General features: G+C 34.2%; 2 protein-coding genes across 2 annotated transcripts; both read right to left on the reverse strand.

Moving 5' to 3' along the window:
- Nucleotides 1-19,314: 19,314 nt before the first annotated feature.
- Nucleotides 19,315-36,223, reverse strand: LOC110737438 (phenylalanine--tRNA ligase alpha subunit, cytoplasmic-like). Its single transcript, XM_021917800.1, has 19 exons — nt 36,064-36,223; nt 33,818-33,979; nt 33,030-33,152; nt 32,852-32,944; nt 30,395-30,451; nt 29,708-29,763; nt 29,451-29,543; nt 28,556-28,646; nt 27,089-27,126; nt 26,917-26,955; nt 24,647-24,723; nt 24,003-24,087; nt 23,523-23,619; nt 21,859-21,955; nt 21,463-21,534; nt 21,048-21,114; nt 20,629-20,754; nt 19,712-19,766; nt 19,315-19,593 (listed from the first exon to the last, which is right to left on the reverse strand). The coding sequence occupies exons 2-19, from the start codon at nt 33,962-33,964 to the stop codon at nt 19,540-19,542; spliced, it is 1,467 nt and encodes a 488-aa protein (XP_021773492.1). The 5' UTR covers nt 33,965-33,979; nt 36,064-36,223; the 3' UTR covers nt 19,315-19,539.
- Nucleotides 36,224-43,380: 7,157 nt separating this feature from the next.
- On the reverse strand, nt 43,381-43,929 carry LOC110737330. Its single transcript, XM_021917690.1, has one exon. The coding sequence runs from the start codon at nt 43,927-43,929 to the stop codon at nt 43,381-43,383; it is 549 nt and encodes a 182-aa protein (XP_021773382.1).
- Between the last annotated feature and the right edge of the window lie 28,160 nt (nt 43,930-72,089).

Consider the following 72,089-nt stretch of genomic DNA (forward strand, 5'->3'; position numbering starts at 1 on the left):
CCTTTTTAGGGTTTTTATCATTTTAGGGTTCCGTGTGCTCCCTCAGCACATTTTCCCTATAAATACCCCCTCATTTCTGATGTATGGGACAACCAGAATTTTATTATTCTTATTTTCTCTCTTCTATGCTATTAACCTAAACACTAGCCTATCCTTTTTTACTTCAAAATTGCTTCTTCAAGCACTCAAAGGAGTCCATATTTTACTCGAGGTTCTGTCCTGACCTGAGCAATGTTCATTGTTTCGCATAATGTGCTAAGAAACATTTATATATCAATGATTTTTAATCATAAAAAGCATATCGTGCTTAGCTCCTTGACCTAAGCAACGCAATAATCACTATATGTGCTTAGCTTCTAGACCTAAGTGACGTTCAAAATCGCTTCTTTACACCATATATGATGCTTAGCTCCATGACTTAAGTTCAATCATCTATCATGTCACATGATGTAATTGTCCTTAGCCTCCTGGCCTAAGAACATGCATCATGCATACATTAATTTCAGGACAAGCAATTCAATCCATACGATTCATTTCGTCTTGCTCAAGGAGGAGGTTCAAAACTTCTTTCCTTATTTTATTTTGGGGAAGTTCAAAAACTTTTTCCAAGTTTTCATCGAAGGAAGTTCGAAAATAAAAGTTCAGTTTTCACATCTTTCTTTTTCGGGAGAAAGTCGGTACCCTCCACTCATGACAAAAAATGACGGAAAATTTTTGCTTTTGCATCTTCGTTTGCTTGAGCCTGCACACACACATAGACACACACACACACACACACTCACAAGTCATACACATGTCATGTCACATCAAGTCAAACTTGGTCAAGTTAGTGGTCAAGTCAATCACAGTATATACGAGTCCATTGGCAAATTTATTTTTGCAGGTCTTATCTACAGCCCACGTCCGGGGACAAGCGGACCATCATCATTTCATGACGCAAGGTTCTCGATACACAGAGACTTGCAATCTCATCATCTTTCGACTTTCCTCAAGCATGGAAAGTATTATCCGGTGGATTTTTCTTCAAGTATAGAAAACCGCCAAATCGGCTTTCCTCAAGCATGGAAGGCATTATCGGTGGAATTCTTCAAGCATAGAATGACACCATATTCATCAGTCGGATTTCCTCAGGCTTGGAAAGCGTTATCGGTGGATTTTTCTTTAAGTATAGAAAACCGCCAAGTCGGCTTTCCTCAGGCTTGGAAAGCGTTATTGGTGGATTTTTCTTCAAGTATAGAAAACCGCCAAGTCGGCTTTCCTCAGGCTTGGAAAGCGTTATCGGTGGATTTTTCATCAAGTATAGAAAACCACCAAATTCCTTTGTCGGCTTTCCTCAAGCATGGAAGGCATTATCGGTGGATTTCTTCAAGCATAGAATGACACCAAATTCGTTCGTCGACTTTCCTCAGGCATGGAAAGTATTATCCGGTAGCTTTCTTCAGTCTTAGAAAGGTACCAAACTCTTCAGTCGGCTTTCCTCAAGCATGAAAAGCGTTTCAACAAATGTCACCCGGTGGATTCCTTCAAGCTTAGGAAGCTGCCAAATTCGTTTGTCACCAATACACTGGTGCCAGATACGTATTCTATCCCTTTACTCTTTTATCTGTGAAATTAACATTTTTCTGCAGGTATCGGCGTATACAGAGTGATTTAGGATCGCAGAACGTCATAAATCATTCTCCGTCCCTATCGACTACTTTGACTATCGTTTTCGAAACTGACGTTTCTACAAACTCAGTCAAAGTGGGGGCTTATGTAGACACCTGAAAATGTCTCCCCAAAACCAAACCCGATGATAAATAACCTTTCACCGCCTCTATTGGTCGGGTTTAGTATTTAATCCCGAGAGTGCTTAAAAAATCGTATTCATACCTTTGAAAGGCCCATGGATTAGTCTTGATGTTTGGTAAAAGCACAGTTTTAATTTTAGCCCAAGCTTATTAATTAATTTTAAGCCCAAACCTTTTTATTTTATTATTTTATTATTTATTTTTGGCCCAAACATTTTATTTATTTTTATTTTATTATTTTCTTATTTTAGCCCGAATAATAAAAGTCAGAAAAAACCCCAAAATTATCAATCGGCACTTAAAAAGCCAAAAGAAATTAGGGTTAAAAATGAATTTAGACGGAAAAATGGACTGGAAGTGACCGTGTCACGATACAGTCTGACCGTGTCACGGGAACCCTTCCCGTCTGACGGTGGGATTTCCCGTGACACGGGAGGTCTGCCGTGACACGGGACGTTCCGTGTCCTTTCCGCGTAAACCCTTAACGCGTTTTTCATTCCTTTTTCTGAAAATTTTCCGCGTCACTCCAAAACTGTACCGTGTCACGGGAAAGTGTACCGTCTGACGGTACAGTTTGACCGTGTCACGGGATACTTTTTTAGGGTTTTTATCATTTTAGGGTTCCGTGTGCTCCCTCAGCACATTTTCCCTATAAATACCCCCTCATTTCTGATGTACGGGACAACCAGAATTTTATTATTCTTACTTTCTCTCTTCTATGCTATTAACCTAAACACTAGCCTACCCTTTTTTACTTCAAAATTCCTTCTTCAAGCACTCAAAGGTGTCCATATTTTACTCGAGGTTCTGTCCTTAAGCCAAGGCGTGAAAGGTAGAATCGTTTGAGGGTTTGGCCCCAAAATCAACCTTATTTTATTTAATTTAATTTAGTTATTGTTTTATTATTCCCTTGAAGTTACTAACTCGTTTATTATTTTGTAGTTGCAAACAAACAGAATCAAAGTAAGGATCATGCTCCTTTTATTTTTATTATTTTTCTAACGATTTTATGTTGTTGGAATTGTGATTAAATTGGTTTTAATATTAATGTTATTCTATTATTTATTGATCACCATATTGCATGTTTAAAGGGAATATGTAATTGAAAATCACGCCTAATAAGATAATTTGGACAACCGGTTTAGGATCCTTTTAATATTATTTTTAATTGAAGTGATCACCAATTTTTTAGAATTATGTGTGCATTAATATTAAACCAATTTAGTTAAATAATAGTTTGGAGCGAATTGAATTATTGTTTGTATGCCTTTGAGATCACAGGAATGCTTTTCAATATAAGAATCGAGTAGAGGCCAATACGGGCGAATGTGACTCCATGACTCACTTCGTACCATCATCCCCGATCCTCCTTTCGTGGTTCCGAACCATATGGAGTTAGTATCTCATGGATTATGAATGGGGTGTAACCTTCACGGGTCAATCGTTGTTGCCTTTCGTGGTTGCCTTTTATGATCCGTGAACGGTTTACTAGTTCCTTAAAAACTTGTTGGCGGCTCCCTACTTTATTTGTCCTTAATTGTAATGACAATTCCCACTTCCTATGAGTGCCAAGCATATTCACAACATGCTTTTAACGTAGGCGCACTTCAAACGACGCCTACAGGCCTCTACTCGATTCTTATTTTAAAAAGTGATTCCTGCGATTTCATAGGCATGCTAACAAAGATTCAATTTGCTCCGAACTATTATTAGGCTAAATTAGTTGGATATCAATGCAACACATAATTCTAAAATATTGAGATCACTTGATTAAACAATAAGATTAAAACGGAACCTACTTCGGTTGCCCAAATTATCTTATTAGACGTGATTTTCAATTATATATTTCCCTTTAAACATGCAATATGGTGATCAATAAAGTAGTAAAATCAAAATTGACATTGGAAGCAATTTAACCATAATAATGTTAGTTAAATCAAATCATAATAATAAATATAATCATGATACTAGCAACAAGAATAAAAATAAGAGTAATTAAGTGATTAGTTACTCACTTTCCGCATTCCTTTGAATTGCTACATCATGAATAAACTGTTAGTAACTGCAATAAAAATATAAATCAAATTGAAACAATTGAATTATATAAAAAGTAAAGTTGATATGGTCAAAACCCTCATTTAATTCTATCTTTCACGCCTTGGTTTAATTATAGAATTTCGGGTTAAGTATGGACTCATTGGAGTGCTTAGGGGAATTATCATGAGAGAGTAGGGAGGCTAGTGTTTAAGATAAAGAGGTAGAAGTGAATGATTTTTGATGTAGGGAGAAAGAGAATGATTTTTGGTGCCTCGAAACTAAAGAAATCAGGTTCGTATTTATAGAGAAAAAAAGTAGGGTGAAGCATGAAACCCTAGAATTGAATCGCCATGAAAATAAAACCCTAGAAAAATGTCGTGTCATGGTGAAAAATACCATGACATGGTACAATGTGTCGTGACACGTCACAATATGCCGCGGCGCGGCATTTATGCCGTCACGCGGCAAATTTCAGGTTTTTATGCGTTTTTAAAATTATGATAATTTATAATTTGTAACTTAGAATAAGGCATATAATATATAGTTGCAAAGCTTATAAAGTCTAATTTCAAACTCAATTAGAATCAGGTCAAAATATTTTGTATATTTTAAGATAAGGTCGTTTTAGTGAAAGGGTGTCAGTTTTAGGACGAGTTTAGTGTTTTGCTCATATCTTCTTCGTTTTAAATCGATATTGGGATTATGATGTATCGTTGGAAACCTTCAAGTCCTATCCAACCAAGTAATATTTGGATCAAATATTTTGGGCCACAAAATCAGTTTAGCTCGGTTTTGTGATGTGGACATGAAAAGAGGAAAATAAGTTATGGTTTAGGAAAATGGGCTAAGAATTGGGTTGTTTTATGAGATGTACTGGGATTGAATATGGATCTAAGCACTTTAAAGATTAAAATACTCAACCCGACCAATAACGACGGTGAAAGGTCTTTCATCATCGAGTTTGGTTTTGGGGAGACATTTTTAGGTGTCTACATTAACGTTAATGGGAAAAACTCATTTAGAAAGACATGGTTGTTCTCTAACAAATACACGATCTTTGACTAAGCAAGTATGGTCAAGTTATGCCTAATTGCCTAAATCTATCGCAGATTCAAAAGGATCATGTATAGCAATTGAATGTTTATTTTGTGCCTTCGCAGTCGTATAGATGACAGTGAAGATCTTATGCCCTTGTTCTTTAAACAAATACAAGTATAGTTTATTGACCTTCTAAGAACTTGTACTTAAAAATCATACATTGAATTTGCTAAAGATTACTTATTCTGTTCTTTTTTACTTGATTTACTTTTGTTTTTACGCTATTCATCACCCTTTCTTTAACTATACTCCCTCCATTTTTTTTAAATGCAATACTTCTTTTGTTTTTACACTATTCATCACCCTTTCTTTAACTATACTCCCTCCATTTTTTTAAATGCATTACTTGGTGATGCGCAAAGTTTTAGGAGAGTGATATAATATTGTGAGTGGTGAATAATTTACAATAACAGAAAAATGATAAAACATAGTATAAAGTTACCAAATGTAGAACTGATGCATTAAAAAAAAAAAAAACCACCACCCACACAAGAAAAGTGATGCATTTAAAAAAAACGGAGGGAGTATTTTAGCAATTTCATGCAAGAAAAAAAATATATTCAAGATCTTATTCGAATTGCCTAGAAGAAAGAGGAATTTCACAAACTTTTAAATAATACGGATGTTCAGTAAATTACTGAACATACGTTATAAAGTGACAATAAAATGTGCAAAAGTTACACTAAAACACACAAAAGTTACAGTGACATATATGAGTTATTTATGCTTTATTGATAAATTTGACAAAAGTGACACTAAATCTGACAAAAGTGTACCCGATGTACAGTAAATTACTGAAAACCGGGTGTATACAAAAGTTTTCCGAGGAATTTTAGGACACACAACTTGAATTTTAGTGGCTTTTTTTTTTGAGGGAATTTTAATGGCTTATTAGACTCATAATCTTTTATTGAAGAATGCATTACAACAAATGCTACTCTAGAATCTAATTTATGGAGCAATCCATCACATAAAATATAGCCCAAATTTTCACTAGCCTCAAATTATACGATTAAATAAAAAATTTACTTGTTTAAATTCATTTATTTAGATCAAGTTCTGAGATTAACTCCCCACAAAGGTAAAGTTTCGGAAAAATACATATTAATGGAAAAAAAAAAGGCAAATTCTCTTTGGTACTCACGTGTTTTTTAATTTTCTCTTTTGTCTATAGTAATCAAGAACTATTAGTATACATTAACAACTAGTTTGGTGCCCGAGCAGATTGTTGATAAAATCTAGGATAAATTTTTTTGATTGAATGTTAAATACAGTCGTATGATACCTTCTGATAATTAAGAATATTTAATTTAGACATACGATATTATATCATTTATTTATATAATAGTGTACTTTTGTAGTTTTGTTATTAAACAAATATTACTAGCTTGAAATTTTTTTATTTAACTTAAATTACTTTTACGGTTACTGATTAAAACTTATTTCTATTATTTTTTTAATATTTTAAATATATAAACTGATTTTCTATTATTATTCTTTTAAATATTTTAAAATTAGTATGTCAAGTGTCAATGTTTCGTAGCCTGACTGGGAGACCGACTTTATTTATTAGTAATATTATATGATAGCATTAATATATTATTTTGGTTAAAATCTTTAACTAGAGTTAGGTTTTTATTATTTTATTAATAATTTCAAATCTATACTATCTATATATTATACTAAAAGACAAGCGCCTCAATGTGAGACTGACAAATGTCTCTTTATGATTCGTTATCTTTTTTAATTTTTTATTATACATTTATGTTTCCATATAAAAAAATATTCTAAATATTTTATTCTAAATAACTACATAAATTATCTATCTATATATTATACTAAAAGACAAGCGCCTCAATGTGAGACTGACAAATGTCTCTTTATGATTCGTTATCTTTTTAAAATTTTTAAATTTTTTATTATACATTTATGTTTCCATATAAAAAAATATTCTAAATATTTTATTCTAAATAACTACATAAACTATCATAGTAAAGTCTAGCAATATTATTTCTAAAATAGTGTTAGGACTGTTTTTGGGAATTGCCTTTATTAATAGCATACTAGCATAGAGTGATGTTTCTTTGCTCATAAATCATAATGTAATTAGTTACTATAATAGATGGTCGTGAAAATGGTCAGAACATCTATTATAGTAAAGTCTAGCAATATTATTGCGACATTATGAACAAAGGAAAGAATTATACAAGTATTTCATATTACATAATACGAGCATAATGGTTAGAACATCTATTATAGTAAAGTCTAGAAATATTATTTCTCAAATTAAAAAAAAAAGTCTACAAATATAATGGTAACATGATACGGTAAAAATAAAATATTCAAAAAATACATTAATAATAAAATATTCTAAAAAATTTCAATTCAAATCATAGTATTCAAATAATAAAATAATTTATGATACAATTTTTTTTTTTGTATTATCATCTATATAAATAATAGCCATAGTCATAACATATATGTCTTTATATTTTTCATTTCAAGGCCATATTATATATCTATATTATGTAAAGATTAATATATTGTTTTTCAATATGACATTCACTATGATATTTGACCATACCCCTCTTAAAGAATCATGGTGAATAAATTAAATTAACTTTGATTTAAAAAATATATATCTAATAATTTAATTTTAGATTAATGTAGAGTCTATGAATTGTTAATATACAATTTATTGAAAATTTTTTTGAGGGGAATACAATTTATTGAAAATTAAATCAACTTAAATTAAAAATATATATCTAATGTAACTTTTTCTTAAAAAAGAGTTAAAAAATATTTTCCAAACAATAATTATGCCAAAAATTTACGCATATATAATAATTAAAGATTTCGTACACTTTTAAAACATTATTTTTCTATAACCATTAATTTTTCATATTTCCTTACTAATTTCATGCTAATATTCAAATTTTAAATGATTACAGTATAAGAATACATATCCATAAAAAAAATATTTACATACATAATTGGGTATTTGATGAAATTTGTCTTTTATTCTTAAAAATCTTAATAAATATCTTTCATTCGTATAAAAATTCACCAAATCCATATTTATATATTTGTGTTGTATATTCTATCAGTTGTTGATTGGTTGTATGGATATTATGTACTCCGTAATTGTTTTTGACACAAAGATTTGCTTAGGAAAAATGTATATAGTGGTGGGTCAAATATAAGGTAAGTTATTATTGTGTCTAAAATTTGGTGAATACAACGAGTAAAATAAATATTCGATTGTATAGCTGCTTATGGTAAGAAGATTTTAGTTTATATCTATGGGAGGTAGGAAAAATTTAGTTTATATCTCTAATAATTATGTAATTATTATTCATTTATTTTTCAAATAAACAAATAACATTATGTATATAAAAAAAAGAAAATAAAATAAATCCAAATGACAAAATTAATTTGTTAGTAAAAATGAACCCTTTTATTACTAATTGAATTGTGTTAGTTTTTTTTTCCCTATTGGATTAATAATATCTTATTCAAAAAATTAATAAGTTGATTTATAAATTGTGCATCGCACGGGCACTTGCTAGTTATTTTAATACATGAAGTTTGAAGGATACGTGTCCTTTTCCTATTTTTTCTAATAAAAAAAATCTCATGCCTTTACAAATACTTTATCTTTCTAAACTTTATACAAGAAAATTGATCAAGCCTTTAGAGCAGGGTCGTAGCTAGGGCGGGGACAATTGCCTAGGGCCCATAGTTAGAAAGCCCAAATTTAGCAATCTTCTATATGTTTTAGGGGCCTATAAAAAAAAGGTCTGTAGATTTACAAACTTTTACCTACACTCTACCGCAGGGAACACTGCCTGCACCCCCCCTCCGCGTGTGCCCCGCCCCCGCCCCTTTTCATTTATGAATTTTCTATAAATTTTTTGTAATATGTTAATTTCTGTATTGGTAAATGTTCATTTATAAATCATTAAATGTTCATTTTTATATAAGAGTTTTTTGTTAAAATTAATATATTTTATGAATTGAATTTTAAGAATATTTTATCAATAAAAATGAGAGCAAATTTATTTATATGGATTGTTGCGTTTAAAACGTTTTTATTATTAGAACTATTGCATCATCCAATGTACATTTTTGTTTATTCATGTTTCAACATATGTTCATTTTTGTATCATGAAATTTTCATTTCAATAGCCATGTGTAAGTTTTATAGTAAGATGTATGCAAATACATACATCTTAGAATTTTATTTATATAAATAAAGAGTTGTTAAAAAAAATTCCAATATAAAATAAATTCAATTTAATTGCAATAATAATGCATTTTCATACAGCTATACTATTATATGTAATTGTTTCATAAACACGAAAGTGAACATTATTGTTTGGGTAGTCGAAAGACTATCACGAAGTCGGTTTGAACATTTAGGTTTTTTGTTTATGAACATTTTGCTTTTCTAATATGAGCATTGAATTTTGTATCATTGATCATTAACGACTTGTTTACTTTTCATAAGGAAGAGCAATCAATATTAGAAATATAACTTACATACTAGATGTTTTAAATCATCTAGCTACCAATATTAAAATGAAATTCATAAAATAGAAATAAGCATTTATATAGCTTCCAAAATGTCAAAATTTGTCTATTAAAATGAACATTGTCTCTTATATTTAATGTGTGGTATTAATATTCAAAGAACATTTTACAACATAAAAAATGAACAATTATTAAACTTGAATGAATATCTTTTAATGTGCAATTGAACATTTAATAAAATTTAAATAAACATCTATTAAAATAATTATCTGCATATATATGTGAATGAACATTTACCCATATGTAAATGGACATATATTATTGTAAATATAAACACAATATCAATATAAAAATGAACTTCAATTACCATTCAATACATTGTCATTTAATATATTTCGTATAAATAAAAGGTATATAAAATCATCTTTATTGTGTATTGTTTTTAATACATATCCTTTCTCAATATATACATCGATGTCTTCAATTTTCTTATACAATTATCCTGTGTAATAAGAGATCTAATTTTTAAACCATTAATAAACATTTACACATACAAATATAAACCCATTATTAGAAAATGATCATATATAGTGCAATATAAAAATGAACAATTATTAAAATATACATGAGCATTTTTCAATATGAACATGAACAAGTGTTAAAAGTCAAACGAGCATTAAAAATAGTTTTCATTATGAACTAAATTAACTATACCTATAGAAAATATGTGAAGAAATCGGCCAAAAATAGACATCATTAAGAGATTATTAGAATTCATTATGTAGATCGTTTATTAATATGTGAATGACCGCTTACTAATATATAAATGAACATTTATGTAAATGAAACTGAACATTCATAAAAAAAAAAATTCACTATGAACTAAATTTACATTTATATAATTTTACGAAATAGATCATATTATCCATAAAATAAGGACAATTAAACTCTGTTTTCAATTTTTATGTTCAACAATGTTGTAATCAAACAACACACCATAAATTAATTCAACACAGAAGAGTGTATATATATTAAATCACTTTTATGATAAAAAAAGTATAAGAATTCAAGAGCTACTATCAAAATTTTAATATGTTTACTGAAAATAATTGAATAATATGGCAAAAACTTAGGGTTTGCACTTTTTTTCTTCCAAAAATAACTTACAATTTGATTTTATATCCTTGCAATTGTGTGACTTCATCTCTTATATCAAAGACCGCACTTGATTTTTATAAAGAATTTCGAGTTTTTAAGTAAATATTTTTGCAAATTTTGATAAGAGAGAATGGAGAGTGAAGATTAAAGTGTATACTAATTTTAGGAGAGAGAGAAAACAATGTTTTTATCTTTTATTTTTTTTGGGGTGTAAAAAGTAAACTATAGCAGTGTGTTGGGGAAAGTGGATAGTGGGGGTGTAGGTAATGTTACCTACACTAGAGTGTAGGAATATATAATTACTGTAGATTCGAACCATTTTCTTCCAGTCTTCATTTTTTTCTTCCCTAAATATTTGCAATAAATACAGTAGTAGATGTATTCCTATTCCTAAATTTTAATTAAGTTTCCAATGGAAACATAAACTAATTTAGGCCAAATAAAAACAACTCCTTCATATCAATCACACTTTACGCTATTTTCGTCCTCATCAAAGTTTAGTTACCCATTCTAAATTTAATGAATTGAAGATGAAATATTTTCACTCCGTTATTGAATCCAAAGAGTATAAGGTTTTTGTTTATTCTTCATTTTCTTTGTCTTACGGAGTAAAATTTAGGAAATTTTGACTTTTACCACAAAAAAAAATCAAAAAAATATTTTTTTACCACCAAAACTTCTAAAACTTTTATTTTACCACCAAAAAAAATACTAAAAATTATTTTTTACCACCTAACGTCAAGAAAACCGTTAAATCTAACGGTTTTTTAAAAAATTTCTTCGAATTTTGTGCGCAAAACATGCTCTTCATAGGTTTAGGGGGCATATTGGCCCTACGAGTCCAATTTCAGGTCAAAATTGAAAAAATGATCGAAAATGCCTCGTTTTGCGTATTCACGTAAATCGAGGTATTTTTAAACACGCAAAACGAGGAATTTTCGATCATTTTTTGTCAATTCTAACTTCAAATTGGACCTACAAGGCCAAAATGCCCTCCAAAACCTTTATAGAGCATGTGCTTGACAAGAAATTCGAAGAATTTTATAAATTCTGTTAGGTTTTTACGACATGTGGTAAAAAAATAATTTTTAATTTTTTATTTGGTGGTAAAATAAAAGTTTTAGAAGTTTTGGTGGTAAAAAACATTTTTTTTATTTTTTTTGTTGGTAAAAGTCAAATTTTCCTAAATTTTATTACAGTAATTGAATTTTTGTTTTTTTTTTTAAATTTGTAATTGGATACTCTATTTACATTGTTTAGAGTGTTGAATTACAATTTTGATGAATTAATTAAGATTAGACTAACAAAGTTGTAAAATGACTTAAGAACATACACTTTTTATAGAATTAATAAAAAGTATGAAGCTAGGAGAACATAAATTTTATTTTATTATTATTACTAGGTTAAAACCCGTGCGATGCACGGTTTATATAAAGCCTATTTTTAATTTGCACACTTTAAAAATAAATCGCTATTATACATGAATATAAATAAGAATTACATATATTTTGTAATTTTAAATTTTTTTATTTTAATCAAAATTATTATATAGTATCTGTTCAACTTTGTGTAATTTGTAGTTCAATGTAAGAGGTCATTTATTAGTGTGCTAATAAAAATTGTTTCAATTTCCAACGATAAATTGATAGGTTTTAATTGTAAGGGTAGAAGCTTCCAATATTGAAATTTCAAAAATGTTAAATATGATATCTTTACAAAAAAAAAAAAAAAAAAAAAAAAAATGGCATCATCATTTCATTTAGGCGGGAAAATTTTTATTAAAAAAGCGACACGTGGACAATGGTACGACGATGATGTTAGCAACTTCTGTTTTAGTAATAGTTAATAGTTAATAGAATTTTTGTTTATTTTTAAGATGGATTAGTAATGGGATAATGTTTAATTGTTTACCTTGTGATTTGTTTTTTTTTTTTCATTATTATTCGGGACTTATACGAAGTCTCTTCATGTGTAATTGATATTTTTTTTATAATGGTTTGTTTGCATACCCTTAAAAATCAAATTTTTTTTTTTAAAAAAAAGAAATTACAAGTTGATTAGAGCACCAAAATGTAGGTTTTCCCTAGGCCACTAAAATCTCAGAAACGGGCCTGCTTTAGAACATCTCTAATGGTGTTTTTAAAGGACCTACTTGCATACATTTAAAATAATAAAAGTATTGCTTAACCATTGGAGCACTATTGAAATACCTGCTTGAGCAATACTATTGAGTTAAGCTACACCGCTTGGAAATTTTAAGCATTTAAGCATTTATGAATTAATTTAAATAACTATTGTTTATCTTTTTCTAAATAAATAAATTTTAAAATATTATTTTTATCACTATCAAATGATATATAGGTAGGTGATGTTGACTAATCTTAATCCTAGCATATAGCTAAGAAGACTATTTTTTTTTTTAAACAAAATGACTATAGTTTACAAGATTATAGATTGTACACGTTCACTCTTATGGTATGTTTAACTTTTCATCGCTTTTTTTTTTTTTTTTACAATTAACATTATTTTTACGATTTCAACTTCTTTTTATTTGTGTAATATGTACGTAGTATAAATAATCTAAGCAAAATTCAATAAATTGAGAAATTAATAAAGAGTGGAAACCCCATTTCTGGTCTGTTTGGCCAAACTTGTGGAAAACAATTTATGTTTCCTAAAAGTAGTTTTCCAGAAACTGTTCCTAGAGAAACAATTGCTAGAAACATATTTGTTTGGCGACAAAATTTTAGAAGTGCTTTTGAGAAATAGAAACAATGTTAATATTGTTTGGCCCATTGAAAAGTGGCATAGTACAACCATGCTTATTTAATAAAATAATATTACTGTGTATTTGATATAAGAAGATTAATTTGTACGAAGTATTTGATAAAAAGAAGATTAATGTTTATTGATAATTAAAGATTAATTTTATTTGATAAATGAAATTGAAGTGAGTTCATGCTATTTAATTTTTTTTACTGATATAAAACCTATTATCTTTCTCACATATCTCTACCTTTCCCCTGCTAGTGCTATTGCTTCAAAACCACCACGGCACCACAACTTGCTATTCTTAATATGTCGCTTGCTAGACCCATAAAACCCCATCCTAAATATCATCGGATACATCAATCCGGCCTCTCATCCGCTCCTCTACAAGTCCACCAATTTCGCCACCACAATCTCCACCAGGTCGGTGACAATAAAGCTTCGGGGTTTTAATTGCAAATACAAAGCATGTTTTTGATGGAGTTGTGGTCAAATTTACAAAGATATAGATAGAGGAGAGAGAGAGGATAAAGGGCTTGATTTGATTTTATGAGAAAATATATGGTCATTTTAAATTTTTTAAGGGTATGTTGGTCCACATAAATTTTCATTTAATGGAATGAAACTCCTCCCCGAGAAACTGAACCAAGAAACTACAAATTGTAGCTTCTACTTCTACAACATATTATATTCCATAGTGGGCTTCTCGAGAAGCTGAATTTACTTTTGTAAATCGTACTGTTTGGCCTAGTTTCTCCTTTTGCTACCTAGAAGCACTTTGAGAAACCCGGCCAAACAGGCACTTTATATAATATGTATAAAATGTACGGAGCAGGAGAAAAAGGTAATGTATATAAGAAAATGAAATAGTTCGACCTTCCTTTTGCATAATTAGTCAATTTAAATATAAAATCTATTAGTAAGATGTATAATTAATTTACCATTTTCAAATTTTTATGTATGTTTAAAATAAAATAATGATGTCATTATTAGTTTTGGCGGGAATTTTTTATAAGAGGTTGACATGTAGAAAGTAATGAAATCAACGGTAATTACTTTAGTTATATTTATAGATGCATCTATAAATAAGTTTATAAATTATAAGAATACAATCAGTATATTGGAACAATTTCCATAGAAATTGTTTAAACCAAAATTAATTCCTTCAATGCATTATTTTAAAAACTTATTCTCTGCTTAGTGTCCACATAGGATCGGTATTAGCTTAGTGTTTTTTTTCTTTTTTTTTTTGTAGTGTATTAATCAACGTAATTTGTTGGTAGTCAGTTATTTTTGAAGAACCAATATAGTTATTGGCGGATCTTTCTGCAAGGTTTTTTTGAAGATGGAGTTTTCTGGGTCCGATTGCAAATTAGTTCTTGAGGTTGAATGCACAGATATTCCCCTAAAATTAAAACATGAAGTAAAATAGATAATACATGGGAATTCATAATTGTATGAAATTACCCGGTGAGATTATATCAAAACAAAACTACCCACAATTCATAATTTTATGAAATTACCCAAAAAAAAGTGAGATTATAATAAATTGCCCTGAATTTATAATTGTATGAAATTAACCCAGAAAATCAAAACAAAATTATTAGAAACTGGTGTCTTAGAAAGAGAAAGAAAGAGAGAAAAAAAAAGGAGGTAAATGAAAGAGAAAGAAGAGAGAGAAGATCTAAAAAAAAAAAAAAAAAAAAAGGAAGTGAGGAAGTAGCTAAACGGAAGGCGCCCATTTGTTAACTCTGTTGAGAACCGAGGAGAGAGAAAATGGGAGGAAAGGGAAAAGTCGGAAAACGTGGTAAGACTGGTAACCAGTAAAGTGATAAAGGTGGTTTTATAAATTTATTTATTTTTTAAATTTTTTTTTTAAAAAAAACAAAGCTAATACATGATCCTAAGTGGACACTATCTAGGGAATAAGTTTTTAAAATGATGCAAAGTAGGAATTAATTTTGATTTAAACAATTTGTTGGGAAATCGTTCCAGTATATTGTTTCATAAAAACATAATCTTAAAATACTTTCATATTTACAATTAGTTTTATTTAATGTATTGTTAAATGCTGATTACAAAATATGCAAATAAATTTAGGGAGAAATTAAAGGTTATCAATACTATTGACGAAGATGTTTAATACTTCGTATAAGCTCAAATAATCAAATCGCAAGCATGTCATCTCATAGTATGAATACAATACAACTTATATGAAATTATATTATTGGTGTAAATTTTAATATTGATAGTGGGCACAACTTATGAAATTATATTGTTGAATTTTTTTTGGTAAAAGTAAGTAAATTAGCAATGAAATTTTCAGCCCATATAACGTATTAAATAAAATATTACATGCAAGCTACAAAATTTTATAGTCAACCATTGGAGTACTTTGTAGCTTGAAATATTGATGTGGCAAATCAAGTTACAACTTTTTGTAGCTTACCATTGGAGTACTTTGTAGCTCAAAAAAATTGTAGCTTTAAAAGTTGGCATGGCAAAGCAAGCTACAATCCTTTGTAGCTTACCATTGGAGATGTTGCTACGAAAAAAAAAACACAAAAAAAAAACAAAAAAAAATAATAATGAACAAGCACAAGCTTATCAAACATACATACATACATACATACATACATACATACATACATACATACATACATACATACATACATACATACATACATACATATATATATATATATATATATATATATATATATTATGTGAGAACACTTTTTATGTTATAAATTTTTACTTATATGTTAATAAATTTTAAATCTGATGTTCTAAACTTTTTCCCAAATGTTCTAAATTAGTACTCATATATTCTAAACAATAATTTAGTTAAGTTATATGTTATTAATTTCGAATGACTTATTCCGAAATTTTAACTTATACGTTCTTAATTTTAAAACGTGCGTATATATGTTCTAAATTCGAAAGCATATGTTCCAATTTTTACTCACATGTTCTATATTTTTACTTATATTTTCAATATTTTTACTCCCATTTTCTATATTTTATACCAAGTGTTCTAAATTTTTTATTCAAGTGTTCTAAATTTTAAATCAGATGTTTTAAATATCAATCATATGTTCTAAATTTCATAAAGCAAATTTTTAAAATTTTTACTCACATGTTCTAATTCTTGAATCAGATGTTCTAAATTACTGCTCACACACATGTTCAAAATTATTAGACATATGTTCTAAATTATTAGTCATATGTTCTAAATTTAAAATTGAGTCGCATGTTCTAAATTTTTACTCGTATGTTCTAAATTTTTACTCACGTGTTCTAAATTATAGATCAGTTCTCATATAAGTATGAATTCTCACCATATGAATCTATTCTCACTGGATCCCTCCCCTATATATAGATTCTCGTGAGAAATTTTCTTATGTGAGAATTTCCTTATGCGAGAACACTCTTTATGTTCTAAATTTTAAATCTCATGCTCTAAACTTTTCCTTAGGTGTTGTAAATTAAATCAAATGTTCTAATTTAGTAATCACATGTTCTAAACCATAAATTAGTTAAGTTTGATGTCATAAATTTTAAATAACTTGTTCCAAAATTTTAACTTGTATGTTCTAAATTTTTAAACGTGTGTTTTAAGATTTTTAATTATATGTTCCAAATTTTAAAGCATATGTTCTATTTTTTACTCGTATGTTCTAAACCCTTTACTCACACTATCTATATTCTATATCAGTTTGTTTTAAATTTTTATTCATATGTTCATAATCTTAAATCATATGTCTAAATTTTACTCATATATTTAAAATTTCATAAAGCAAATTTTATAAATTTTTAATATAATTTTTTAATCACTTGTTCTAATTCTTAAATCAGATGTTATAAACATATTATTCACATAAATGTTCTAAATTATTATTCATATGTTCAAAATTTTAATTTGAGTCACATGTTCTAAATTTTAACTCGCATGTTCTAAATTTTTACTCACATGTTCTAAATTTTAAATTAGTTCTCATGTAAATATAAATTCTCACATATAGACCTATTCTCTCCGGATCCCTCCCCTATATATATATATATATATATATATATATATATATATATATATGTATATATATATACCTTCATCATATGAAATTTCTCCTTTGTTTCACAGCAAAAACCAAATACTTTAATTTTTTTTTAGAAAAAAAACAACCCTAATTTTTTCGAACTAATTGTAAATTTAAGTATAACCGTTATTTTTAAAAAATGTATGAAAAAAGTTTTCACAATATAACATGCGTTAATTTTTTTAATTTTGATAGACTTTTACTATGTTTTACTTTTAAAGTACTCGTTTTAGTTGTTTTTTTCAAATACGGAGCACTTATTTAATACTATGATTAAAATATTTTCTACGGAGTACAATTCTTATATGAAATTGAAATACTAAGCATAATAGGAATACAAAAATGATTATTGTAACACACTAAACAGGCGTGAGGCGTGCACACGAGTTCATCACTAGTTACTTTTAAAAGCTTTTAAATAAAAAAATTCACCACTCCCCACCCCCACCAGCCTACCACCCCTTCTCTTCCGACGACGGCATTGATGCCACCCACAACCCCCCATTGCCTATCTTACCTCCTTCTCTCTCTTCTTCTTTCTCACTTGCACCTTTGTTATTGATTAGGTATCTCGTGGAATTATTAAAAAAACCTAGAAAAATTCAACTTTAATTCTCTCTATTACTTGCAAGTTGCAAAATCATCAAATTTCATCAGTTAGATTGCAAAATCATCAAAATCTGAAAAACCTTGAAAAATTCCTCTAATTTCCTTATTCTATCTTACCCTGTATAGCTTGTTTTACGGGGTTTTCGTGAGGGATGAAGGGTATTGGGGAAGGGGGATTTATGGTTTGAGGGGGACGTGACTGGGATAGTCGCTAGCCTTGAAAGGCGGTCTAGACGCGGCTAGAGAACAGGGGAGATTAGGTTCTCAGAACTACGGCATGGTAGCGGAAGAGTCGGTGCTGATTTTTTTAAATAAAAAAAAATTTAAAATTATTGAAAAAAAAAACTAATAATAAAAATAAATAAAAAAAAAACCTAGCCCTAGTTATAGATTTTAACCAAAATATATCCTTAATGGTATTGTTAATACATACTTTTTTTTCCATAAAAAAATGGTATTGTTAATACATACTTATACCAAAGTTCATTGAAAATTTTGTTGTTACCGAAGAGAATTAAAAATCACGTGGGTACCAAAGAGAAATTTAAAAAACACGAGTGCCAAATAGAAAATTAAAAAACACGTGAGTACCAAAGAGAATATTCCAACAAAAAAAAGGAAAATTTGACTTTTACTACCAAAACAAATCAAAAAATAGTTTTTTACCACCAAAACTTCTAAAACTTTTATTTTACCACTAAATAAAAAATTAAAATTGCATTTTACCATCTGTTGTCAAAAACATAACGAAAATTTTTAAATTCTTCGATTTTCGTACCACACGTGGTCTTTAGGGGTTTTGGGGGGCATTTTGGCCCCAAGGATCCCATTTGAGGTCAAAATTGACAAAAAAAGGTTGAAAATGTCTTGTTTTGCGTGTTTAACAATACCTCAATTTGCGTGAAATTCGTAAAACAAGGCATTTTCGATCATATTTTGTCAATTTTAACCTCAAATTGGGTTTATAGGACCAAAGTACCCCTCTAATTTTATGAAAACTATGTTTTGCACACGAAATTCGAAGAAATTTTTTTAAATCCATTAGATTTAACAAAATCTTGACGTTTTTTTTTTTAGGGAAATAACAAAATCTCGACGTTTGGTGATAAAAAACAATTTTTAGATTTTTTTTTGTGGTAAAAAAACAAATTTTTTTTTTAATTTTTTTTTTTTTGTAAATGTCAATTTTCCCAAAATAAAAAAATAACTGAGCTTGACAGTTATACAAGTTTTGAATGGGAGACATTGGAGTAGTTACAACGACAAATTGTTAGGAATCAACAATAACGGAAAAAATACACGATTAAGAAAATGTCCCAAAAAGAACAGAATTAATTTATAAAATTGGTATGGAACTGATATCACAAAATATAATTTAGCTTTGCTAGAAGTTAAGCTAAAAATAAAAATCAAATGAAATATTTGCATTTAGCTTTCGAAATTGAAAGCTATTCAAGCCCAATTCTGCAAATGGGATTCTTCTTCATCAATCCCAGATCAACCTAATAACCAAGAAACGTAAAGTATTATAACAAAATACAAATAATGAATTCTAATATAATATAAAACAGAAAAAAAAAAAAAATATATATATATATATATATATATATATATTCATACCTTGTGCCCGAATAGATCTCGTATATTATCAATTCCATATAATATCATCGTAGGCCTGCAAAGGGAAAAAGGAAAAAAAAAAAAAATGAAGCTACATAACTAAATAGTTTCTTTTTTCACAGTGCTCGCATATAATGTCAAATTTAATTACATACATTTCAAGATAGGACATGATCTCATTTCTACGCTTCCAAAAAAGCCATTAATTGTCAAGGATTATTCAAAAGCCATGACAAGTTTTTCATCTTATATCAATCCGCTCCACACCCCCCCCCTCCCTCTTTCTCCTTTTCTTTTCTGTTGGTTCTTGTCATCTCTTTGCTACTTCCTCTGTCCCCTTTTGATAGTCTTTTATGGGCAAATTTTAGTCCCAAAATATTCACCATATTTGTTTTTTCCAACAACCATTAATATTAATTTTTTACCAAAATTCCCTCCAATTTGCAATACTTGTGCAACTTTAAATTTCCCATGTAAATTTTGTTTTCCCGTGTACTTTTATTACTTTCTCTCTCTACTTTTTTGCATGCCTAATGTCAACTTACTTTTTCAATGTACTTTAACTATTCTTATTTGTGTTTATTAATTCCCGTGAAAAATGCCCATAAGGGACTATCAAAAGGGGACGGAGGGAGTATAATATAAGGAAATCAATACTATATATTCTTATAAGAAATCATAGTTTTTCTATTAGCTTAAGTTGCCACAATAAGGAAATCAATACTATATATTCTTATAAGAATACATAGTTTTTCTATCATCTAAAGTTGCCACGATATAAGGAAATCAATACTATATATTCTTATAAAATAGAAAACATAGGTCAGTTTGCTTGAAACTACACTTACAAAACTGCAGCTCGTATATCTTAAGTGCAGTATTCAGTATTAGAGAAATGAAACCATACTTAAGCTCACCTCTCAAGGGATAACCCCCATGCAACTACACGGACATCATCTGGAAGCCCCATAGGAAGCAACATCTCGGGTCTGAACATACCCGAATTTCCTATCTCCACCCACTTTCCAAAGCCTTCATGATAACTGGCAAATCAAAGATTAAAGGTTACAATGCAAGTGACAATTTGGCAAATTTGCAAACAAATAAAACAGGTCCCAACAGGACAAGTTTGGTTCAGTTTTCAGTCCAAACAGGATCATGCTTACCCACAAATATGATTATCGACACAGCAGTACACTGCTCTAAAATAATACATATACTTGTGCAAAAGAACCCATGATTTATTTTTTTATTTTTATTTTTTTGAAAAAAGATAATTTCTTTAAATCACAATGACAGGAATTGTACACTAATGTTCTTAAAAAATCTTTCTTACCTGAATATTTCCATACTAGGTTCAGTGTAAGGGTTGTATGCAGGCTTGAAACGAAGTTTCATCATCCCTGCAGAAATCATGACACACTTCTTTACATCACCAGGGGAGTCATCCAAGTTGAAATCAAAGTACTGCTTTAAAGCTATATTCCAGATTCAGAGATCTGATAGTAGTCTTAAGAAAAAGTTAAAAGGATGTATATGCTTTGTAGCATCCTGCCAAAGCTTAATTTCGGTTTTCTAGTCATCAAAAGAGTTTTAAGAAAAATGCTGAGTAGCATCAAGAAATAAGTTGGATTTATATTCTCACTTTAGGAATATTCAGATTCTCTCAGGCAAATAGACCATAGAATAACTTGTAACATGACATTAACAAGAGCTAGACAATAACTTGAATAAACAAAGATAAATCTTACCTAGACGTGAAAAAAAGTCATGCAGTACGCCAATAAGATCCCCTACGGTGAGACCACGATCACATATAAGGCCTGAAACGAGAATACATAATTAGGCGAGTAACAAACAACAAATTCTCATTATTTTATCAGAGAAAATTTGATCTGCTGCTAATGCAAAGGTACCTATTCAAAACCACACACTTGAGAGCAATAAATGTTAGCACAGATGTAACCCAAGTTTAATTATTTTATTTATTTTAAAACAATTCACCATGCAATAAGAAATTGGCCCTGTTGACCTTAAAGGATACACTGTCATGAGAATTAAAATTTGCAACCAACCTTTGCCAAGCTCGTACCCAAATTAGAAATAGGACTATTGCCCATCCAAGAAATAATAAAAATAGTTCACACCTTCTATCTGATGGAATTCTGCCAAGTGCGTCCTGTCAACAGCTTCATTTCTGAACACACGGTCTATTGAAAAGTATTTTTGAGGAGCAAATGGTTTCTACAAACATAAGAAAAGACATGATCAGAAAAAAGATACATCAATCTAATTGAACACTATAATTTGGCAAAGTCATTAAGCATAAAGATACAGATCATATAAAAGGATAAAGGAGTATTAAAGCAAAAGACCTCTCCATATCCAATGTAGAACATAATATGGTTTCATGTCTTCACCACTTACTAAACATTTTTGCCAAGCATTTGTAATGTGTTACAAATTCCAATTAATTTATTAAATTTTTATTTAATAAAGGGTTATTTGTGGACCTCCATGTTGTTAGCTTGAATCTTGAGTTGTATATTGTTAAAATTGTTGATCTGATTGACTGATTTGCATCATTAGCCATACGATAGGTGTGTCTTTGGCTCCTTGGCTTTTCTTGCCAATTTGCCATGTTATCTAGTTTAGAATTCTAAATGAATTAGGGTTTCTTAGGTTGGTTCGTAGTGTATATAAACAAGTATCCATTTATTGATTTTCTTTTTGGTCTACTCAAATCCATACTAATGATAAGAGGACCAAAAGGGTCTATTAAGGACTAGGGTTGATTTATTATATGTTACACGAACATGTAAACATCTATCCATTTAACTATCCATAAATACACACATGAAAACAAAAAGGCATGGTATTCACATCTCTTCTGAAGTAATGTATACTGCCCCCATAAACAACTATTCGGCTGATTATCCATGAATACGCATGAAAACAATTATATAAAAAAAAAAAAAGAAAAAAAACCTTGTTTGGATAGTGGGTGGGAAATTGGGAATATATAGGGAATAAATAACAATTTTACAAAAATACCCTTTACTAAGATTATTATTTCATTCTTTTCATTAATGGCAAAAATGTCATTTTCCCCCTATTCCCATTCCCATCCATTTATTACCTACCCTCCCTAGGTAATAAAATGGTGGGAATTCACCCATAAATAATCCCATTCCCAAACCCCTTTTTATTCCCATTCCCACTAAACAAACAAGACTTATTTTTTCAATTGGGATTAAAATTCCCAATCCCACCCTCAATTCCCACTTGCCAAACACCCCCTTGAAGTAAATGTTATACTGCCTCAATTAGCCATCCAGCTGGTAGGCCACATTTGATTAAAAGGGTCAAGACTCCACAAGAGCTAAACTAGAATCACATAACAGGTCTAATCCATGTCTTTTTAGATGATTAATAATGAGAGTTTAAAGTGCAACTTACTAAATCTAGATTTTTTGTTAGTAAAAGGAAGTATAATTTACAAGCAAAGGGAATACTTACATACAAGTTAGACTTTACAAAATGGAATGACTTTAAAAAAAATAAACAAAAAATAAATAAAAAAAAAGTTTATATTTCTTTTGTGCATATGTAAATAACCACTATTCAGCACCCAAACATCAAATATGAAGACATTCAATTCGGAATAGAAAGATAACAATTAAGGCAATGGCAAAATGACGTCAATTATTCTATACAAAGTATGACAGCTCAATAGAGACAGAGAGGGCCCTTAGAGGTTCAACTACCACAAATTACTTACAGCAATTAAATCATTACAGTCATAAAATACCTGTGCAAGTTTATATAGCATTCTTGAAGAAACAGCAGTTGTATGTGTTCGCAAAAGATTTTTGTTCGCCTCCTCTCTTTTCCAGTAATATCCATACCTAAATTAAACATAATTCAGAATAATCAAGGGACAATTTTAGAACAAAATATTAAACAGTACTTACAGTTTCTAGGTAACTTAGGGACATGTAACTATTTTAAGTGGCTAACTCCATGTTTCATATTTACATACTTAGAAAAACGGAAAAATTGACTAAACAGCACCCCGGGAGTGACACTACCTTAGTTTTATTTTAGCAGACATTTTTTAGGCATGTTTGCCAATGAACACTTTTAAATACAAATATCTTTAATTATCATTGAGCAAAAGTTAAGTAAATTTGATATTTGGAAACATGTTAGCTAAAAAGAAACTGAGGAAGTAAAATGTTAGTAGATAGAAGAATGAGATTGAATAATATAAAGGAAGAAGAATGTATACCCTCTGGAACCATAACCACCCGATTCGTGAACACACTTTACCCTCTCAACATAATCTTCAGGCAGCCATTGTGTAGTGGACGGTTCTGCAGAGTAGCAATTACATATTCAATAAGCACGAAAACCAATGTTGCAAATTAGGTTGGCACAATCTCGTAAAAGTAAGCATCATAGCTAGGTCAGCGTAGAAAAACTATAAACCCTAGATTGTCCAAGGACATTTAAAAAAATGAAGATCTTTAAGATTATCCATTCTCTTAAAGCAAAAAAACAATTGTGGTATAAAATAAATATATCAGGACATCAGTATAAATCAAGAAACCATCCACAATCTCTAAAATGAGCATCATGTAATTAACATCAGACAACAACACAATTAAAGTGGTTTTATAATAATACAGCAATAGCAACAATAACAATCATTCCCAACAAAACAACAAATCAGGGCTAGGACAGGTATAATGTACTCAGCTTTCCAGGAAGTTTTCGAAAAATCCCAAAAAATTATATGGTAATATTACAGAGAAATTGCAGATAAAGTGAAGGTTTACCTATGGTTGGAGAATAAATTTCATAAAAATTGATACAAAAGATGGAACAATAGATGTCTAAAAGATGCAATAAACATGATAAATTAAAACAAACCTTTCAGAAAAAAAGTGTCATGTGAATCACGAGCTGGGTGTTGTTGTGGCTGGAACAATGCATCAAAATTCCAAAAGCTATAAGAAAAACATTATATTCATCAAACATAAATAAATAAAAAAATCCAAGCAAAACATCAAGATGCAAATTCCCAAGTCCAACTAAAAATATCCCTGTATTGGGTAGTGCAAATATGTTGTCTGCTATACATTAGAATGATTTTTTTTTTTCAGCTCACATAAAAAGTAAGTCATGAACCTTGAGACATTGTTATGTGACATTGACACATTGTTATGAAAAATTAAAAAAAATTTATCATGCAACTTGGAATCTACCCACATAACAGCCTCAATCACAAAATCCTGCACCACATAATGGCTAATGCTTAGCTGTTGAGTGGTAGTAAACAATTAGTTTTAAAGATTGCCAAATTAAATGGGTGAACAGACTGCTTTAAATAAAATAAAATAAAAAACAACAGGGCTGTGAACACCCCCCCCCCCCCCCCAAACAGCACATCTACATGACCTTTTAGATACCAAGCATTCATCCTTAACAAGAATTAGCCGAATTACACATAAAGAAATCATACCACACTAGCATATTTCATAAACTTTACATTATGGAGAAATTTATTAGATTGTTCAATTTCATATACATAAGAGCCTTTAGACGCCAAGTGTTAATCTTACTGACGAATATTGTGAAAAGTTCTTTGGACAAGGGTACGGGGACAAGGAAAAAATCTAAATTAAAAAAAAAAAAAAAAAAAAAAAAAAAAACCAAAGAAAATTTAAAATCAAATGCAGTTTTTATGTGACCGAAGCATTTCCATACAATTGAAGGGAAAATTCTGCCATAAAACCAGTGTTGCTCTACGGTACAAAATGTTGGGCTTCTAAGAAGGAGCACATTAAAAAGATGCAGGTTACGGAAATGCGCATGTAAAGGTGGATGTGCGGGAACACCCTAAGACATAAAACTAAAAATGAGGTTATTCGCAAGAAAGTAGGTGTGGTAGGCATTGCAGACAAACTAAGGGAAAATCGTATGTGTTGGTTTGGGAATGTAAGACGGAGACCCAAGGATGCACCAGTACGAGAGAGGAAGAGTGGGACCGTGGAGGGGTTAAACGATGGAGAGGGAGACCGGAAATGACTTGGTTGGAAGGAGTTAGGAAGGATATAAAATATATGAATTTGCATGAGGATGGCATTGGACTGTAAGGATGGAGGAGGAAGATTTTTGTCAATGACTACACGGAATAATCACTTTTGATTCATGTACAAGACTCCACTTAGGGGATTAAGGCTTTGATTGATCGATTGCAGTCATTATTTTCCAAAGGATCGAAAGAGTAAAGTGCTGAGTCCATGTAAGATGTAACATAGCCTCTAAACCCCATGTCGAATTCCAGTAAAGAGAATGGACTTCTAATTATAGAAACCATGGCCTTAAACATGAACATTTCAAGAACGCAAACTAATTAGAATGGATTTCAATCATTTCATACTTCTAACAACCACATAAATCAAGTAAACATCCATCATTATGTCCCAAGTCTCCCAGCAATCAACCAGAAGAAAAAAAAAAAAAAGAATACAGCTAATAATGTAAAAACTCCTTTAACTGCAGCAAAGGGAATCCCTCCAATAATTATCCTTCTCCAAGTATTTTACTAACAAGACCGAGTGCAAATAGTGAAATAGGACATGTTCCAACAAATTAGTCCCCAATTAAATAAAAATACGTTCATTGCCAGACAATAAGTTCACTGCTATTGTTTATTCAGTAGATAGAAAAACCAACAGGCTGCTTCCTTATTAAAAACATCACTTAACATGTGTAGTCGGGAAAAAGAATAAAAGAAAGCCACAAAAACAGTTAATTAACAGCAAGTCACCATTTGTGATCATTGGAAGTAAATATTGTGCATAGAGTACTACTCTTTTAACTTAGCCTCTTGAGTGCATAAAAATTCTGTAACTTGTAGCTTTCTGAGCGACAGGACACAGAAAGGTCATATGACACAAAACTTGCATTTAATATTAAAATAAATGGAATAAGACAACAGGTATGGCAGAATTTAAGGCTTTCTTTGAATTCAGCAAATAATAAATTTTTACTTGTTACACATAGCACAAAATAGTACGTATTTGCATGACAATATTAAAATTATAAAATACAAATAGGCTAATAGCATAGATCAGGAAGTTAAAGTATTAAACTAGTAGACAATAGACAAGTCTTACATGAAAGAACAAACGTACCTGCTTTCGACATAATTGTTTGTTGGCATTTCCTCAAAGCTGCGCCCAGACCAAGACAAATTTGTAAAGCCAATAAAATATCAATAGTGATCAGAGAAAATTCTTTCATAAAAATAAATACGTGAACAAGGAAATAGAACGAAATAAAATAGAGAGACGAATGGAATCATACCCCATCTGAAGAAATATTTCTTTCAATTGCTTCCGAACCTGAAACATTGAATGATGTTAGACATAACAAAAAATGAAAATACCATTTGACAGATCAGGATGATGAGGAAAATAATAGAAATTAACAAAAGAAATCTGACAGGCAAGAGTTAAGATTTGAGCAAAGTACAAAATAAATAAATAAATTGAGCAAAAACTAAGAATAAAAAAAGTTCCTTGTAAAATCTTACGGACTTAGCGAGTAAGCATTTTCCTTCACCTAATAAAAGCGCATCTGCTACATTGAATTCCCTGCATTAATCCTATCTTCTAACATCTCTTGTTAAATTACTATCATATTGTTCAATTGGCAAAATATACCTCATTTTTTAAAAGTACTCAAGAACTCAACACTTCACACTTTTGCGCTTGCCAATGTAAAACCATAACCATTAATATTTGTAATGTATATTTGTAAAATAAAATAAAAAAATAAAAAGATATTCCGAGAATAAAAATTGAGACCCAGTTAAACAAAAAAAAAGGCAGAAAGAACATATAGGTGTTTGAAAAAAACACACAAGTGTTGAACAAATAACATGTTTGTGTTTGACAAATAACATGCATTACCAAAGAACATAAAGACATTACAAAAAGAACGTGATAAAAACTTTATCAAAATTTCATGGAAATTTATACATCAACGGAAATTTTTTTTACCAAACATATCATTTTCATAAAAATAGTTTTCTCTCTGTCCAAAAATTCAAATTTCCACAATAATTTTCAACTAAAATTATTTTCAACTAAAAATAATTCAAGATTTCATTTTCAAATTAAATTTCAAATTTTAAAATTCAAAATAACATATGTTAAAAGAACACAAGTTATAATGTAAAGAACATATAGTTCATACCAAAAGAACACACCGATCAAACTCAAAGAATGTACGATAATAAACATAATTTAAAATATGATGTATGATAATATAATAAAAAAAAAAACATATGTAGAATTTGTGGGTCACTCATTACCTCAAAAGAACATACGAGCCTAATTCAAATAACATACTTTGTATTATTGAAGCCCAAAAAACATGTTTAATCAACATATGTTAAACACAAGTATAAAAGAACACATTATCAAAAATATATGGGTAGGTTCTTTGTCAAACATAAGTATGTTCTTTGTCAAATACAATATCTTCTTTTTCAAATACATGTATGTTCTTTCCGCCTTTTTTTTCTGTTTAACCGGGTGCACCATGACCCGGGTGTACAATCCTATTTTCAGATTTCTGAAAGTTCTAACCACACAATCAGCAACTATTTATAACAATAGTACAATAACATGCAGTTATGCAATTCAAAATTTCAAATTAGTCAAAAAGTTGCATTAAACTAAATAACAAATTGCTGCAACCAAATGGAAATGCTTAAAAACTAACCCTGGAAAAGAGAATTTAAGCAAATAGAACCAGCACCCTAACCTTGAGTAAGGGATGTAAATGACCACCTTCAGGTGGAAGACCTTTAGCATTAAAGTTGTATTCTTTGAGTTCCAAATCCTTCCAGGCACCACTTGAGATATCATGCCAACATTAGGAAAGTCAAACAGCAGGAAAAAAAATTCTTAAACCAAGCTCCCACCACAATGTCAACAAGTCACACAAAGTTTGCTCATAGCAACACAAGTACAGATTACACTCATTACAGAGCACCAAGGCACAAAAGGCTAATTGGTAAGTATGCCAAAGTTGGAGAGAGGGTATGCGACAATGAAAACTGTGGAAAAGGATCACATGACACAACTTCACAAATGGAACAAGGCCTGAAGGCCAACAGATTTTCAAACCAATTCATCACTGAAGCTTAAAGATTACCACTTTGAACACCATCAATTTATCAGAGCAATACAAGGCTTATGCAATAAATGCCAACATGTGTGCGTGTGTATTTATATATTGCAAGTCGGGCTAAGTAAGCTAACAATATCCATTATAATCAATTTCTACCTAAGTATTTAACCTTACCTTGTTCACTTAAAGGTCAAGCAAGCTGTAGAAATTTATTTCCCCATTACATGGTCTCAAAAAATAAAAATGATTGCAAGCTATTGCTGTCCTTGAATAGTTAAATGGCTTCAGAATATGTCCACTGATCACTCTCTTAATGGGGAATACTCAATTAGTACAAGAGGAAGAAATTAGGTTTTGTGCTTAGATATCTAATTTCACAAAATAATTTATGTTCTCTTCTTCTTAGTTGACACATTTTTAGACCAGGAAAAGCACAGCACCAGGAAAAGAACATCCGTAGCAGCTAACTGAATAGTGCACTTAAGCTAAAAAAACCCTTTCCCAATCATATGCATCAGTGAAATACCTTTGCAAATGCTCTCGAGTCAGATCAGTTGCTGCTTTTTTCCTTTTTGGGGCATAATTTGGACCCTTTCGAATCGAATATCCCTTCCATGTCCTAGCAAATACAAACGATGAGTTAGCAGTGTAACAGCTGGCAATGTGCATGCAGGAGACATAAGCATAAGAACAGTACATGATAAGAAACTAGCATAGAGTCATTATCCAACATGTCAGCTGAAAACAGATAAAGTATAATAAGAGAGCATGAGATATCCTTACTGCAAGTTTATCAGTTTTCTCCGTTTGAGAGCATCAATATCATCTTGCTTAACCACCTGCAGACAAGAAATTCGCCAATTAAAGCTAAACAAAGAGACTATAGAAAAATTTCCTTAATATAAGGCAGACAAATTATCAAAGGAAAACACAAACAAGTAGCAAATTAAGAAGCATACCTACAAATTTAAAACTGTTTAATTTTAAATAACTACAGTTTTCATCGCAATAACCTATTATGAAACACCAAGAAGTCTGGAACTCTGGATGGATCAATAATATGAATTCTAACCCCCAACCAGCCAAACCTTGTAAAGAGGTTACTACCAAAAGTCCCGCAAAGAAATTGTTTATCAAAAACAGAACAGCATAACCAGTAGAGCACTTTCTGCCCCGGCCAAACAATATATAAAGGCAGAACCAAAGGATCCACTCTTTTTTATAGAATCATAGGGAACTTGTCCAGATTCGAAGTAACTATTTAGTTAAGTTTGAATTCATGGAAGCAACCCACTACAGCAAAATTACAATACTCACATACTCTAACAACAAACAGATCAGAGAACATCGTTAACTGTTCAGATAAATACATTGGAAAATGCTACTAGTTCCTAAGCCTGAGGAGTGGGACCTCATCACATAAATATTGTCCGCATTTAAAATACCAAATGAGTAAAGACACCGTCTCACCTTCTCAGCTTGTATATGTGTAAGCAAGTCCTTGATCTTATCGTCAACATGTTGAACCTGCAACAGAAAACTAAATTATTATTCATAAAATCAAGCTGCATAAACACAAATATATACATATATAGATAAGCTTACATTTGAACTTCACTTTTACCAAAACAATCATCACCTCTATGTACAATGTATTTGATAGAAAGGACAAACATTATAACCCTAAAACCCTTTTCTTATACAATTTGACCCCAATTAATGAGCATCAAGCACCAAACAAGGCTTGGCTCACTTGATAACGTTCTTACCTTAGGGGTTCGAATTTTGCAAATGAGGGGTGGGGAAATGGGGATCCCCTTACCTGTCCCCTACTCACAAATACTAGCCAAAAAAACTATGAAGATTGAGGTATGGTCAGGTTTCACCTCCACACCTTTTTAAAATTTTAAAAAGTGAATTCTAAGGCACTGTGCTGAGTCATGTCTTTCAAATATAGAGACCAAAATTTTGCTACGACTGATATACAGTTTCCAAGCCCTTAGTACACCTTGTGTGGTCAGTCTTAGTCGATTTCAATTCACATCATAGCAGATTGCAAATCAAAGCTCAAAGTATGAAGGAATTGAAAGACGTAATGTATGCAAATACAAGCCCGAAACACACAAATGTATATTTTTATTGGTTTTCTGACAACAATTACGAGGTGTTTGGTACACTCAACTAAGGTATAAGGTATGGATATGAAGTTGCTAAAAGCCTAAAACTCATACATAGTGTTTGTTTAGGAAGATTTCATTTTCTAAACCTATACCTCAAGCTCACAAGGTATTGGGTTAAAAAACCTAAGGTGGGAGACGGGTATGTCCGTATGTATCATACCAAACCCATATTCCTGAACAAAACCCTACACTTGGAATAAAGAATCAAGTTTAAAATCCATGATTTAAAACTCATACCGATTTGTGAATCAATCACCCCTTTCATATGTTTCAAGAGCCTAAGATAACTCGATCTTGCCCATTTTAAATAATTTAATCGAGACTTCTCAGTAAATGTAACTGATGATAGTAACGGGTGAGAATAATTTAACGGCTTCATATCGACGTTCATGTTGGTAATGTTATTATTTCGAAACTTAGATATAATTGTTATTATTAAAATAAAAAATAATAATAGAATAATAAAAAATAAAAATAAAATAAAAAGCAACTGTTTTTTTTGAAGAAAAAAGCAACTGTTTAAAATGTAATAAAAAGAAGGAAAATTTGTAAATAATAATCCCAACTTTGCTCCATTTTCTTTTAATAATCCTAACTTTGGATTATTATGAAATAATCCCAACTTTGGGGGCTATTTACTTTCTTCAATCCCTTTGACCGGTTACCTGTTAACAAGGTTATTTTCTTTTTTTTTTTTTCATAAATGCCACGTGTTGAGTTCTAATTAGCCAAAAGAATTAAAAAAAAAAAATTTAAATCAAAATGTTTCAAAAAAATAAATAAATAAAAAATAAATTAATTAAATTAAATCAAAAAACCCAGCTCCAACCCCAACCCCTTCCCTGACCACCCAGCCCCACCGCCCACCGTTGAACTCAACCCAGCCACCACAATCCACCCTTACCCACCGGAAAATCCACCCGCCTGCCAACTACACCCTCCTTTTGTCCCATCATCGCCACTTCCCCTCCTTCCCCTTGAACCACAGCCCCCATTCTCGTAAACCCCCTTCTCTCTCCTCGAAAAAACCACGGAAATCCTCCCTAGTTGCTCCAAAAGCCCACGAAACCCCTCCCACCACCCTCGAATCACCTGGGGCAAGTGATTCGAGGATGGTGGGAGGGGTTTCGTGGGCTTTTGGAGCGGCGGGGGAGGATTTCCATGGTTTTTTCGAGGAGAGAGGGTTTACGGGAATGGGGGTTGCGCGGCTGGAGGGTTAGGGTAGGTTCGCCGGTGCGGTCAGGTGGTTTTTCCGGTGGGGTAAGGGGGATTGAGGCGGTTGGGGTATGGGATTCCAGTGAGCAGTGGGCGGTGGTGGAGGGGTTGGATGGTGGCTTCATTTTTTTAAAAAAGTTTTTTTTTTTCTTTTTTTTTTAATTTTTTTTTTATTTTGGACCAATCACAATGTGACACGTGTCACGTAACTTGTGATAGCAGGTCATTGACTTTTGTTGACCGGTTTGGGATTGAAGAAACAAAACACCCCCCAAAGTTGGGATTATTTTAGAATAATCCAAAGTTAGGATTATTAAAACAAAACGGAGCAAAGTTGGGATTATTATTTCTAAATTTTCCTAAAAAGAAAACAGAAAAGTTGAAAGAATAAGAAACAAACAAAATATTGAAAACAAGAAAAACAATAGAGTTCGAATTTTCAGAAGTACCACACAAGTATAGACAAAATGTAGCATAGTTTAGAAAGTAATAAATAAAAATCTTTCCAATAATGGAACTTCAAGAAATTTACCTTTCTGGATACCAATTGCTTTCCTCTCTCCACCCACTTATTCTTCATAGCCTGAGAAAATCCAATCTTAAAAACAGAAGGATCCACCTTTTTCTGCATCCAACATGAAAACTCACATCAAGATCCTTCACTTTATCAAAAAGAACAATCAAATATACAGCAAGCAAAAACTGCCAACCTGAAGTTCATCAGGCGAAATACCCTCGGGTGGTATAGCTGAGAAAACTTGCATTTCAGGAGAGCCTGCAGCAGCATAAAGTTTTCCTTCTTCAGTGAGAACCCAGTTTTCCTTCTTAATATCCTATAATGGCAAACACACATATTCACTATAATAAATGCAATAAAAGCATAAATCCAACAAAAAAAAAAAGGCCTAATATCCTGTAATTTCAAAAAAACATATTAGCGATGAATACTCCAATTTAATTCAAGATATACCTTTCCCAAAGCCTAAATCAATAGGCAAAGGCGCAAACAATTTTAACATTTACATTCCATCAAGTTAAACAAACTGAACTAAATTCACAAATAGGCACTCAAGTTACACCCTCCATTTGCATTATTAATAAATAAAATGGCTACCACAAAGGAAAATAGTAGTTGCTAAACCTCACTGTCAATAATTTCCCATCCAACCAAAATACATATTAACACCAGTTTCTTTTATTAATTTGTGAAATTTGGAAATTAAAAAACCATAACACATTCTTCACCTCTAATTAAGCAAAAAGATCTGTGCATACTACGCAGATTTAGACCTTCTGAGATAGCATTCCCTTTTTATTTTCTAAACCACCAAGAAAAAAGAGGACTTTGATAAAACAAATTCAAGTACAACCAAATCAAAATAAACTGCATAATTCAGCTTCAAGAAAATAGACAAATCCCCAATATGTAATTTACTAAGCAATCACTCAGTTCCAGAGTTGAAAGAAAGCAATAAAACATGAAAGAGAGAAGAAATACCTGAGCAAGAACAAGCCCATAGCCATTAAGGCTCTTGGTAACATTGATCACTTCATCATGATCAATCCCAAATTCACTGGCAAATTTTCCAGAATCTGAAATTTCTTCGGTCTTTTCCAAATAGAGCAAAATAGCGTCTTCCGCCATCTTTCGCTAATAATCCTACAATAGTTGATTTGTATTATTCGTCGATAAACATAGGTGGGTATGCAAGAGAGAACTATTTGGCATTTGATGAGTATTAACAAAAATAAAAAGAGTAAAAATAATACTCCCTCCGTCCCATAATATAGTTCCAGCTTTCCTATTTTGGATAACCAAAATGTTGTTCCTATTTCTATTTTTGGATAGTATGTAAAGACAATTATACCTTCACTTTTTAAAGTTTATTCATTGTACTTCCTAATTCACCCTTGAATTTTGCACATGTCTTGTACTTTTTTCCACTCTCTCTCTAAACTTTTGTCTATTATTGTACTTTATGTACTTTATCCGCTTTTCACTCCCGTTTCTTAAATACCGTGAAAAAACACAAACAAGAACTATATATTATGGGACAGAACGAGTAAATAATGAAGCACTTATACAATACGCGCTTCTCCAACAACAATAAAGGGTCCCATATCACCTCTTACTAATTTTTATACCAAATGTGTCATTTGGGTGCTAACTTTTATACCAATGTGTCATTTGGGTGTAGAGCTGTCAAAAACCGACCGAACTGGTAAATCCGAACCGTTTTGAATCGTTTCGAAAAGGAATCGAACCGCTAAGAACCTGTTATTTTAAAACTGTAAACCAACCCGACCCGATTTTTTAAAACCTGAAACTGAACCGATCCAAATGTTTAAGAACTGTACCCGTTATCAAACCGAACTGATACAACCCGAAATCGAGAAGAACCCCAACAAATTACTTCCGAACCCGATAGTAACCCGGCCCATTGTAAACCGAAACCGTTTGAACCCGACGAAAATCGAACCGTTTAAAACCCTGTAATAAGTTATGACCGAATCGTTTATAACCCGTAATAAGTTATGACCGAACCGTTTACAATCCGTAATCGTTCATAATCGAACCGTTTATAATCCGTAAGTCCGTAACCCGTTATGACTGTAGTTTTTTTTTCCTTTTTTTTTTGGGTATATTTTATCAATAATAAAACAAAAGGGTTTAAATTGAATTACGAAGGATTTATATTGAAAAGGTTTGGAATTCTGATGTCATTGAAACTCTTATGCTAAAATATTATCGTCCTCTAACGAATAATGGCTTATGGAACACTATATTGTATTGAAAAAAAATTAAAAATCTAAATCAAATGCTAACTCTAGATTTGTTATTATTATTTGATCCTGAAAATCATTATACAAAAGAGGGACATAAAGCTAAATAACTAATTAATACTCATTATGATCTACTGGAATAACTAATTAAAGAATATTAAGGATATACTAGAAGATATACGCTAACGAAACCCATTTAAAACTAGTAAAACCAGTTGTCAAACAAACTGAGTTCAACTCGAACCAATTATGACCCGAATCGATTACAATCCGACCTGATTAGAACTCGATATGTGTTGACCCAAAACCCGCTTTAAACCGACAAACCCCATTTATAAACCGACCGAATTTAACCCGAACCGATTATGAACCGAACCAATTATAACCTAGAATCCGACCCAAAAAACTGTAATAAAAATAAACCAAACCAAACCGACCCGAATTTATTTAAAACTAACCCGATAAAAGTTCCAACCAGTTTGAGCCCACCCATTACAAACCGAAACCGATAAACTGAACCCAAAACTGAACCGCAAACCTGATTGACACCCTATTTGGGTGCTAACTTTTATACCAATGTGTCACAATTTTTATAATTGGCTTGATAATCATTAGGGGTGCTTGGCTCAAGCAGGCCCATCCCTGAGGCAGGGAAAGAGATCTAATTTCATATTCAATTATCTCGAAAAATAAATAATTTTAGGGATAATTGATTCATATAAGGCTTATAATTTTCTTTTCTTTTGGTTATGATGTTTCATAATCTAAGAATTTTAACCAATAGTTCAGATTTTCAAACCCTAAACTTAAAGCACTGATAATTAAATTAAATCACTGATAATTAAATAAGAACTGATAATATAAACCCTAACTTTAAAGCACTGATTATCAAATAAGCACTGATAATATAAACCCTAGATTGCGAAATTGATATGACGATATTAAAAACAAACAACTTACCTCAGAAGCTGCTTCAATGGAGGATACAAGAATTAGACTCAACGGAGAACGTGAACTGCGCTTCAATGGAGAACGTTGAGTGCGCGCTTCAATAAAACAACTGAGAGAGGTAGGATTGGAGGCCTTCGAGGCTTCGAGCCTTGTTCAAAACCATGACCCGCCACAATTATAAATGGGTTAGATCCGTAAAATAGATAAATGAGGCAGGTCCTTATATGATCGTCCAATTACAAGGCAGGGCGGGTCTATATATGATCGTTCAATTACCGGGTAGGGCGGTCTTTATAACAGTTTGAAAATTTTGGAAATTGCAACCATTTAAAATTACTATTTTGGGTCGTTCAAACGAAAAAGTTACTAGTTTGGGAATTGTAGTCATTTACAAAAAATTTCAGATTGCAGCCCAAAAATTCTTATAAATTGTAAATTGCAGTCCGATTCAACTTTTTCATCGATTTACGTGTCGAAAAATATTCGATTAAGGTTTGAGGGGCCATTTTATTCCTTGAGATTCCAAATTGAGCTCGAAATTAGGAAAATAAAATTTTAACGCAAGTGCCACGTTTTTTCAGCAAATATTAGTTGCCCACAAATCGATATATTTTTGTCACGCAATACGAGGCAGTTATGTTATTTTTTTCTAATTTCGAACTCAATTCAGACCCTAAATGCCTGTAATTTGCAATATACAAAATTTGAATGGTTGCAATTAGCAAATTTTCCAAAGAGTTTTAAGCAAACATGTTCTTAAAAATAGGAAAAATTAGAAAAAAATAATCCCAACTTTCATCAATTTTGGTACAATTATCCTTACTTTGGATTATTCTGAAAAAATTCGAATTTGGGAGGTCTTCTTTTTCTTCAATCCCAAATATCGGTTACCGGTTGAATGGGTTTTTTTTTTTTAAAAAAAAAAGTGACACGAGTCACAAATTAATTGGCTAAAAATATTTTTTAAAAAATAAAATTAAAAAAATTAAAAAAAAAACAAAAAAAATAATTCGAAAATCGCTGGAAGTCATCCTCATTTGTTGCGATAATATTCCAAAGAAAATTACTGAAAACCAACGCTTGTCGATCCTTTAAAGTTCGCTTGAACTTTGCTTTTGCTATGCCAGTATGTCGGCACTTTTGCTGCTTGTGAACCATTATGTCGGTGCTTCTACTATTTATGAACCATTATGTCGGTGCCTTTGTTGTTTATGAACCATTATGTCGGTGCCTTTGAAAAAAGAGTCAATGTCTAGGCGCTTTAGCTAAGTGAGACGATCGTTTATCAGGTCGATCACTTAATGTGATTGTAATCGAGTCGATTACTAAATCATGTCAAGTTACTTAGAAGGGCTAATTGGCGTACCAAGGAACCCAAAATTGTTGCACGAGGTCCACAGTACATAATCGTTCTACGAGGCCTCATACTCTGTCGCCACACCAGCGGCTGCTGGAAGTTGCTGTCGCCCGATGCCAGACTTTTCGTGCGACGCTGCACTCAGGATTTTTGAATAAATCTCCTTTCTTCTTCATTTCGCCGTTGCTGCTATTTTTTTGCTCACAAATCGCTTCATACTTCAAATCACTCGCTCTTGCTCGTTTCTCAACCAAATCCGCTCAAATTTTTTGCAAATCGAAGCTTAATTCATCTAGTTTGCTGATCTATTGTAGACACCTAAAAATGTCTCCCCAAAACCAAACCCGATGATAAATAACCTTTCACCGCCACTATTGGTCGGGTTTAGTATCTAATCCCGAGAGTGCTTAAAAAATCGTATTTTATTAAATTCATACTTTTGAAAGGTCCATGGATTAGTCTTGATGTTTGGTAAAAGCATAGTTTTTATTTTAGCCCAAACTTATTAATTAATTTTTAGCCCAAACCTTTTTTATTTTATTGTTTTATTATTTATTTTTGGCCCAAACATTTTATTTATTTTTATTTTATATTTTCTTATTTTAGCCCGAATAATAAAAGTCAGAAAAAAGCCCGAAATTATCAATCGGCACTTAAAAAGCCGAAAGAAATTAGGGTTAAAAATGAATTTAGACGGAAAAATGGACTGGAAGTGACCGTGTCACGGTACAGTCTGACCGTGTCACGGGAACCCTTCCCGTCTGACGGTGGGATTTCCCGTGACACGGGAGGTCTGCCGTGACACGGGACGTTTCGTGTCCTTTCCGCGTAAACCCTTAACGCGTTTTTTATTCCGTTTTCTAAAAATTTCCCGCGTCACTCAAAAACTGTATCGTGTCACGGGGAAGTGTACCGTCTGACGGTACAGTCTGACCGTGTCACGGGATACTTTTTTAGGGTTTTTATCATTTTAGGGTTCCGTGTGCCCCCTCAGCACATTTTCCCTATAAATACCCCCTCATTTCTGATGTACGGGGCAACCAGAATTTTGTGATTCTTGTTTTCTCTCTTCTATGCTATTAACCTAAACACTAGCCTACCCTTTTTACTTTAAAATTCCTTCTTCAAGCACTCAAAGGAGTCCATATTTTACTCGAGGTTCTGTCCTTAAGCCAAGGCGTGAAAGGTAGAATCGTTTGAGGGTTTGGCCCCAAAATCAACCTTATTTAATTTAATTTAATTTAATTATTGTTTTATTATTTCCTTGAAGTTACTAACTCGTTTATTATTTTGTAGTTGCAAACAAACAGATTCAAAGTAAGGATCATGCTCTTTTTATTATTTTTCTAACGATTTTTATGTTGTTGGAATTATGATTAAATTGGTTTTTATATTAATATTTATTCTATTATTTATTTTGATCACCATATTGCATGTTAAAGGGAATATGTAATTGAAAATCACGCCTAAATAAGATAATTTGGACAACCGGTTTAGAATCCCTTTTAATCTTATTATTAATTAAAGTGATCACCAAATTTTTAGAATTATGTGTGCATTAATTTTAAACCAATTTAGTTAAATAATAGTTTGGAGCGAATTGAATTATTGTTTGTATGCCTTTGAGATCACAAGAATGCTTTTCAATATAAGAATCGAGTAGAGGCCAATACGGGCGAATGTGACTCCACGACTCACTTCGTACCATCATCCCCGATCCTCCTTTCGTGGTTCCGAACCATATGGAGTTAGTAATCTCATGGATTATGAATGGGGTGTAACCTTCACGGGTCAATCGTTGTTGCCTTCGTTGTCCCTTATTCGTGGTTGCCTTTTATGATCCGTGAACGGTTTACAAGTTCCTTAAAAACTTGTTGGCGGCTCCCTACTTTATTTGTCCCTAATCGTATTATGTCAATTCCCACTTCCTATGAGTGCCAAGCATATTCATAACATGCTTTTAACGTAGGCGCACTTCGAGCGACGCCTACATCTATGTAAGTTTTCTTCAAACTCACTCGAATTTTGCTGAATTTTGACATGTTAATTCACGAATTTTCTGGAAATTCGAAATATATTTTGCTTAATTTGCTTTGTTTGTTGAATTTTATGCCATGAAATTGCTTTATTATGTTTGTATATTGCCTAGGAAGTATTTTGAGACTTGTTTGACTCAATTTAGTGGAGAAACGAACAATTCACCATTGTTGAACCCCTTAAGGCCGTGAGAACAATGTGGCTTTTTCTTCGCGTTTTTGCTAGCTATTCTTGTCCAATTTGTCACAATAATTGTCATAGTATTGCAAGAAATTGTTTGATTGCTATGCCATATATGCTTGAATTGAAATCGTGCTCTGTTTTAGCACTACGTACTCTTTTTTTGCGAACATAGTATCATGCAGCTAGGCAAACCTTAGACACTATAGAGCCTTCATTTTTGTTAATTTGCATAATGTAGCATGGCTAGACAAAGCAGTTTTGGTTACCGGTCTCGAGACACTCGACGGGAGCACAAGCCCGTGGATGAGGGCGAGGATCCATCCACCTCTCTTTGTCCCTTCCCTGAGTGGGATGAGCGGACCTTGTTTTTCGCTCCCGAGCACCACATTTCTGAGCGGGTGCGTCGCAGGATTACTAGCGGGAGGACGCGTATCCACGGCTCCGGCAACGTGTCCATTGGCTACTTGTACGACAAGTATTTCCGCAATGATGAGGGATTGCGACGACTTTGGGAGTCTTGTGGGTTGACTGCTTACGACAACTTTGGGAGTCTTGTGGGCTGACTGCCTTGCTTCAGGCCACTCAGGCCATGTACTCTTTTGACGCGAGCCACCACGTGGTTTGTGCTTTGGCGGAGTTCTTCTGGGACACCACCAACACCTTTCACTTTCCCTAGGGCGAGATGACTGTCACCCCTGCCGACTTCAGTCTCATCTCGGGACTGGAGTTCTGCTCGACTACACTGCCATTCGACAGTACGATTTCTGTCCTTTCTCTGATAGTCGAGGAGTTGTTGGGTCTGATTTCTGTTTGGGCCCGTGCCGATGTTGAGTTGTCTCGACTTAGCGCTCGGTGTATCCGTCGGTCTACTCTGGCGATGGCTTTCGAGGATAATGCGACCACCAGTGAGCAGCGGGTGCGCATCTTTGTTCTTATCTTGCTGTCAGGGACTTTTTTTTCCTGACAAAGGTAGTCGAGTACTTCTCTACTACCTTCCTGCTCACCGCGACCTTCAGCTGGTCGGGACTTATAACTGGGCCAGCTTGGCCTATGTTTATTTCTTGCGGGGCTTGCGAGGCTCCTGTTGTCACAGAGCTTTCACAGGAAACATGGCACTCTCCAGCTTCTGGAGAATTGTAGAGGTATACTTTATCCCTTTTTAAAGTTAGCTCTACATTCGTACTAGCATTCGCTAATCTTCTTCTGTATTTTGTAGATTTGGTTCTACGAGCACTTTCCGTCGCTAGCGCCGGCGAGACCATCTCCTCGTGAGATCCCTATTAGCGCTTGTTAGGGAGGTCGCATCAGTGATCAGGCTATAACACCCCCAAATCTCCCACTACGGAAATACTAGTATTATCCGTATAATTATATCGTAAAGATAGACTTAGGCGTATTACCGCCGCGTGATTACGCAAGGCTTACTCAACTTACTATAAATAACAATACTTTGCAGCGGAAACTCAAATACTCTTCTTTATTAATAATAACCATAATAGTAACCAATGTTATGAGTACTCAAAATAGATACAAGGCCAAATTCCTAATTTAGTGAAAACCAATCCCGGGACTCCAATGCATCATTTATTGACTCCAACCTGAAAATAAGCAACACTGCTTACCATAACGGTAAACAGGGCGAACCAAAGCTAATTAGAAGTACGAGTTAGCAAAATATGCTAAGTACGATAGTGCAAGATAATTAAACTCAATTTATTCGCAAACATGCTTTAAAACCAATTTCCAATAAATAATCCAATAATACCAAACTCATGGTGTAAAACCAATTCTCAATAATTCCAATATCAATAATCAATAAAACCAATTCCAATTATTTAAAAAAAAAAACCAATTCCTCATATTAAAACCAATTACTCTCCCAAGTGTGCACACCCCCTAAGCTAGTCTCCTTATGTTACAAGGTTATTCTTGAGGAAAGACCCGGTCATGCAAAATCCAAGGCCTTATCAATAAACCAAATCCGCATAGTGGGATTACCAACATGCTTATAAAGCATAAATAATAATAAATCCATGATTCAATAAATCCTCTTTTAAATCCAATAATTCAACCTATAATAAATTCAACATGCTTTTAAAATCAATCCTTTTTAAACATGAATAATAAATTAATTAATCAAAACATGTTATAATAATCAATACTCCAATTTAATTATTAAAACACTTCAAAAGAACTCTCAAGTAGCTTGATCAAAAACACCCTACAAATAAATATAACCTTAATCAATATAAGGTTAACAAATAATCACAAATAATTAAATTAAACCTTCCCAACTATATGTACATGAACCTCTTAAATTAATTCAACATGAACATTATTAAATTCTGATTTTATATAATTAAAACTACACATAATAATTTTATATTAATCTCTCATAATAATAATAATAATTGAATAAGAGAAAAGGAAAAGAAAAAAATTGGATTTGCGCAGGAAATAGTAGGCAGAAATTTTAGAGGCTATAAATCCTTCGATATAGCTCCTAATTGGGTGATTATTGAGCCTAACCTCAAGTATTTTCGATAGGAACAACTTTCTGTGAAACGTCAATACCTCAAAATCTGACCAGAAGTGCTTTAAAATTGGCTTCAAAGATGAACAGGATGATTTGTGTAAAATTGAGGAGAAGAAAAGAAGAGAATTGGTGTGAAGAATGTGAGAGGTATGAAGGGGTATTTATAGGCTAGTATGAGCATGAATTATGGTAGGAAAATGTAGGAAGAATTATGGTAATTAGGGTTTAAGAGATTACTTGGAGAAGTGAGCAAAGATTTAAGGAAAGTTTTGATATTTGAAGGGATTGTGTACAATTGAATATGGAAGGTATGTATGTCATAAAAAATATTAAGGAAATTAGAATTACTTGGGGAATAATTAAGAATAATGAATGGCAAGAAAATATAATGATTGGATATCAAAAAGATGGAGAATTAGTATTATGGAAAATAGGAGATTTTAAGAAGATAATTAAAAATACAAATTACCAAAATATTTTTCCCAAAATCTTCATGGGATGGCCGAAATGTTTGAGCTTTCCTAAGCTCATATTTTCGGCCCTCCTATTTAGTATTTATGAATATATTTTGCTAGTTTTAAGGAATTAAAAAAATTGTGTAAATAATATTTATTGTAATAAATAATTAAATAATAAAATACCAAATATTCACCAAATAATTTAACTAAATAAAAATCAGACTTTCACATAGGAAAATCAGAAATTATTAGCTAATTAATTGGGATTTTCGGACCTATTAAATTAATAATAAAATATAGCTTTTGCCTTAATTAAAATATCCGAAATATATAAATAATCCGATTTTTTAAATAGGTTAAATGGATAATAAATCATATCCAAAATAATGATTAGTTTTCAAAATACTTTTGGCGCCAAAATTCAAATATTATTTTGGATCCAAATAATAAATTTACTAAAATACCCTTTTTATAAAATAATTCTTAATTAATTAATTAGGAAAATACGTATGAAAATACGGGGCATTACAATCTACCCTCCTTAAAATAAGTTTCGACCCGAAACTTGGTCAAAAGAAACGAAGATCATTTTGAAATTATTGGTTCATGCACATCCTCACTTGACTCAAGACTCCAACTCAACTCAAATAAGACTCGAAATCACTCAAAAATGACTCGAAAAGTAGACGCGCGAAACTCTATCGCCCTTTACCCCCCTTAAAAGGAGTTACGCCCCCGTAACTCGACCACTAACCTTAGGCAAGAAGTTCTGGGTAACGTTTTCTCATATCAGCCTCAGCTTCCCATGTAGCCTCTTTAGTTTTCTGATTTGACCACAATACTTTCACAATGCTCACATCCTTGTTCCTTGTGCTCCTGACCTTAGAGTCAAGAATCTTTACTGGTCTTTCCTCATAAGTCAAATTCTCATCCATCTCAATGGTTTCTGGTTGTAACACATGTGTCACATCAGGAATATACTTTCGGATTTGGCTCACATGGAGCACATTGTGAACCCTTTCAAGCTCGTTAGACAAATCCAACTTATAAGCCACTTTTCCCACTTTCTGAATGATCTCATAAGGCCTGATGTACTCTGGGATTAATTTCCCTTTCTTCCCGAACCTCATCACACCTTTCATGGGTGAAATCTTCAACAAAACTTTCTCTCCTACTTCATATTCCTCTTCCCTCCTTTTCAAATCAGCATAACTTTTCTGTCGATCTTGGGCTGCTTTAATCTTTTCTTGGATCAACTTGACCTGCTTCACCATATCCTCAATCATTTCTGGTCCAAGTACCATAGTTTCCAACATACTGGGCTTCTACACTTTTGATCATACAAAGCTTCAAATGGTGCCATCCCAATGCTTGCATGGTAACTGTTGTTATAAGAGAACTCTATCAAATCCAAGTGGTCTTCCCAAGACCCTTGATACTCCATCACACAAGCTCTTAACATGTCCTCTAATGTCTGAATCGTTCTTTCTATCTGACCATCTGTCGCAGGATGAAATGCTGTGCTCATTAACAACTTAGTTCCCATCGCCTTTTGCAAACTTTGCCAAAAGTTAGACATAAACCTTCAATCTCTATCCAAAATGATATCCTTGGGTACCCCATGGTACTTCACCACAAACTTTACATAAGCTCTTCCCAAATGATCCATGGTCTAAGTACTTCTCATGGGTATGAACGCTGCTGACTTCGTCAACCTGTCCACTATCACCCAAATAGTGTCATTTCCTGCCTTGGTCTTTGGCAAAGCTCCCACAAAATCCATAGAAATTGAATCCCATTTCCACTTGGGCACCTCCAAGGATTGGAACTTTCCTTAAGTCCTGCGATGCTCAATCTTCACCTTCTGGCATGTCAAACACTTAGCCACAAATTCAACCACTTCTCTCTTCATATTAGGCCACCAAATAGTCTTCTTCATGTCCTTATACAACTTATCCTCTCCAGGATGCATTGAATAGGGAGAATTATGGGCTTCTTCCATCAATATTTGTTTCAAATCATCACGATTCTGCGATATACACCATCTTCCCTTAAAACGAATACTTCCCTCATCACCAATGGTGAAATCCAACATTTGCCCTTCATCAATCTTCTTCTTGATTGCTTTCAACTTCTCATCTTCCAATTGGCTATCCTTTATCTCATCATAAATGGATGGTTGAACCACCAAGGCATTCAACATCCTTGCCACTCCACCATGTTCCATCACCTCCAAGTTCAACTTCTGAAATTCCACACACAACTGATCTGGGACTACCATCACATTCACCATATGTTCTGACTTTCTTCTCAAAGCATCTGCCACCACATTAGCCTTTCCTTCATGATATTGAATATCCAATGTATAATCACTCATATACTCCAACCATCGTCTCTGTCTCCCATTCAAGTGTGTCTGGGTGAAAATGTACTTCAAACTCTTATGATCCGTGAAAATCCTACAAGTCACCCCATACAAGTAATGTCTCTAAACCTTCAAAGCAAACACTATTGCAGCTAACTCCAAATCATGGGTTGGGTAATTCCCTTCGTGAACCTTCAACTGCCTCAAGGCATACAGAATCACCCTTCGATTCTGCATAAACACACATCCCAATCCCAACCTCAATGCATCACTATACACGTCATATAGATCACTTCCATCCGGCAAAGCCAACATAGGTGCTGTGGTCAACCTTTCTTTCAAGATCTTAAATGCCTCCTCACACTCTTGGGTCCATGAGAACTTATGCTCCTTTTTCATCAAACTTGTCATAGGCTTCGTGATCCTTGAAAAATCCTTCACAAACCTTCTGTAATAGCCTGCTAAACCCAAGAAACTCCTTACATCTGACACATTCTTTGGGGTTGGCCAATCGCTCATAGCTCGAATCTTGCTTGGGTCTACTAAAACTCCGTCCTTGGAAATCACATGGCCCAAAATTGCTACTTTCTCCAACCAAAACTCACACTTAGACAACTTGGCATATAATTGATGCTCTCTTAAACATGACAACACTTGTCTCAAATGCTCATTATGCTCTTCTTCATCCTTTGAATATATCAAAATATCATCAATAAACACCACTACAAACTTGTCCAAGTATGGTCTGAAAATCCTATACATCAAGTCCATGAACACTGCAGGTGCATTGGTCAAACCAAATGGCATAACTGTGAACTCATAATGACCATAACGGGTCCTGAAAGCACTCTTTGCAATATCTTGCTCCGCAATTCTCAACTGGTGATAACCCAATCTCAAATCTATCTTTGAGAATACCCCTGCTCCTTTCAACTGGTCAAACAAATCATTGATCCTTGGTAATGGGTACTTATTCTTCACTGTCACCTTGTTCAACTCTCGATAATCTATACACAACCTCGTACTTCCATCTTTCTTCTTCACAAACAATACAGGAGCTCCCCAGGGTGATGAACTAGGCCTAATATAACCTTTCTCCAACAAATCATCCAACTAGGTCTTCAACTCCCTCAACTCAGCTGGAACCATCCTATATGGAGCCTTAGAAATAGGTCCAGTTCCAGGCACTAGATCGATAGTGAACTCAACATCCCTCACTGGTGGCATACCAAGAATCTCATCCGGAAACACATCTGGAAACCCTTATACAACAGGAATACTGACAGGGTAAAGTCGTATCCCCTAATAAAAAATAATTACCTAAATCACTAACTAAGGTAGATAGGGAAGTAGGGTCGAACTCCACAGGAAAACAAGTCTTTTTAGTTCTAATTAATTATTATATTCTAAATTATCCAAGTAACCAATGTTTTTGGTGTGAATTCTATACTACGAAGAATGAGTTTAAGGAGAAAAGAAACAATAATAAGAAGGCCTAGGGTCGCAGGTTCACCAATAATTAATATTCCGGGATAGAACGAAGTAATTAATAATTAACAATGCATAGATAACATGATTAACAGGCTCTCGCAATTTATTAACCAACATAGATCTAACAGGCTCTCGCAATTTATTAGACCTAAGTTCCTATTAAAAATAGCCTGTAATATTAAATCAACATCTGCTCGATTCATTAATTCAATATTGCTAAACATTCACAATCAAATTACATCTGCTCAATTCATAATCTAATTGCAAAGAATTAAAACAATTCAATAGGAAATTATCATGCAATATCAACAATCAATAATAACAAACTATCCCTTCATATTAATTATGGATCCCCAAAACCCTAGAATTAAACTACTCACTAATCATCATAACTAAACCAATCAAATAAATAAATAAGAACATAATCAAGAAAACAATTAAAATAGCTGAAATTAAAGAGGGAAGAAATTGTACCAAACTAAATCTGGAATTAATGAAGGAATTAAGAACAAGAGTTAGAGAGAATTTAAGAGAGAGAAAAATACTAAGTAGAGAAAGAAAGTCTAAGAGAAAGAAGGTAAGTAAATAATCCGTACAAAACGTATATATACTTCTCCTAAAACAAGAATTAACTAAACTTAATCAGACACTAGGAAAAACACGCGCCCGATCGGGCCCGCTTTTTTTTCAACGCCCAGTCTAATGTGCCGCGCCCGATCGAGCCTACGCTCACCCGATCGGGCGCGCCTTTCCTTGATAGCAGTCATGCGCGCATCCGCCCGATCGGGCGTATGCTTGCCCGATCGGGCCCGACCTTCATCTTCAAGGCTTGGACCTCGATTGGGCTAGATTTCTCGGCCCAATCCATATTTCCTCTCGGGTCTCGAATACATGGTCCAATTGCCTCTTGATCTAAATAACCGAGCCCTTAGTCACCAGCTCTCACCGATCTTGGGCTCCAAAAGTGGTCGTGTCCTTCTAGCTTCCGTAGTCGATCCAATAATGCCCGGGAAAATGCTCCAAGAGTGCAATTTCCTGTAAAATATAACTAAAACTACGAAAACACTAGAACACACAAATTAGTAATAAAAGTGGCCCGAAAGAGCCAAAAACACTACTAATAATGACCACGGGACGGGGGTAAAACACTATATAGAATTGAAATATCAAATACCCTCTTCACCTTTCTTTTCCTCACTTTCAACCTCTTGAACACTACATAAAAACAAAGGACAACCCTTCTTAACCAGCTTCTGTGTTGCACTGTAGACACAATTCTCAACCCCGAGCTTTTCCCTTCCTTTTTATACACCACTTTGGTCTTACTTGGGCTAGTCAAGGTGACCTTTTCAATCGCACAATCAATTTTTGCTTCATACTTTCCCAACCAAGCCTTACCCATAATCACATTAAAGTCATTCAAGTCAAACTCGATCAAATCAGCCAGAAACTCTACCCCAGAGACGGAAATAGGCACACTAAAAAACAATCTCGAACAACTCCTCACTTCTCCAGACGGAATAGATACATATAGAGAAACTAACTCATGACTCTCTAACCCGAGACTCCCAACTACTTCCTTAGAAATAAAAGAATGCGACGCCCCTGAATCAAACAAGACTTTCACAGGAGAAGAACTTATAAAGAAAACACCTATTAACACATCATTAGAAGACTCAGCCTGCCGACTATTCATTACAAACACACAACCCTTTGAAGCACCTTCCGCACCGCTACTGGTTCCAACCTTGGTTGTAGGTCCACTAGACTGGGGTGGTTTACTAGTTGCACTAGACTCTTTCACCTTCCTAGACTTAACTTCAACTTCCTTCTTGAAACACTCATACTCACGGTGTCCCAACTTCTGACAGTAACGATAAGTTATCGGGTTTCCCTCACAGTCCTTCCCTGGGTGGTCTTTCTCACACCTCTAGCAGAAATACTTCCTCTTGGGTTTCTCACCCCTTTGGTTCCCATTCCCTTTATGGTTGGACGACTATCCCCCATTCCCCTTCCCAAAGTTCCCCTTGTTGTCCCTCTTATCTCCAGAATTCCCTTGGTAATTTCCATTAGGCTTGTGCCTCTTTTCACCCCCGTGAAAAGAGTCTGGGTTCTTCCTTTTCTCTCCCACCTGCTCCATCTCCCTCCCCTTAATTCCGTACAGATGGGCTGCACGGCCATAGACTTCATCTAGGGTCTCAAAAGTCACTCCCCCTAACTTCCCTTGGAGGGTCAAGGTTAGGCCTTGCCCAAATCTTTGAGCCTTAATGGTTTCGGTAGGGAATACTTCTGGGGCAAACCTCATCAACTCAATGAACTTGTTGTAGTATTCACTAATTGACATGTTTCCTATTCTTAGGTTGGTAAACTCCATACACTTCTGCTTTCTAAGGTAGGAAGGATAAAACTTCTCTCTCAAGGCTTCCTTAAACTCATCCCACCCAAAGTTTGGTCTTTTTAGCAACTCATCCTTTCTTTGGGCCCACCATAAGTCAGCTTCCTCCCTCAAGTAGTAAACCCCATTGATCACCCTCAGCTCACTTGGGCAATTGATAGCATCAAACAGCTTGTTAAACTCCCTAATCCAGTTTTCAAGGCTGGATGGGTCCTCTTTTCCCAAGTAAATAGGTTGTTTAGCTGCAGCTACCCTCTTAAAGACTTCACTATAGGCATCAAGCTCAGGATTTCGGCGTTCCCTGTTCACCACCTTCGTGATGTTCTCAGTAATTTGGGTCAACTACTTAAGGACCTTTCCAACTTTGGAACCAGTGCGCTTACTCCTTAAATGTTCCCTCATTCTTGGAGACATAATTCCTGGGCATGATTATTACACTTGGAAATCAAAACAAGTTCTACTCATACAAGCATTTAATTCACTTAATAACATAGAGAAAATTCAAATAAGAATAACTTTCATATTATTAATAATTAATAAAGAGTACAACTTTTGCATCTAGACAATTATTCAAAGCAATAACAAAGTTATAATTTAATCATTCAAACATCACTCTCAGCATAACCATCTTCAACTGGATCATAATCAGGATCCTCTCGCCTATCACTTGGTTCAGTCATAAAGGTAGGGTTGTAACCACTGTAGCTTGGGGTACGGCCTGACGAATTTGACCCAGATTCAATTTGGTTGTTGTCTGGGCCAGGGTTATAGCTTGGACTTTTAGTTGGGCTCACATGAAGTTGGCTTGAAGAAGCAATGTGTTTTTGGGCTTTTGAGCATGAGGCTTTCTCCTTGGCAACTTGGGCACGGGTTCTAGGCCTTTTAGCAATGTGGAATTGGGCTTTTGGGCTAGAATGTTTTGAAGATTCAGAGCTCAAAGATTGGCTAAGATAACGGTAATGCTTGCTCCTACCAAGAGGTTGTACGGACTCATCACTAGATTCCACATACTCATGTCGCTTCTTTGGGTATGAAAAAGGTACTTGGGCATTTAAGAAGTACATTTGATCATTAGGTCCAAAGGTTCGATCTTTTGGGATCGTGGGAATTTTCACATTTTTCCTCCTAGGTTCATACTTGCGCTCCACATAGTGCAAGTCCCTCTTAAAACTAGACATGGTTGCTAACCACTTCCCTTCATGATGGTGCTTCTCATTCCACATTCCGTGTTCCTTAATCACATCCCCATATTTATCAAAGAGAGGTTGATATTTCTTAATCCTAGGTAAATGGTCCAAGGCTAGAAGAATCATCCAAGGTTGTCGGGTCAAGGCTTCCTTACCATTCTTCTCATAAAGGGTCAAGGCTAAAGTACAAATTCCAGTTATGAAATCACTAACTGTGACTCCACTATCTTTCAAGTAATGAATGTCAAAATATTGGTGTCTCATTGCATCAATCATTTTCATCCGTTTCACACATACATGCAAAACAATTAATTAAGTGTCAAATCACACAAACAATCCAATTCAAAATCCATTCATAACTTAACCAAACATAACTCAAGATTACCCAACCATGGGTAATAACTCAAAAATTCGGACCTCTAGACCACACTCTAAGGTGTTTTAACACCAACTTTAATGCACACATAATCGCATACTCAAGTTTCAAACAATTTCAATTCTTTTAATTTTCGAAAATAATAAATATGTACTTGAATCAAGATTAAAGGACGGTCAAGCCCGTGTCTCCCAGGAAAGTTACCTACGACGTTGAGGTGAGTTTTTCCTAGACAGAGAGTCGTACCCATTATAGGCCTCCGTAGAGAACTCGAGAATCCTTTTCTCCCTCATATTTCCACAAATAGGAAAATAGTTTTTAAGTAAAATAAAGTTTTTGACTCACGCACAAATGCAAAACTCTATCTATCCTATATGCCCCCTTAAGTCTACCCACAAATTTATTTATTTTTATTGCTATTCCAATTTTAATCTTTTTAGGACCTTGAAAACTGATACCACTTTGTAACACCCCCAAATCTCCCTTTACGGAAATACTAGTATTATCCGTATAATTATACCGTAGAGATAGACTTAGGCGTATTACCGCCGCGTGATTACGCAAGGCTACTCAACTTACTAAAAATAACAATACTTTGCAGCGGAAACTAAAATACTCTTCTTTATTAATAATAACCATAATAGTAACCAATGTTATGAGTACTCAAAATAGATACAAGACCAAATTCCTAATTTATTGAAAACCAATCCCGGGACTCCAATGCATCATTTATTGACTCCAACCTGAAAATAAGCAACACTGCTTACTATTACGGTAAACAGGGAGAACCAAAGCAAATAAGAGGTACGAGTTAGCAAAATATGCTAAGTACGATAAGTGCAAGATAATTAAACTCAATTTATTTGCAAACATGCTTTAAGACCAATTTCCAATAAATAATCCAATAATACCAAACTCATGGTGTAAAATAAATTCTTAATAATTCCAATATCAATAATCAATAAAAACCAATTCCAATTATTTAAAAAAAACCAATTCCTCATATTAAAACCAATTCCTCTCCCAAGTGTGCACACCCCCCAAGCTAGTCTCCTTATGTTACAAGGCTATTCTTGAGGAAAGACCCGGTCATGCAAAGTCCAAGGCCTTATCAATAAACCAAATCCGCATAGTGGGATTACCAACATGCTTATAAAGCATAAATAATAATAAATCCATGATTCAATAAATCCTCTTTTAAATCCAATAATTCAACCTATAATAAATTCAACATGCTTTTAAAATCAATCCTTTTTAAACATGAATAATAAATTAATTAATCAAAACATGTTATAAATCAATACTCCAATTTAATTATTAAAACCAATCCTTTAAACATACTTTTAATTCATAAACCATAATTCAATTCAATTTAATTCAAGCAACATAAATCATTCAAACATGTTATTCACACTACTACATTTTCAATCAAATGCAACGGTTATAGAACATCTAATGCAACGACGATTTTATTTCCGTCGCATTATATAGGCCTAATGCAACGGTTTATACTAATGTATGTCTATTGCAACGGATAATGTAATGGCTGTAATATGTCGTCGCATTAGGTAGTCTAATGCAACGGCTATAAAAGCTAATACAACGGTAGAAAAACTATAAGAATAGCGCTCAATGTTTTAAGGTTTCTGCCTCTTTTTTTCCGAAAATTTTGAAACTCCGCTCCAATCTAAATCCGTAAAAATAAAAGAACGAAAAGAAACGAAAAGGAAAAAAACCATATATGCTCTTTCTTCTTCTTCTTTGACAAACAAAACCCCATTTTTACTCATTTACACAAATTGATGAGAAATGCGGACGAGCAGCTAGAGCTTTTTATTAATCCCAATTTCTTCAATTGCTTTACATAATTACTTAATCATCTTGTTTTAAGAATTGTTTCCAATTTTTCTTCTATTTCCACTTAATAGCTTCACCAATTAACCCTAAGTTGTTCAATTTTTTGCAGTGAATTTTGAACAGCCACGACACAGCGATGAAGATCGGCCAACTTCTTGTTTTTGTCGCCCTTAATTTTATGTTGCTGGTTGGAATACTCTTTCGCTGCACTCAGTTCTATGTTGCCTCCATCTACACTTCCAACCCACCGCCGTCCACCCACGGTATGTTGAGAAATTATCCAATTTACAAAGCATGTGTCATTCTAGATTATAGTTTAATTTTCTAGTTTTTGTTAGTTTTGTTTGGACAATTAAAGTTGCCTTATTTGAAAATTATTTATTTGTGGCTGGCGATTATTATTAATTTGTTCCTATTCAAAATTTGACAATTTGGGGATTTTGGGAAACTAATGATAAAACAAAAAAGAAAAATAGAGTGGGTTCATCCTATTTACTTCTTTGGCAATTATAATTTAATGGGTTTCTATTGAATTTTGATAATATGAGTTTAATTAGTGCTTAGAAGAAGATAATTGAACTACTAAAACTTAGTTTGGTCTTTTACCCTCTGACTAGTTTTGTGCTTGTTGTTTGATGATGGAGTTAGGGCCTTTAGAGTAGTTGCAATAATCTAAACACCAAGGATTATTCCATTGTTTAATGATTGATTTGAGTATTCCATTGTTTCATGCTTGATTTGTTTAGTTTGTTTAAAGGTATATGAGTATTGTTGATGTTTTAGTTAGATCTTGTGTTATGGTTAGATATACATATGCATCACAAATGCATTTTGGATTTTGTCATTTAGAGATCATATTTCGATATATTTTGTGTACAAGGTACAACACGAGGGTCCTTTGCTGCCATCACATTTAACGCAGATGTTAAATTGGCATTGACTTGAACTCGACTCATATCTCGTTTTTGTGGTATTAAAACTTGACTGCAATTGACACTTTCTTTGTTTAGACTTGGTGCTTGGATTCCTTAATTTGAAAATTTATTTGGATATAATAATATGATAACTGAACTTTCTAACTTGTCACTCACTTCAAGAAAGCTTAAAGTATCTACAGTGTGACATGCTATGCACCAATACAAGAGATGATAATGTTGCACCAAGCACTTTAAAAATTAGGAAAACATGCCTCTATAAGCTAGACAAATAGGAGCATCAACAAGACAACACCTTGATGATATAAAGATTTAATTTCACAACACTTGAAACCATATCTAAACGAAAATATCTATCATTTTTTTAATTCTTTTTTTGGAATGAAATAAAACTTTAAATATAAGGGCAATATTTTGTACTTATGGTTGAATATTAACAATCTTTGTATGAATTTTGGTTGATAATGGAGGTTTGATATTTAATGAATCCATAGTTCCATATGAAATTTATTGTAGGTAAAGGTTAGACATCTCATCATTTGCATTGCCTTAGCTTGTTTATACAGAATATGTATCTGCATGCATGTCAACTCTGTAAGCTGTCCATAGATTTTTTGTATAATAAATCAACTGGTCCGACAAAAAACTCATGCCCTTGAACAATCATAGAGCAATTTTCCTACAAAATTAAGAAAAAGGTTATAATGCTTAGAACTATTAGTACTTGCTAGAAGATACTTGAATTTCTGAATAAGTAATCTCTAGCTTGTAATGATTATAGATACCTAATGCCAAAATCTTAAGATTTATGACCCACTAACCTCTTGAATTTTTTTCCTATGTCTGTTAATAACTTTCACATTTAGGCTTTGGCTAGCATTCAGGAAGTAACTTACCTCACATTCACAAAGTTTGCACTAGTGCTCTTCAGCAAGTATTCCTCTACAATGTATTTTGTCATCTCATTTTGTAATTGTTTTAATTAGTTCTCAGATCTTAAGTCTGTTACATAACAAGAAAGTGATAAAGATTAGAGATCATGCAGTGGTTCACAAGTTTAGACAGTGAGGGTCGCATTTATGAGTTGTAGTGTATCAGGTAACATTCTGGCCTTGTTCTTCTGTTGAGACTTGTATGTACCAATTTCTTGGTTAAGCTCCGTGAAACTATACATGAACTTACTGATGGGATGAAGGATATTGGGCTAGAAATTAATTAGAATCATTCCACTTTTTGATACTCCCAGGTGTGACAGTGCTGACGAAATAGCAAGGGGTTTTGATCTTGGTATTATAGCATCAAAATGCTAGCAGGTTAGCCGTATTCAGAGTACATTTAATTGCGTTCATCTGTACAAATAATTTAATATATAGAGGTAATATAGGCAGAGTTTTAGATTTTATTCTGAACTTGATAATTTTCTGATATGACATGTGAGTAATGCTAAACTCTGCAAAATCCTATAAAGTAAGGAAACAAATTTGTGGAAATTAGAGTAGTATCAACAAAGAAGGAAGCTCATATGAAGGAGTTGGCTGGCATAACTATTGAGAGTGAGTTGACATAAGTATTGTGATAGTTTTTGACCTTTTCGTTCACCTATTTGTCACTTGTTCTAATAAAATGGAATCCAATTCTTCAAAGTGTACGAGAGTACAACTTATAAATATGCATAAAAAAACTGGGAGTATTATAATATTCTCATTCTTACTAGCATTATCATTGTGGATACTCAATATGCATTCATGTGCTCCATTTTTGTATGGTTTGTGTTCCCTTCAAAATTTGATGCTTATTAAGTATGGTAATTTATCAATTCTTTTATAATTTCATTAGTGTAAAAGTCAATGTTCTAGTTATGTCAGATCACCTCATTCATTTATGTAGACACCCATTTGTATCTCCCCAAAACCAAACCCAGTGATGAGTACCTTTCACGTCGAATCATAATTGAATGAAGCGAAAGTGTGGAAAATTTAGTGTTGCGGATAGTTTTATTTTCTTTTCTCTTCTCTCTATTTTTGAAAACTTATTTTAAAGAAAATAACCAATCCAGTTTGGTTGGTCCATAATATGGGTCCAATAGTAGTGTAGTTGGATGGGGCTTGACAAGACCTTTCCAACGATATATTATAAGCCCAATTCTAATGAATATTGAGGAAGTTATGACCAATTTACTAAACTCGGATCGGTTTGAGCCTTATGTGCGGCCCAATGATCTAGGGGAGGGCCTAATATGATTTACCATTCCTAATGCAATTAGGGATGGTTTTAGATTCTTCTAGAAGGTTCTTTTCATTCCTAATTCAATTAGCATTGATAAATTGACTTTTTATTGACTTTTCAGAGCTTTAATTAAAATCAAATAGCATTTTCGAGGAAATTATACGATTTTATCCTCCAGTACGGCAACCTTATCTGATTTTTGAAAGCGCGTTAAAACCAGGCTTGGCGCCTTACTCCAGGCATTGGCGCTTGAAACAGGCCTGGCGCTAGCCATTGACGCCTAGCGCTGGTGTTGGTGTTGGTGTCTGGCGCCATTTAGCCAGGGTTTGCGCCAGCTCTGTTTTTTGTGCGTCAGACTCTGTTTTGTTTATTTTATCTTTTTTGGCTGATTTCTCTATAAATAACGTCGTAAAAACCCCGTTTTCATTCACCAACTCTCATCAAGATTTTCTTGATTATTCTCTCTCTCTCTCTTTTCTAAACTAGCCTTTTCTCAAATATAAAATTCCGCATTCGCAAGATCTAGAAACACCTAGCCATATTCGAAGTTGCCTTCGCCCTAGACGTGAAAGGTTTGATTTATGAGGGTTTGGTCCCAAATCTCTATTTCAATTATTTAATTTAATTGTTTTAATTATTATTTTCCTTGAAGTTACTAACGTGTGTATTTTGTAATTAGAAAGAGGTACGAGGCATCAAAGTAAGTACTTTAATTGATTTATTGATATTGTGATGTAGACATCATGTTTATATTGTTATTACGATATTTCTAGTATCATGTCTAGGGTAATTTTAATATTAAATATGATTGTTATGATGCTTCCTATATTTTTCCTAATACTTATGATTGTTAGTATCATGTTAGGGTTAAAGATTTGATTTTTATTGTTTAGTGACATGCTAGGATTTGTTATTAATCTTGTTAGTATCATGCCTAGGATCTTCCTATGCTTTAACATGATTATTATTATAATTATGATGATTATTATTATGATTGTTGTTTTGATGGTTATGAACATGATTATTGTTATAATTTTATTTGTGATGATTATAATTATTATTTTTTATTATTTATTATGTTGCTTGATATATTTATTGCTTGATCACACCTTTTATGCAATCTTGTTAGGGTTAATTTGATTATAATTTCAAGTGATTGATCCGTGCCATTTATGGCACCTTTAGGCTATGTTTTCTTTATATTTCTATGCTCCTTTGTAGTCGTTTATGTCGTGTTTTTAGAGAATAATGCTCGATTCGCGTGTTTTTGTGTTAGTTTAGAGAAAAGCATGCTTTTAATCGCTTTCTTATCATTTTATTCATTTCTCGGCTACTTCTCTTGCTTCTCCGTTTCTTTGTCTTGTTTTGTAAGTAAGTCGCGGGCTATATGCATGGGAATAGAAAATAGCACCCACTAGGATCAATATGCACTTTTCGGAATTGAATTTGAGTTTGAAACAAAGGAAAACGAAGGATTGCAAAGTATCAAATAGGACCTTTTTGCATTGTTTTAGTCATATATCAAGTTCTACAGATTGGATTAGGGTGATTCAAGTTGGGTTAGAAACTAGACTTGAAGAGCTTTCCAATGATAGGTCGCACGACTTCATACGATTATTAGATCAGAAGTTACAGCCTTCTAAAGTTGGCCTTGGAAAACTGCCGCGGGCGCGGGCTACAGTACCCGCGGGCGCGGGGTTGCTGCAGCTCCAAAACTGCCGTATTTGGGCAGTAAGCACCCGCGGTTGTCCCGAGGGCGTGGGCCTTGGCCCCGCGGGCGCGGGCTTGGGCCGCGGGCGCGGCTATCGGGGTGTCCGTTCCCCTCCGCGGGCGTGGCCGATTTCTCCGCGGTTGCGGGTTTCTGGGTCTTTTACGATTTTAAGCTTCTTTTCTCCTTTTGTTTATATAGTTTTTGGTTTTCCTTTATTCTTCATTCATGTAATTCTTTAGTTTTAGAATAGTTTTCTCTCTCTTAGGTTGAGAGCTTCTCTCTCTAGATTAGGCTACATTAGGAGTAGTTTTAGAGAGAGAAAGTGAGGAATTTGAATGGTGATTGAGAGATTGAAGATGCAAGTGTGACAATTGTGTTGGAGATCTTCTTAATTATCAATGAGCATTTCTAAACTCTATCTCATTCAATTGCTTTGTTTAATTTGATGTTTGTTTGGTTTAATTTTGATGTTTGATGCTTGATTAGTGTAATTGTTCTTGGTATTTTGTTGATTCTTGATTTCCATAGTTGTTAGTTGATAGATGATGATTCTTGAATAGTTGTTTGGCTAGGAATTGGGTGAAACTTGTATGATTGATTAATTGTGTTGATTGATTGTTGAGATTAAAGTGATTAGTGAAGGTTTGCATGTGTGTAATTCAATTTGGCCTTGAGAATTATGCTAGATTGCATTGTAATTGCTAATGACATGAACAATTGATTTAGGAATTGCAATTATCAATTGGTTTTGATTGTGATTCTCTTAGTTTGTTATTTATAGTGAACCCTAGCTTAACAATTAGGAGATAGCTCTTTGATTCCTATTGATTGCTCTTATCATTTAGTCCTCACAACCTTTGATTGGCATGCTCTTCCCAAGTTGTTGCAATTGACATGATTACTTGTTGATCCCCGTTCCTAGTGTTTTATTTCCTTGGTTACTTGTTTTGTTAGTTGTTAGTATTCTCTCTTACCTTCGTCTTCGACCTAGCTTAGGCGCATAATTGAAAGTGTTTGAACATTACCGTTCCTTTGGGTTCGACTCTTGACTTGCCTCTATACTCGTATTAGGGTTTGTTAAGTGTTTATAAATTTAGTTTGACCGAGGGAAGATTAGATAACGATCTAGTTTTCCCCTCATCAGTGATCTCCAATAATAGTTTATTTGTGCATTAAATTCAACCAACATAGATTAAACAGGTTTAGGGTTAAGCCTACTGATTGCATGTTAATTAGAAAGCGCACATGAATACAATCTGAACAAAGTAGAAGCCTATTATTAGGGCAGGTTCAATCTCTTTTAGGTTGGATTTGTACCTTCATCCCCGAACCCTTATTTGGTTCAAGACCTTATGGAGTTGACGATCTCTTAGATCGTTAAGGGGTGTAACCTTCATCATATGAACGGTTTACAAGTTCCTAAAACTTGTTGGAGACTCTTTTGCTCTATCTTCTCCCCTTTTGGACGCCACCGTACTTTAGTGTATGATCATAGTGGGGTTCAAGTTAGGGGTTAATGCTTGAATTTATTCCCTACAGTTTTTGGCGACTCCACTGGGGAGGATTTCTATTTTAATTCCTGAATTTGTTTCGGCAATGATTTAGAATGAGTGGATGAGACTCGAAACGTTCTAAGTATTTCATGTGCGTAATTTTGATTAACATTATTGTCATATGCATAAAAAAGATCTCATTGGAAAGACCATCCGTAATGAGTTAAAAACATAGGATTTTACAAGTAGGAAATTTGAGAAATATCTTTCACAACTAGGACCGAAATAACACCGCGCGAAACTGGGAAATTTTATCGAGCACAGAAAGCTGCTGAGGCATGTGGGAAGTAGCGTCAGGGGCCAGAGCTTGGCGCCAGCATTTTAGTCGTAGCGCCAGATGCCAGTATTGGCGCCAGGCGCTACAGTTAAAAGCTGGCGCTAGTCTCTGATTGCTGGCGCCAATTTCCCCCAATACCGAGCCAGAAATATGCGTTCTAATTTCGACCGGTTTTTCGTATTGTTTGCTCAATCCTACTTCCTGATTGAATTTTTTTCTTACTTTTCTGAAACCCATATGTGTTCTACATATGGACATAACCCTCTGGGAATTCATGCTCCATCTACCCGATTGAACGCTCTGTGCAACAAAGGGTACATCCGAGATGTTGAATTCACCAAACCATGGAAGCGAGTTTTTTTTTTCTAAAGCTTGCGGTGTCCCATCCACTCGCGCCAACCCTTCACGGTTAGGCTTCAGCGCGATGCATCCGGACAATTAACCATGGACCCTCTATTGACTAAACCATATCCCGAACTTTAGAGAACTAGAGCCATGGTTAGGTTGCAAACGCTTTGCATCATATTGTGCCTACTTGACTAATTGTACATTATTTGTTGTGCATATATTCTATGTTTCTCTTAACCGTTTGTTTGACTTGTGTTGAGATTAAATAAATTAATGACTTAAAGAACTTTGCCTAATTAATTAAATAATTAATTAATTAATTTGAGTCAATAAAGTCTAATGTTTTAATCGGAATTGACCTAGTACGACTTTAGGCATTCCCCAATTGACTAATAATACCGAAAACAGTCCCAGATCGAAGCTCCAATATTGGCGCCAAAATCTAAGCTGTAGTGCCACACTATGGAGTGTAGCGCCTGACGACAGCCCTGTCGTCTGGCGCCAAGCTCCACGGTGCGACGCCAGTCCTGTCGTCTGGCCGACAGTTCGGATTATTGGTCGAGTCATCACCTAGAGTCTAATTAATCAGTTTGCTAACTATTTCGGTTAAGTCTTGCTGTCAATAATACTTATTTGAGTCGATGATCGAGTTTAGGCACTAAGTCCCATGGTCTTACACAAGAGTCCAAGCATTTCACTTACACTCAACGCACACACCAATACACATACTTTGACCATGTTTAGGAGAGTCTTGTGTGCGCGTTTCTTTCCGTCATTTTTTTTAAGGGGGTAAGTCGGATATTAATCCTCCAATAAAAAAAAAACTATACTTAGTTCCCTAATAATATGTACATTATTTTTGCCACAAATATGCACCCTTTTTTTACTTTATTCTTTTTCTTCCTTAAAATAAACCGTAAAGTCAAGTTGATTCGAGTCAAGTAATTAAAACGCAAAATGGTTTAACTTACAGCGCGTGGTCAAGAAAGGAAGGACGGTTAATCAAAGACAACCTTTTCTTACAAGTCCAACTTTTCGACAAACCCATAGCTCGTAAGAGGAAAGCTAAGATTATAATGGCAACACAAGAAGAAGTCAATGATCTTAAGAACCAACTGGCTACCGTGACTGAGACACTGAAGCTTCTCGCACTCAAAATCGATGATCCCGTGAAGCAACAACAGATGGACCTCATGCAAGAGAGTCTAAGCAAGTTGTCTAGCGACTACAAGTTTCAAGAGCTTACATCACAAGGGGTCTCGGTGGACAAAGATCTTCTTCCACAGAAGTTCAATGCCAACGACATCCCAAAATTCAGAGCAACTGACAACCCTTACTTTCATTTAAGAGCATTCGAAATAATAATGAGTATTAAGGGTATTGATAAGAAGGTTTTCCCTTCTCTGTTCTCACTATCTCTCGAGACCGTTTGCCAACAATGGTTCTTTTCTCTCGAGAAAGAAAAGACCTCTACCTGGGAGTCCATAGCAAACGCTTTCGTTGATAGGTACAAGTGCAAAATTCAAGTCGAGACTGTCCATAGGGAACTTGAAATCCTCAAGCAGAAAGAGAATGAAGGTTTCACCTCTTTCTTTAACAAATAGAGAGGAACCTCAGCTAAGATGATCGAGGTGCCAAGTGAAAAGAATCTGTGAGGCTGTTCATCAAAAATCTTCAAGAAAAATATTCCAAGCATCTCAAGTATCAAAATAATCTCCGTACTTTCAAGGCCGTTTATGATATTGGGATCAATATTGAAGACGACTTGGCTAAGTTAAAAGCTGCCAACAATAACTCCAACAGTGGCTGGAAAGGAAAGAAGAACGACAATCCTTCTTCTTCCAAAACCTCCCACTCAAACAACGTTAGCACTTTTAATTTAGGGGAAGTCCTTGCTATGAACAATCAAGGACAGAAGAAGCCATTTAGGAGGAACTTTACTCCTATTGGCATGAGTTATGACACCGCATTTGATCGATTGAATGCAAAAGGTCTTATAACTCCTATTGGACCATTTGGGGAGCCACCAGTCGAGAAGAGGTCGGCTAATTGGAACCCCAATGCACACTGCAAGTATCACCAAGGCAGGGGCCATCTCACCGAAAACTGTTGGAAGCTTAAGGAAGCTATCCAAGACTTAATTGATAACAACAAGCTGCCATTGCCCCCTGCCAGTAAGAAGGCAAGCATTGACAATGCACCTCTCGCTCATACCCTGGCTATTTCTGATGAGGAAAATGAGGTTGACCCCTCATCTCTCATTAGACCTGTCAAAGAAAGCCGTGCTATAGAAAAGGAAGAAGAAATCTTTTTCGATGTCAAGGATAACCTTCCAGAACTGGCAAGTTAGGAAGATATACAATTGCTCACACTGTCTATGATGGAGGTATCGCATCTACTAAGTGAAGCTCTTAAGACTATAAAGGAATCCCAAAAGAAATGTGATGAGGTTCCACTTCATAAAGATAAACCTAAAAGAGAATTCACACCCATAAGAATGAACTATGATGCTACTTTTGATCGTCTCTATGATCAAAGACTAATAAAATCTATTGGTCCAACAGAGGATCCAATACCAGAAAAGCGGTCTCCCAGGTGGGTTCCCAAATCCTACTGCAAGTACCATCGAGGAAACAGTCATACCACTGATGAATGCTACAGATTTCAAAACCTCATTCAAGACCTTGTGGAAGCTAATAAAATCTCATTACCTCTAGCTAGCAAGGGAATGACTTATGAGGCAAAGCATTTTCCCTTACAAGTCACTGAAAAACCCAAGAAGAGAAATAGAATCTACACTCCAATTGGGATCCCATATGCACAAATGTTCGAAATGCTCTCCGAGAGTGGCGAGATCAAACCTCTCGAACCGAGACCATTCGAATCATTGAAAAGGACATATAGATATTACTGTCAGTATCATCAATCAGGGGGTCACACTATAGAAAACTGTTTCAAATTCAAGGATTTGGTTCATAAAATGATTGATGAAAAGAAACTAGTCCAAGTTCAACAAGAAGAGGATGCAACCATTAATGGAGTTTGGGACAGTGATGAAGAAGATGTCTATTTAAAAGACATAGTAGGACCTACACCTTCTGTGTCATACACCACAGATGACATTTGGGCTGAAGAAGACTCATCGATAGATGTCCTCACAAGATCCGGGAGAATGCAACCTCCCGTTTCAATACAACCTATGCCAACCACACAACAAGTTCCCATACCTATCATTGAAGATAATGATATTGTTAAGCAGTTTAAGAAGACAAAAGTTGAGATGAATGTATGGAAACTTCTGGCAACATCTCGAGAACATAGGTTGGCTGTAATGAATGCCTTGGACAAAATTGGGATAGATTCTGACACTACTCCTGAGGGATTAGCCAACTTCCTCACAAGTGACCTTCCCCGTCCGATTAATTTGATCACTTTTTCTGACAAAGATTTACCCCCAGAAGGTGACAAACATCACAAGGCATTAAACCTCACAGTAGTTTGCAAGAGGATGAATGTTCCTATGACTCTTGTAGACAATGGATCGGCCATCAACGTCTGTCCACTTAGAACTGCGAGGATGCTCGACATTAGAGACGAAGATTTAACTCCATCTACACAAGGAATAAGGGCCTACAACAACACTCGTCGTCAAGTCTTGGCAAGATTACCCTAAATGTAACGGCAGGAGCAATAGAACATGCTACTACTTTCCAAGTGGTAGACATTAAAGCTTCGTTCAACTTGCTGTTGGGACGCCCTTGGCTTCATGATCTAAAGGCCGTCCCTTCATCTCTCCACCAACAAGTAAAAGCTATAGTTGGAGGAATTCCAATCACCATCGATGCTTCGCCTATGAGGATCAAATCTATAGAGAATCCAATCATTAATGTGGAGCACGATGATGATGATGAAGATTTATGGGGCTTTAACGAAGAAGTCTCTTTAATCCAGGAGGATGAAAGGACCCCTCTTTTCCATGACCCCCATTCCAACATGATTGTCAATGCCATGTTGAAGAAACAAGGACACTTTCCTGGGATGACCCTAGGAAAGAAGAAAGGAATGGCAAAACCACTGGAGCCACCTGGCCTCCCTAAGTTAGACACTTTCGGACTTGGTTTCGAACCGACTCGGAAAGATCTCAAGTGAGCCCAGGAAAAGTCAAAAGCACGTAGGGACGCTCGCATTCAAAAGAAAGCGATCCCAATGGATCAATACCCTCTTACGCTTAATGGTCAATTCATAAAAGAAGGAGAGGACTATCCATGCCATGAATTTCCTGAGCCATTTGTTGTAAACGGCATAAGACAACCGGGATTCGAGATTTTCTTGGATTGCTACTTCACTGATGAAATCCCAACTCCTGTCTACAAGGAGAAAGCACCCCCATGCTTTGACTTTAACGTCATGGGATTACTGTTTGGGCGAGAAAAGAATGAGCCAACTTATAAAGAGGATAACTCCTCGCTCATTCAAATAGTCCTACAAAGAGAAAGCTTCGATCCCTCGAAGTTAATCACTCCAGCTGAAGGATCCCTATACGGATGGCGCAAGACTATCAAGGTGACTACTCCAAGTGGAAGGAAGATATCTATCACGATAGGGCAAGGACTGATGTTTGAAGAGTCGTCTGAGTCAGAGTCTGAGTCAGAGTCTTTCCCCCTAGAGTCTTCTAAGTCCTTAGTAGTAGCACCTCCCCCTCCGATTTCTTCTCCTAGGATAGTTAGTGATCCAGTCCCTGAGGACATATCACTCTTTGATGTAATGATCTCAGAGTATAATAATATTTCTCATTCTCCTTACTTCTCGTGTTCTTCTCTAACCCAAGATGACGAGCATTGCTTAATTAACAATGAAAAAGACAAAGAAATTATTAAAGCAATGGAAACACTCGAAAAGAAAACATCGGTAATTGAAGAAACTGAAACAATTGATATTCCAAATGATTCAACTCATAAAAGAGAAGTTAAAATCGGATTAACACTGAATAACAAGAAAGAACCGATTTAATTAACTTACTTAAAGAATTTATCGATGTATTTTCTTGGTCATATGAAGATATGTCAGGCATTAATAGAGAAATAGCTCAACACACTATACCACTAATTCCAGGAATGAAACCTATAAAATAAAAGTTACGTCGAATGAAACCTAACGTAGCTCTTAAAATAAAAGAAGAAGTTCAAAAACAAATAACTGCAGGTTTCATCAAGGTATCCAAATACCCCGAATGGGTCGCCAACGTCGTCCCAGTTCCGAAGAAAGACGGAAGGGTAAGAATGTGTGTTGACTATCGAGATCTAAATAAGGCAAGTCCAAAGGACGACTTCCCTTTGCCACACATCGATATTTTGGTAGATAACACGACAAATCACGCGCTTCTCTCGTTCATGGATGGATATGCAGGTTACAACCAGATTCTCATGGCAGAAGAAGACATGGAGAAAACAACTTTTATAACACCATGGGGCACTTACTGCTACACGGTAATGCCATTCGGGTTAAAAAACGCGGGTGCTACTTACCAACGTGCAGCAACTGCCTTACTCCATGACATGATGCGTAAAGAAGTCGAAGTATATGTCGACGACATGATTGTAAAGTCAAAAGACCGTCCAGGCCATCAAGTAGCCTTAAGGAAATTTTTCGAAAGGCTAAGAAAATATAATATGAGGTTGAATCCATCTAAGTGTGCTTTCGGAGTCACCTCAGGCAAGCTTTTGGGTTACGTCATAAGCTCTAAAGGAATAGAGGTAGACCCAACCAAGATCAAGGAAATCATGTCAATGCCACCGCCCAAGACTGAGAAACAGAATCGAGGATTTATTGGCCGGTTGCAATACATAAGTAGGTTCATATCAAAATTGACGACAATATGTGAACCAATCTTCAAAAAACTCAAGAGTAATGTACTAGTGATATGGGATGACGAGTGTCAAAAAGCCTTTGAAAAGATCAAATCCTATCTCGCAAATCCTCCCGTATTAGCACCAGCACTTCCCGGAATACCTTTTAGGTTATATTTAACGGTTACCAAAGAGACAATGGGAGCTATGCTAGCACAAGAAGTAGAAGGCAAAGAGAACGCAATCTACTACCTAAGCAAGAAGATGCTCGAATACGAAGCACGCTATACACCGCTCGAAAAGTTGTGCCTCGCCTTGGTGTGGGCCACAACTAAGTTAAGACATTACATGCTAGTGCATACCGTCTTTGTAGTCTCCCGATTAGATCCACTCAAGTATCTATTCGAGAAATCTACACTCAATGGACGCATGTCGAGATGGATAGTCAATCTAGCCCAGTTTGATGTAAGGTTCATGCCACAAAAAGCTATCAAAGGATCCGTGGTGCCAGACTTTCTAGCAGATTTTCCAATAGAAGACTCAACGCCAATATAAGACAACGAATTTCCGGACAAAGACCTAATGGTTACTGAAGATGATACTTGGACCTTGTACTTCGACGGAGCCTCGAACCAAAAGGGATGTGGCGTTGGAGTACTACTAGTATCACCTAAAGAAGAACATGTTCCAATCTCCATAAAGCTTGATTTCGACGTCACCAACATTGCTGTTGAATATGAAGCATGCGTGGTAGGCCTTGAAACAGCTTTGGCATTGGGAGTAAAAAAGTTAAGGATATTCGGAGACTCTTCTTTGATTATCAATCAGATATCTAAATGGTGAAAAGTAAGAAGCGAAAGTCTATCCCTGGAAACTTTTACCGATCAGTTAGACAAGGTAGAATATACATATCTGCCTAGAGAGGAAAATCAATTTGCTGATTCCTTGGAATTATTAGCCTCAATGGTTAGGATTCCCACGCAAATCGAGCAAATGCCTGTAACTATAGAAAAAAGGCATAAACCAACATACATCCAGGCTATAGAAGATGAAGAAGTAGTCCAAGGCGAAGAAGAAGAAGAAGAAGAAGAAGAAGAACCATGGTACATGGACATAATCAATTATGTCACCAAAGGAGAATACCCTCCTCATGCTGACAAAAGAGCAAAATGAGCATTAAGGCTTTAGGCTTCCCAATATGTACTCATAGACAACGAGCTACATAAAAGGGTACCTAAGGGTCGAGTTCTCTTATGTGTAGGAAAGAAAGATGCACAAAGAGCAATGAGGATAGTCCATGAAGGAATCTGTGGAACACATATAAATGGCAAAATGTTAGTCCAAAAGATAATGCGAGAAGGATATTACTGGACTACAATGAATAGGGATTGCCATCAATACGTAAAAAGATGCCCTAAATGCCAAATTTATGCCAATTTACAACATGTTCCTCCATCTTTGCTCTACACCTACACATCGCCATGGCCATTCTCTACATGGGGAATTGACATCATAAGCAAAATCACTCCCCCAGGAACAAGAGGCCATGAATATATCCTAGTAGCAATTGATTACTTCACAAAGTGGGTCGAAGCGCAATCATACGCTAAACTCACTGCAAAACATGTAGCACTCTTTATCGAGAGAAATATTATTTGTCGATACGGATCCCACATGAAATGATAAGTGACAATGGAACTCACTTTCAAGCCGAATGTGAAGAATTGCTACAAAAATATGGCATTCAACATCATCATTCTTCCCCTTATAGACCTCAAGCAAATGGAGCAGTCGAGGCAGCTAATAAAAATTTAAAGACTATCATCGAGAAAATGACGGAAAATTATAAGGATTGGCCCGACAAACTTGATGCGGATGCATTCAACGTTTCCTTTCTTGGTCCGTTTCTTTAATGTTTCTTAGATTAGATTTTGGCTTACAAGTTTTTACCTTTCACTTGAAAGGGTTTTTCTTGTTTTAAGCATTAGGATTTCTATTTTGATTAGGAATTGTTTTGGTCTAGTGAGTTCCTATTTGAATTAGGACTTGTCTTTAGCAAAAGAGATTCCTAATTGGATTAGGACTTGTTTTTAGCAAAGTAAATTCCTAAGTGGATTAGGACTTGACTTTGGTTTTTAGGCGTGTCTAGGTGTTTTAGGAGGATTGAATAACCTAATATAAGTTGAATTAAACTTAGTTAGTTTAGTCATATCCGAATTAGGAACTTGGGGATCAAGTTTCGGTTTTCTTAGGTTTTCTAGGTCAAATGGGATTCTAATTTAATTAGGATTAGTCTTCTAATTTGATTAGGTTTAGGATTAGTTTTGAGTCTATAAATAAAGGTTGTAAACTTCAAATTATACAAGTTTTGTTTTGTTGATTAAAGCTTTATTGCTTGTTAATTTGGAACGTTTCTTTCCAAGTTTTCTTTGTGTTTGACGAGTGAAGTTAAACATAAAAACCCTTAGATTAGGCGAGTGAAACCTGATTTAAGAGAGGTTAGATTAATTAGTGAGTGAAGCTAATTCAAACTATCCTCAAAAAAACCCCTAAATCACGAGATTAAGGTGAGTGAAGCCTTGAAATCAGATTTAGAACCCTTAGGTGAAAACAAACGAGTGAAGCTTGTTTAAACCTAAGACCAAACGAATCAAGAAACGCATCAAATGGTATCAGAGCTTTTGGTGTGATTATTGAGTCGTTATATCCTTATTCTTGAGCAATCAAGAATCAATTCGTGCTAGTTTCTTGGTTCTTGTTCTTCTCGGCGCAGATCTGGACCAGTTGGAAGTTTTAGGTTACTGCGAACTATATACTTGGTATTTTTCGGTGATTCTTTTTTGGTTGGATTCCTATTGGACTAAAATTATAGACTGTAAAATTTCGTGGTCATTGGATAAGTGACGCAAAATCTACAGCAACAAACATTCGAGGGAAGATTATTGATTGTGCGCAAATATGGTGAGCAAATCAACGGAAACTCACTTGCTTGAAAAGATGGCTTCTTTGATGGAACAAAACATTACTTTTATGAATCATATGAAAGGTCTTGAAGGGGATCATTATGATACATCTCAAGTGCTACTTGGTGAAGGCGTTTGTGCTTCTCTTAGTGCAAAAGATCTCGTTCCTTGTTATGATGTAACTTGAGGACAAGTTCGTTTTCAAGAGGGGGAGTATGATGCGGATGCATTCAACGTTTCCTTTCTTGGTCCGTTTCTTTAATGTTTCTTAGATTAGATTTTGGCTTACAAGTTTTTACCTTTCACTTGAAAGGGTTTTTCTTGTTTTAAGCATTAGGATTTCTATTTTGATTAGGAATTGTTTTGGTCTAGTGAGTTCCTATTTGAATTAGGACTTGTCTTTAGCAAAAGAGATTCCTAATTGGATTAGGACTTGTTTTTAGCAAAGTAAATTCCTAAGTGGATTAGGACTTGACTTTGGTTTTTAGGCGTGTCTAGGTGTTTTAGGAGGATTGAATAACCTAATCTAAGTTGAATTAAACTTAGTTAGTTTAGTCATATCCGAATTAGGAACTTGGGGATCAAGTTTCGGTTTTCTTAGGTTTTCTAGGTCAAATGGGATTCTAATTTAATTAGGATTAGTCTTCTAATTTGATTAGGTTTAGGATTAGTTTTGAGTCTATAAATAAAGGTTGTAAACTTCAAATTATACAAGTTTTGTTTTGTTGATTAAAGCTTTATTGCTTGTTAATTTGGAACGTTTCTTTCCAAGTTTTCTTTGTGTTTGACGAGTGAAGTTAAACATAAAAACCCTTAGATTAGGCGAGTGAAACCTGATTTAAGAGAGGTTAGATTAATTAGTGAGTGAAGCTAATTCAAACTATCCTCAAAAAAACCCCTAAATCACGAGATTAAGGTGAGTGAAGCCTTGAAATCAGATTTAGAACCCTTAGGTGAAAACAAACGAGTGAAGCTTGTTTAAACCTAAGACCAAACGAATCAAGAAACGCATCAAACTTCACTTCGCATTGTGGGGTTACCGCATGTCAATCCGTACATCAACAGGAAATACGCCATTTTCCTTGGTATATGGAATGGATGCCGTATAACCTGTCGAATTAGAAATACCATATCTACGCATTGCGTTAGAGAGTAAACTCGATGAAGTTGAATGGACTAAGGCAAGATATGAAGAATTAATTCTACTCGATGGGAAACGACTAGAAGCTCTACATCACACTCAGTGTTACCAGACTCGTATGACTAGGAATTTTAATAAGAAGGTCAAGACAATAAATATTAGAGTAGGAGACTGGGTGTTAAAAGCACTAAGGAAAAATGTTTTAGATCCAAGGTAAATTTAGACCTAATTGGTCTGGACCCTACATTGTCAAAACAATCCTGTCAGGAGGTGCAGCAAAACTAACTGATATGGATGTCAATGAATTCTCAAACATGACAAATCTTGACCAACTTAAGAAATACTACCCATAATTACTTGAGTAGGATACTCAAGAGAGCTACGTTTGGCCTGATTCCTTAAGAAAGGATACGTAGGCAACCCTTTACGGGTGCGGCCACCTTATTTTTCGACATCCCCGTGTCCCAGAATTAATTAAAAATTCAACAGAAAATCGGCGAAATATCAGCGTCACAGAGTAAAACCTGGCGCCAGCCAAAAATCATCAGCGCCAGCCGATGAAATTGGCGCCTGGCGCCAGACTTCAATGGCAGGCGCCAATCGCAAATAAGTGGCGCCAATTTGACAATAAATTCTGGGCAAATCTCGGTGTTTTTCGGAAAATTTTCGACTTCTGTACTCGAAGAATTTCCGGAAAATTAATTTTTTCGGTTTTCATTGCTTTAATAAAATAAATTTGAAGTAAATAATTTAATTAAAAGCTGAAATTTCATTAATAAAATAAAATTACATTATTGGTGGAATTTAAATAAAGCTGAAATAAATTAACTTTAAATGAAAAATAAACTAAGTCTAATAATTTGAAAGTTAAGCAATGCTCCTAATCTTTCTTTTCTTTTCTAGCCCTTTTCCAATTTTTGTATGCTTCCTCCTCCTCATCCATAACTTTAGCTAGTAGGCATCCTTTAGAGGACCTACATTCAATCTTAGAATAGATAGTCTCCCCTTCATCTAGTACTCCATGTTTCTTTTCCACCCAAGCCTTTTTATCTGTGGTGCCAGCTTTCCTTTTCCCTTTATCCTTGGTAGCACTTTTCTTCCTAGGCATTGCAGATGTTTTGAATTCAATTCTTGCACCTAGGCGTTCCTTGGCAGGAATCACCCTGTCACCTAAACGACTCTTCACATCAGTTTTACCCTTCGAATCCTTCGAAGGCTTCTTCAGCAACCACTTCTTCACATCATTGGGTAAAAAAGGGGGAGCCTTTTGGGTAATCACTTCCCATAAAGGTCTAGCGCTCCAGTAAGCATCAAATCTATCTACTTCTTGAGAAACAGGGTACTCATAGGGAGCACGAAGATCCACGGAAGGAATATTATGAAGCAAGCCGTATTGTCTTTTTACCCTGCAGGGGTAATAATAAGTCACACGAGACAAACTTGGAAGCCGGCAGAAAGGTTGCTTGTTGACACTAACCATCCTTTCTATTTTCCACCATGGGACGACCCACTTGATAGCAAAATTGCGAGATTCGTAGGCCTTTCTCCACCCATGGCGCCCAATCTTAGGGAAGCGTTTCTTCCTCCTCACGAAGTGATTGGGAGTATACTTTTCAATATCGTCCGGAGGGCTAATTAATTCTAGCCTTTCCATTAGCCACATCTGTAAAAAAAATTGCAATGCAAATAAATTATTATTACAATACAAAAATATATTTTTTGATTTCTGTAATTAAAAATATTATTTTTCTACCTGTAATAAAATTGGAGAGCCGCGAAAAGGTGCTTTTGGGTCCCTTTTCAATTCGTCAAGACTAATCATAGTCTCTCCAACTATCAATGGCATTGGATTTCTCCCTGATTCAATTTGTTCTAAGACAGTGGTTATAATTGATTAACCTTCATTATTTTTACCACTACTAAGAAAAAATTGATTAAGCATGCAAAATAAGAACGCCCTTCTTCTATATATATGAAATGATTCAGAAAGAGGTTTATCAAAATAATGGCGTGCAAATTATTTCAAATTAACTATGTTGCCATCTACTATTTTTGATAAATCCCTTTCTTTTAAGTTAAAGAAGCGCTCGAAATCCTTATAATAATATGCATCTACTCTAGGGATTACTACGAGGTCTATTGTAGGGAAGCCTAAAATAGCACCAAATTCTTCTGGCAAAGGGCTAATCTCATCATACCCTATTCTAAAGCAATGAGTATCAACATTCCAAAATTCTAGAGCGGTATGTATGAAATCTAAGTCAAGATCTACCCCTTTGATGCCATAAATTCCCCCCAAGTGGAACAAATCTAATTCTTTTCTCTCTCTAGAATTAAGAGATCGACACCATTCATGAGTGTATTGGATGAAAGTTTTGGTGACTAAAGACATGATTATATTTTTTCTAAGGCAAAGAATTATTTTTACTGGAATTATGAGAAGAATCAGCTGGGCAGGGGGCTATTTATACACAAATCACGAGAAGTTTTAATCAGAGTGAAATACAGAATCAGCGCCAATTAGCGTCGGACTCCGTAATTGGCGCTAGCCGCCAGCACTTGGTGCCACACGCCAAGTGTAGCGCCTGGCGCTACGCGCTATTGCGTGGCGCCAGCTGGCGCCAAGTTGCCACATCAAGCGCGCTTGCTTAACTTGCGTTTTTATCCTAAACTCGAGTCGGCTAATGACTTTATGGCTCCGTTTATCTTTCCTAAACATCTTTTTTATCTTTTTTTCAATTAATTAAAATAGCTCCTATATTAATTATATTATTCTTTTTTGGACTTTATTTA

This window comes from Chenopodium quinoa, unplaced genomic scaffold, assembly GCF_001683475.1.
Source record: "Chenopodium quinoa cultivar QQ74 unplaced genomic scaffold, ASM168347v1, whole genome shotgun sequence".
NCBI lineage: Eukaryota > Viridiplantae > Streptophyta > Magnoliopsida > Caryophyllales > Amaranthaceae > Chenopodium > Chenopodium quinoa.

Coding starts and splice junctions, on each gene's coding strand:
- LOC110737438 (XM_021917800.1), bottom strand. CDS start 33,964: ATGGCGGAAGACGCTATTTTGCTCTATTTGGAAAAGACCGAAGAAATT. Junction 23,620..24,002: donor GGTGGTTATGGTTCCAGAGG/GTATACATTCTT, acceptor TGTTTAATTTAG/GTATGGATATTACTGGAAAA. Junction 21,535..21,858: donor AGAATTCCATCAGATAGAAG/GTGTGAACTATT, acceptor TTCTCGTTTCAG/GCCTTATATGTGATCGTGGT.
- LOC110737330 (XM_021917690.1), bottom strand. CDS start 43,929: ATGGTACTTGGACCAGAAATGATTGAGGATATGGTGAAGCAGGTCAAG.